Source organism: Solea senegalensis, unplaced genomic scaffold, assembly GCF_019176455.1.
Source record: "Solea senegalensis isolate Sse05_10M unplaced genomic scaffold, IFAPA_SoseM_1 scf7180000013495, whole genome shotgun sequence".
NCBI lineage: Eukaryota > Metazoa > Chordata > Actinopteri > Pleuronectiformes > Soleidae > Solea > Solea senegalensis.
The window spans coordinates 1-51,157 of record NW_025320832.1 but is presented as its reverse complement, the minus strand read 5'-3'; the positions used below and the strand labels follow the sequence as shown (position 1 = coordinate 51,157).

General features: G+C 38.6%; 2 protein-coding genes and 1 long non-coding RNA gene across 5 annotated transcripts; 1 reads left to right on the top strand and 2 right to left on the bottom strand.

Annotated features, from left to right (window-relative positions):
• Positions 1–2,354: 2,354 nt before the first annotated feature.
• On the bottom strand, positions 2,355–15,876 carry LOC122760378 (NAD kinase-like). Of its 2 annotated transcripts, XM_044015503.1 has the most exons (12): positions 15,746–15,876; positions 14,799–14,964; positions 12,956–13,039; positions 8,066–8,195; positions 7,592–7,700; positions 7,334–7,419; positions 7,132–7,234; positions 6,897–7,042; positions 5,968–6,067; positions 3,996–4,153; positions 3,765–3,847; positions 2,355–3,351 (listed from the first exon to the last, which is right to left on the bottom strand). In XM_044015503.1, the coding sequence occupies exons 2-12, from the start codon at positions 14,948–14,950 to the stop codon at positions 3,204–3,206; spliced, it is 1,299 nt and encodes a 432-aa protein (XP_043871438.1). In that variant the 5' UTR covers positions 14,951–14,964; positions 15,746–15,876; the 3' UTR covers positions 2,355–3,203. The 2 variants fall into 2 exon arrangements, with proteins under 2 accessions (XP_043871438.1, XP_043871439.1); XM_044015504.1 differs by lacking the exons at positions 14,799–14,964; positions 15,746–15,876 and adding an exon at positions 10,465–11,996 and having other exon boundaries at positions 12,956–12,993.
• A 3,000-nt stretch (positions 15,877–18,876) lies between these two features.
• LOC122760376 (guanine nucleotide-binding protein G(I)/G(S)/G(T) subunit beta-1) lies at positions 18,877–31,511 on the bottom strand. 2 transcript variants are annotated; one of them, XM_044015500.1, is made up of 11 exons: positions 31,436–31,511; positions 30,078–30,184; positions 29,470–29,508; positions 29,239–29,345; positions 27,583–27,646; positions 26,903–27,065; positions 25,455–25,521; positions 24,998–25,199; positions 24,381–24,597; positions 21,452–21,567; positions 18,877–21,189 (listed from the first exon to the last, which is right to left on the bottom strand). In XM_044015500.1, exons 2-10 carry the CDS (start codon positions 30,132–30,134, stop codon positions 21,461–21,463), a joined length of 1,023 nt encoding a protein of 340 aa, XP_043871435.1. In that variant the 5' UTR covers positions 30,135–30,184; positions 31,436–31,511; the 3' UTR covers positions 18,877–21,189; positions 21,452–21,460. The 2 variants fall into 2 exon arrangements, with proteins under 2 accessions (XP_043871435.1, XP_043871436.1); XM_044015501.1 differs by lacking the exon at positions 31,436–31,511 and adding an exon at positions 30,729–30,833.
• Positions 31,512–37,855: 6,344 nt separating this feature from the next.
• On the top strand, positions 37,856–39,679 carry LOC122760377. The gene is made up of 2 exons (XR_006358367.1): positions 37,856–37,958; positions 39,329–39,679. It is a non-coding gene; the product is annotated as an uncharacterized LOC122760377 (long non-coding RNA).
• Positions 39,680–51,157: the final 11,478 nt, after the last annotated feature.

Below are 51,157 nucleotides of genomic sequence, written 5' to 3'. Positions count from 1 at the left end.
ATAGGTTAGTATGTCATTCAAAATTTGACAAAAAAGTCACAGTATAGTATGTTGTCGAAAATAGGTAAAAAAAAGTCATACTTTAGTATGTTGTCCAAAATGTGACAAAAAAGTCATAGGTTAGTAAGTATGTCGTCTAAAATGTGACTAAAGTCATAGGTTAGTATGTCGTCCAAAATGTGACAAAAAGTCATAGGTTAGCATGTCGTCCAAAATGTGACAAAAAAGTCATAGGTTAGCATGTCGTCCAAAATGTGACAAAAACAGTCATAAGAAGGTATGAAGTATTGGTTTTAGTGGCTCTGTCTGTTTGTTTGTGTTTCCAATGGGGGTGAAACCTGCCATCTTCGATTTCCTTGTTCCTCTTCTGGTCAATGGTAAATTAGCTTTTTGGGCTCCATTGCGTGTGATGAAGGAATAGACAGTGCATGTAGGGGGCGTGGCCTCAACTGTCCTGCAGTAAGTGTGTTCTCTGTTGAGGAATAGCATTAATATTCGACTTTATTTGCATCAAACCTGATTGATTGAGCCTATTCTACAGTATGTTCGTTCCCACCTTCAGTTTTGAAAATTCCCAGAATTTTGTAACATGATGACAAAACAAGTACCACACAGAGTTAAAGATCCACCTTAACTACTTACAGTGACAAGAATATCAGCTGAATATCATTTTTGTTGTAAATGTAACTCTCTTTTTTTTCTCCACAGTGTTTGCACCCAGCAAGTAGTGGTGAACACCCTGGTGGTGAAGAACAACACTGCACACTGAGGGTCTGACATCAAACATCAGCTCACAGTTTTGATGGCTGTTAATCCAGATATTTTTTTAGATCTAGAGTCTTTTTTTGCACTGAATGAGCATTAGATTGAATTTTATTTAACTAACATATCTGTTTTCTTACTGTGCCTGTTGTATGTGAAGTGCCACAAAACACTTTCCTATCAAACTACATGAAATACCTTTTTGTGGTTTGGACTATTTAAATGTGATTGTTGGTCATACTTCTCTATGAGTAGATGCCAAAATTACTTTTTATTTTAAATTGCAAAACCTTAACTTAAACACTGGAAACCATTTAAATTTTTTTTTGCTGTACTAAACGTTCTGCTGCACCTTAATCAACTCTTTTAAATACATGATTTTTTTTTTTTTAAATAAAACATTTAAAACAAGAATGCGCTTTTGATTTGCTGCTCGTGTCAAAAGACACAGCCAACATGAACCCGAGGACCGTTATTCACAAATGAAACACTCGCTCACACAGACAGATACCAATTTTCTCTCAGTTTATTAAAGTGCTCTGGAAAGAAAAATAACAGGATTCATATTAGAAACTTTAACAAACTTAGTGATACAAAAAGTCAAGCGTTAAGAGACTCAGAATTACAAAAGTGAAAAGCACTTTGAGAGAAGAAGGTTCTTCATAAAAAAGAGAAACCAGAACTATCTGTTGGCAGCGTCTTCGTTGAAACATCTGTAAACTAGACCATTTGAATAGCTTTGGCTTGATTTGAATAATCCAGCACTGACCTATCACAAACCAAAAATCGAGTTCTGGGATCAAAACTGGTAAAAAAAAAAAACTGAGGATGTTATTCATGTAAAAAAAAAAAAAGGTCCCAATATTTTCAGCAATGATAGATTGTAAACTGGTAAATAAACATCACTCGTATGTACAAACTCAGAGTTAAAGGAATGAGAGCCTTTCACAGCTCGGTTGGTCCTCGCGTGTTAAAACAGGTTGTTTGTGATTGTCATCCATTCAACACCACATTGTGTTAAACCAATTCACGATACACTCATGTATATGTATGTATTTACACTTCTATGTGGACAGATATGTAAGACAGGCCTTCTCCAGTTCTTCAGCAAAGTCGTCGCAAAGGTCGAAGCGTAGACACGGATCGATTCATCCACGCTCACAGACACAGGTCAATAAAAAGTACACAACATAGACAGCTATGTTTTTTAAAAAATAGTTTTAAAAAAGACGCCGAGGACACTCTTTGCCTGGACGAGACCATGACTGAAGGACAGACGTACAAGAGAAGAGACTACACTTGTCAAACTATCACAGCTGCAGCCGTTTTCAACCAGAAAAAAACCCCCGCAAAAATCTGTGATTTAAAAACTACCACGATGTAAACCTCGAAAAATAACATCTCTATACATTAACGATACCAGTGTTTAAGGCACAGTCTGTACAGTCGGGCAACTTTTGGCAAATGTCATTCACTGACTGCAACAAACTGGATTTTCCTGATTGGATGGACACAATTTGGGAAGGTTTTTATGTTCTATATTTTTCAGAAAGTTCCATAAAAAGTGAAGTCACTTTTGTTGATGATAGTGGTAAATGTGTCCCGCAGACTGAGAAAGTGCGAGAACAGACTGCAGTTTTGCAACTTACTGTCGTCAACAAACGTGTTTTAGTCCAAGATCGTCCCAACTGTTGCATTTACTTTTGAGTCAGACAACTGCATTTTTTTTGAAAAACTGCATTGCAACGTGCAGTTTTTCACAGCATAGACTCAGAAAACAGAGACATCCCCAGAGCAAACTATTACTGCCAAGCTCCACCATTTTTAATTAGTTTATATATTAATGGTTGCTAATGAGGAGGATATTTACAGACTCTGTGTTTATGGAGAATTTTCCATACATACACTTTACTGTATGTTGATACTGAGTATTCAGAATTGTAAACTGTGGAATGTCCAGTAATTTAATTACATAACAATAATGTAAATTAATTATGGTGTATTTTTAAATGATTATTTCTGTGTTCTGTATTATTAGCATTTTCAAGACCGACCTCTCTGCTTTTAACTTCATTTGGCTAAAACGGGCAGTTGAGAGGAATATTTGTGGCAACATTAACTCTTAACAACGAAGTTAGTGAACCGGTTAATATTTGTAAAACTTAATATACCACTATAAACATGAAATTAAACTGTTACAAATTTAATGATTTAAATTTTAGTGATTTCACTAAACGTTTTCATAATTTTTTCAGCTAAAGTACAACATAAAAGGCAGTATTTTACTGTAATATTCGACAGTCTTCTTTCAATACATATGAAGAATAATGTTTGGGGTTTTTTTTGTTACAAAACGGCACAGAGTGTGGTCAAGTTAAAACCAAGACTATGGAGTCACGAAGACGGAGGAAAAGAGCTGCACGGTCATGATGGAACAGGTCTCAGTACTCCTCGTCCTCTGAGCTGAGGTAGTTCTGCTTTTTCCTCACGTTCCAGTGCAAACACTGGGCCAGGCTCTCGAACCAGTCGTTGACCGGGTCCCGGAAACAGATAGAAGGAACAGGGAAGCAGGAAGTGGTGATGGTAATGCTGTGAAAATAAGAGAATAAAAGTCTGAAAGGGTTTCATAAGAGACTTTCATAGACAAAAGCCTGAGTGAGGAAAGAAAAAGTACAGGACTTTGCAATCACAGCGGACAAGAAAGGAGGTGATGACATCAGATGTGGTAACTCGACTTCCCACTGAGACAACACTGGGTGTTTGTTGAAAACAACTTCAATAACTCGACCTGACAGGCCGTCTTATTTCAGGAACGAGGAAGGTGATTATCTTTGGGTGAGTTACATAAAGGAAGAAGCAGAATCTGGCACAAGGGACACTTGGACTCGAGTCATTTAAGCAGGTTAATAAGGTTACATAACAAAGCTGCTGAGCCACCTCAACTTATTGTCCATTATTCACTTTGCTTTCTTGGTTTTACGTGTCGGTGTACGTGGACAAACCTGTCACCGTGGCAGATCTCTTGTCTCTTGCGTCCATCAAACGACACCCAGGCCGTGTTTCTGGCGTCACACGACAGCGTTATCTAACAACAACAACAACAACAAAAAAGACAACTTCACTAACTGTACATTGCGTAGCATCGGAATGAAGGCGGCTCGTAAAAGAAGACAATGTCAAGAGCCGTTGGCGTCCAAACAAACCACGTCCCTGACGCGACAGACTGTAAATACCTTCAGCTCCACACCAGCCGGCACCACGATGGGTCTGAAGGAGAGAGAGTGAGGGCAGATGGGGGTGATCATGATGGCGGGGACGTTGGGATGAATCATGGAAGCTCCAGCTGCGACAGCGTACGCTGTACTTCCTGTAGGTGTTGACACTATCACACCTGAGGACACACACAGACATCACTTTAAACTCAGAAACAACTATAACCACACAAAAGCATCAACTCTACGCTAAAGTCAATACAAATGATTAGGACTTGCTTTTCATAATAAAAGCATTTCATCCACAAGTGTCACTGTATATACAGCAACATAAAAAAAGCATATTATACTTAAAAAAATACAGGACAATAAATAATATATCCATTACTTAGTGATAAGTTCACTGGCTTGTTAGACTTAGTTTGATTCAATGCACTTTTTAATAAAGGTTATCCTTTTTTAAAACACAAATCTAAAATACGAGCGATGATGATTTAAAAACTACCTACGCGTCATTGTGTTTATCATTAGACACAGACAGAAAATGAATAGATAAAGAAACATATTTGACATTGTAAATATAAAGTCTCTCTGACAGACTCATCTCTGCAGTTTAGGGAAATATGAAACAACAGAGCGAAGCCTTAGTTCTTCTTTGCAATGGACAAAAAAACGAAATAAATGTCATAATTTAACGGCAGGAATTTGAGCAAACTAAAAAATAGAATATATTTTGTGTGAAGGTTCTCAGTCCTACATGTCATTATATCTTCAGCTGTAGGTAACTAGACTTGTTTAGTTAAGTTGAAGACGTTTCACCTCTCGTCCAGGAGTAAAGTATTTAGCTTCTGTTGGCCGGACACCTGGTCCAGCCTGGCTCTGACCCAGTTTCAGGTTGTTACTTTCACTGGAGTCAAGGTGTGAATGAGGGCCATTAAAAGTCTCCTGTGAGACGCAGTCCGTTCCGCCCATAACGACTATAGAGGCCACACTGTGTGAGTGTGTGAAGCACGAGAAACCGTGCACAATTAGTATTAGCAGAGAAAAAGGACGGCACTGATGATGTGTATGATGTTCTGAGATAAACGCCCCGACTCCTCCAGATTAGGGCGAGTGTGTGTGTGTGTGTGTGTGTTTGTCATGTGGGTGTGAATCCACCTCCCTGTGCCTCCTGACCACAGTCACTGAACTACAACAAGAAAGCTGAACCTCTGTGGTCGTGGCTGTCAACGAAGGATGATTAAAAGACGGGACATTGATCGGTTCATATATATATGTATGTTTTTCCTTCTATAAAAATCCATTTGCATACTTGTTGTGTTACATCCAAACATATTTACACACAGAAAGAGACAGAGAGAGTGAGAAGGGAAGGACGCGATGCTCACTTCTGATGTTGTTTCTATGCTACTTTGGAAAGTAATTGATTGTATATCTATCTGAAATAGCATTAGCATCAGAGAAACTTAATTGGAGCTGAGTCAATATTGGAGAGTCACGTTCATGAGAAGCCACAAATCATGATGTGATTGAAGTCCGACCTAACATCCAACCTATTTAGCAGTAGAATCCACTTCTGAAACTATGCTGAAAAATGTGCTGCTGTATGAAACGGTCTCACTTCTTTTTCCCTGCTTAATCGCGACGTAAAAAGGCGTGACGGTGTGTGCACTGTGGGAATGATGTCGCCCCAGACACGAAAACAAAACAATAATGCTAATACTGAGAAACACACAGAGAGTTGTGTGGAGCTGATAGGCTTAATCAGCAGTGTGTGAACTATTCTGACAACGGCTCAAATATAACAAACTTTTATTGATATAAAAAGATACGCACTGCAGCTTTAACTCTGTCTAAATACCGATTTACACTTCATATTAAATACCAGTCAAACCTGAAAATCTGCATGTTCTGCATGTTTGACATTTGTAAAAACATACAGCACACTGTCCCCTCATCTCTGAACTGTAAGACATATTTTCTGCACACTCACCATCTCCCTGTACTGTGGTTATGAGGTGTCCATCCAGGAAGAGGTCAACATTGGAGAGATAAGAGGAGGGTCCTCTGTCCACCACCACCTCATTTAGTACCTGAAACACACAGAGAGAAAACATAGGTTTCAATAACAGAAAATGCAGTCTGTCATAAACCATAACAAAAAAAATCATGTTTTCAAGCCATCAACCCGGTTTTGGTACATTTAAACCACTCAGTGGCAACTTTTTTTAGGATCAACCTGTTTAGCATGCTCGCTAAGAACAAGGCTTTTAAGGGACTTAAAGTTGAGTATTTCAGAAACTGTTCACCTTTCCACACACAACCATCTCCACAGTTTATAGAGAACAGTCTGAAAAAGCAAAAACTATCCAGGGCCACCTGTACCTAATAAAGTGACAGTGAGTGTATTTTACAAGACAAACTGTACTTATACACAAAGATGTACATGGACACCTGGTATGTAGGTTAGACTAGTGCAGGTGTGAGCTTTACGAGCTTTACGACACCACTGATGATTTACATTTACATTTGTGTGCGTCTTGAACAAACGCCTGTGGAAAAATCCAAGTCATCATTATTATTATTGTTATAATTATGACCTCTGCCCAGGGGACGGTATGTTTTATGTTGGTTATTATCCAACAAGATGAAAGAAAACACAGCGATCTTTCCGAGGGTGAATGAATAATTTGACTAACCTGAGAATTGTTGGTGTCAAAGAGACATTAAATGTGCTCACATACACAGCAATCAGTCATATCGTTAAAACAGGTTTGTCGTTTTCACATTGTCACTTGACTCTGTCGAAGCCAAGAAGACTCTTGAACACTTAATTGCGCTCTTCTGTCACAACATGAGAAACCTGTTTGCTGTGTTATTGTCATGCTCAATCCATGTCTCAGTATTGGTTTAAGACACTACCTGATACTGCATCGCCTTTTGGTTGCTTTCATTGTCCCCATTGGTCAGGATGATACCCTCTTTGTCCACTAGTCTGTCTTTCTTCTCCTGGTTCTCTTTAAGCACTCGGACTTTCAAGCGACTTCGCAGGACAATGGCAGCATTCCCTAGTGACAACACATGTAAAATAGGTAAATATGTAAACATAAACAGGAGCACAGCAATACAGAGAAACAGGTTAGAGAATGTTCAATACCTTCAATAATTTGGGTAACCTGAGACTGGTAGGTGTCAAATTTAAAAGGAGTCAGGAAGCCTAGGGAGCCCAGGTGGAAGGCCATAACTGGTGGAACACTCTCCTTAAAATAGGAAATGAGAAGATTTGTTAAAGTATACTGTTAAATCTAAAACAACTAATAAAAACATGGGATATTTACAAAGTGACTAGAGCTGAATACCTGAAAGAGCGAAGATGCATACAGCAACGTTCCATCTCCACCAAGACAGATGATGAAGTCGACACGATTTGAGATGTCATCAAGGTCTACAAAAAAAAAGAATTTGCGTTTTTTATTTTTCATATATATATATATATATATATATACACATATATATATATATATACATACATACATATATATATATATATATATACATACATACATACATATGTGTATGTACTACTGAGTCACAATAAAGATAAGTGGCCGATTTACCTTCTCTGAAAGTGCAGAATTTCTTGGTAATGGCTCCAAAGTTTTCATCTGCTGATATGGCTGGGTCTTCCAGAATTTTCTTTTCTACATAAACAATCATGTTTTTCACCTTTCAATACAAAAGGATACAAGGTTAGAAATCGCAGTGAAGCTAAATTAAAAAATATATAAATGCATAAAAAAAGAATCAAGTCTTAGCTACACAAATGGGAAAATTGATTATTGGTTGGCAGTACACTGGTTAAACTGGTTTAAAGGTAAAACAAAAAAAAAGACATTTTAAGGCTGGAGTTGCAGAACCATGCTATTTTTGTACCAGGTTACACTGTCAGAATGTCATATCATCCCATGTACAGATTCAGCAGGAGTTTGTCCTGACTGCAACATGGAGGTCATTAGCTTGATCCCTCATCAGCTTCCCACCCACAACCACAACCACTTAAGTTCACTCTTGAAGGCAACACGTGGTCGTACCTCTGAGAGAAATATGCAGAGCTCTTTGAAAGGCTGAAACAGGCTGGCATCTCGGATCTTCTTGATGACAAGGACACTTTTTGGTGGCTTGTTCCACGTCAGTCTCTGACTAGCGGGGTCCTGAAAGTGCCTGGGCACAAAAGCATAACTTTCATGTTATGGAGGGCAACACAAACTCAACAGTCCCCAGTCAAGGATTCCCAAGGAAAACACAACAAAAATAACAAAAAAAACAGCAAAATTACAGTTAGATCTCACTGCAGCGATGACCTAAGCATGAAGCCTCAGAACTCTGGTGATGTAAGATCTGTAAACTAACTGTTTATCATAACCACAACGGCTAAGTACACATCCAATTAGAGACACCAGCTTAAAGTCCAGCTCTGTTGTCACATAGTGTACTGAACTACTGACCTCCACGAGTCATCTGCAGGGCTTTCAACTTAACTCATGTCAGAGACGAATCAATAACACGAGTAAAAAGACATCCATCGAAAATGTGAGAGAATGCAAAAAGTACTGCAAAAGTCAGCTCTTAAAGCCCACGGGCATTCTGTTCCAGCAAACAAGGAGCCACGAGTTGTGACAGCAAAGGTTCTCAGAGTAAAAATGATCCAACAAAACCACAGTCTCTTGACTTGTGTTAGTTTCAGCTCGGTTCCTAAAGTATTAGGAAATGAATGACTGTACTACAGACGGAGTCTGCTTCTCATACAAGGCTTTATTTGTGTGATATATAAAAAAATGCTTTTTTGCTAAAAGATACTCCTCACTTGTTGATGGAATTAAATAAAACCTACAAATAGACTTACATCTAAATCCTGGTATCTGCCCCAAAAATCCAGTATTGATCAGGATCTAAACATCAGGAAGTATGTCTCAGAGCTGATAGTGAAGGTTCCTATCAGCATTCAGCAATTCTCTGATTTCAAATGTGTCAAAATATGAAGTGAAATTAAAGCTGCAGTGCTGTATACATATTCATATATATATATATGTATATACAGTCAGGGTTATACCAACACACAGGGCCTACACCGCAAAGCCACTTCCACACGATGAGCATAATGACAGTTTCAAGTGTAACAGCAGCAGTGTCAGGTTTTTTTTTTTTTTTAGATTAAAAAGTAATTTGACTCAAATTACTGACATCAGAAAACAAGTGAATGGGTTAACATCTCTTTTCTTATCTTCTCTGTCAAAGATTTGTCCATCTTATCCTCAACATGTTGTTTTGCTTTCTCAACAAATCCTGATAGCCTGAATCTTAAAAAAGAGACTCTAAAGTACATTAGACCTCACAGGTCCTGATACCATCCATTTCTGTGCGCACTGACATACAATATCTTCTCTCTGTGTCATATAGTATATTGCAGTAATGGCAGTCACCATGTATATATGAACTGTTGTTGATAAATATTCAAATAAATATTCAAATGATCTCATGGTAATTACTTGTCAGCACCAGAAAGGAATCCTTCTCTTTCACCCCTGACATGACCTACAGGCATGTAGTATAATAACAAGACTGGGTTTACTCTCCGCCTGAGGACCTGAAACAGGTAAAAAAATAAATAAACAAAACGACGAGTCCTGACCATGACTCAGATAAACATAAACACAAAAGACACAAAACTGTTTTCCAACACATAACACAAGAAAGAAGAACAATCATTACATCTCCTGTTCCTCTTTTTGTTCACTCTCAAAGTATCAAATCACAACACACAATATATATGTATATATACTGTACATGAGAACACATCACCGCCATCACAAAATGAAGTGGGAATATTGCCACAGATGATTCACAATAGCAGTATTGTTTTGGTATTTGGTTGCATTTTATAAAGCGTTTGTTATTTTCATCCCTGTGGCAACTTTTTGATTTACTTTTTTCTTTTGCCACAGGAGACACACACAGTCAAACATACCCTACATTAAGTGAAACATAATGACCCAAAGACGGACAAATACCAGGAGTAAACGAAACTGGGCTTGAGACATAAATAAATGAGACAAAGAAGAATGTCATTAGCATGTGAAACAGCAACGAGCTGTGATCTATTCAGGAACATTTTATCCTCCAACTCAGAGCATCCACACCCTGATCTCCTGCTTTCATTCAACACTCAAACTTTAACATATTTATATAATTTGAAACCATCTCATTCCAACCCTGCAAATTCTGAGACACATACTGTATATTGTACTGTGCAAAAGCCCATCGACTAATATACTGTATAAGATCAACTTTCAGTCACATCATGACTGAAAGTCATGAAAGTTGGCAGTGATCCATGCACCACCTGCAGACGTTAATGCAGTTAATATTTTACACATCAAACACTTTCTCTGCTGGCAACAACTCAAGGAAGACGATAGACAATTTTCCTCACCATTTCCACACTTTGTTGTCGTCCTGCGATTGGAACTGGTTGAACTTCATGACTGTGCACATGTACAAAGAAGGCTGGCTCAGGTCAACTCAGCTGGAGAACGACACTGTTCATTCTACCTCTAAGAAATTTCTCAAACACAGCTCATTGTAGAGCAGCTGCAGCAACAGAGTACGATGGCTTCTTGCATTCAAGAGGAGAGTGAGCAGGCAGCTGTGTGACAGGCAGACGGAGGCAGAGGCAGAGTGTCGTCAGCCTCCAGTGTCAGCTACAGTAACATCTCCTCCAGCTGGAGTCACTGTGGCTGCATCTGTTCCAGTCAAGACTTGACATAAACCTTCCTGGTGAAGACTGCTGCTGAATAAAAGCTCTCACCCAACTTAAGGTGACTTCATCTCAGCCCCCGCCCACTCCACTGAGCTGAACACGCCTACTCCACATAACAACTTTCCTCATTGGACAGGACAAGTGTGACTTCTCTGAACAACAACATTGACAAACCTGTTTCTAAAAACGGGATATCCATTGTAATGACAGGTATTGTAGCTCAGTGAGCTACGTTTTGTTCCAAAATATAGATGAAAAATACCTCTTCTGACTTTGTCACCTCACAGGGAAATGTGATACTAACCACCAACTTTGAATGATTAAAAATATTACTAGGTGTTTAAAAATGAGGTTTCATACGGGGGCGGACAAGACTTGAGCTCTCAAACCCAAGGCACCCAAGTGTTGGAGCAGATGCAGTTACTCATGAGTGAACAGTAAACTGCTGATTGGCGCATTAATGTTATGTTATCATATTTTATCATTTCAACGTTTCAAAAAGAGCCATTTCCAGTTTTTAGTCTTGACTTCATAATTCTTTACTCCACTATTTTCTAGCATATATAATGTGTAAAAAGGAGAAACTCTTCATTTGCTTTAAATGCACTTAAAGTTTGGTATCTCTCCGTTACACTCTAATAAGTGAATAAGCTGAATGTTATGTGAAGCCACAAAAGGGAGTAACCATTCATGTCATTTTATGAACAACATTATCAAGGATGGGAAAATGCAGGAAGGGGAAGTAAAACGATGTCATGAATTACTGGACTACAACAGGATCTATTTGACTTTCTTAATCACAGTCACCATAAGGAAGTAAACCTACCCACTTTTTTTTTTAAATGCAGGCAACTCGTCTCTTCAAAGGATTTTTTCATTAAAAAATGAATATGGTGGACAGCTGTTGTGTGCCAGTATGTCAAGACAGTCGGAGGATCTGATATATTAAATCCGTCAGCTTCTATTTTTTGATCATAGTGTGCAGTGAACTAATAGTTCGGTTTTATGGACCAAACTATTACTCGATTAATCGTGAAAATAATTGACTGACTAATCGATTGTGAAAATAATCGTGGGTTGCAGCTCCACTTCCTCCCATCAAGCTCTTCCTCCTACCCTTTATTTTAGAATGAAGACAGTCTGACCTTACTACTTTAAAACCTGTTTAGCAGCTTTGAGAAAGATAATCCTTGAATCACCATCACCTAAAGACAAACAGGAGTAAAAAGGTCAGTGACCCGAAAATGCTTTGACAAGAAAAAAAAGTCTTTCATATTTCTCCTCAGTGATTCATCATGTAGACGTGTTTGAGCAGGTGGAGACATGCAGTAACATGAACTGCACCTGTTTATGACATCCAATCCAGCATATTTATAACTGTTTATCAATTTATCAATTATTAACCAAATGAATCAACAACTATTTTCATAATCAGTCAATTAATCAATCAATCTGTTTGAGTGTTGTTATTTTGTTTATTATTTGTATTATTTATTTTGCATTTCATGGACAAAACAAACAATAGATCAGGGGGTGGAGTGGCTCAGTGGTTAAGACCGGTACCCTGTGTGCGAAAGACATCATGGCTGCAATGGTCGGTTATGGGCATAGCTGCAACAATTTAATCCCCATGTACCTAAGAAAAGTGTTTTGTCTGTATTAAAAAATATGGGATGATTATGTTGTTAGGTAAACAATTACATATTTTTAGTAATTAAATGTATTAATCAAACAAAATAGTTAAGGAAATAGTCATCATTAAATTTATTGTGTGGAAATCATAGTATGATCTACATATGTACTTTTTTGCAGTATGAGTCAATTGTGTGTGGTGGTTTATTAAAAAATAGCTTAAAAATGTAAATATACATGCTGTTTGTTAGGGTTAAGAGACATACCACACGAGCATCAGATAACAGCAGACTAAATGAAGCGCACAAGTCACATGCGTGACAATGTTTTTACTTCAGACAGTAATACTGGTTTTGGTTTGCTTTCATATCTGCAAGTTCAATAATGCATTCAGCTTTAATTTAAAGTGTCAATAAAAAATCAGATTTTAGAAGACCAATCTCTTACATCACTGTCTATTATCACCCCACAAAAAACCCATTGGTACAAATTCTTCTTGTGATAAAGAAACTCTTGACTTTGTCCAACTTACATTACAGTGTTTGGATTCTGGAGCATGCATGCCTTTGGGCCAAATGTGGTCACAGGGGTTGGTCCATGAAGTGACTGAGTCCTCCTGAAACAAAATGACACATATTCAGGTTTACATACACAAAATTCTTTAAGTATTCAATTTGTTTTATTAAAAAAACAACAAAAAAACACAAACAGCTGTTTCCTACATTAAAAACATATTTGATTCAAGTTTCCAGTCAAATTGAAAACATAAGAATTCATTTTCAACAATGTCATAACTGTTACATGATTGGGTTTATATTTTAGGAGTTTCCACCACCGGTTTGAGTTTCCACCACTCAAGTCAGTCTGGGGCCACATTCTGGAGGAGAATGCATTTCAATATCGTTGGCAAGTATTACCAATGCGTTGTGAAACATGACAAACAAACACACTGATCCTTCCTTCCTGCAGGACAAACCAAGTGAAACCCAGTGTCAGTAAAGGATAAAACATTCACTGTTTTAATAACCATTAACATGAACATGTCAGGTGTCTAGAGTTGATGTCAGTGGACAGGCTGCTCTCTGCTCAGTGACACTGAGCTGTGGCAGAAAACAAAATGGTTGCCTCTTACTACAGAGGCTTCTGCGCTGCATCACATCACAAGGCCGACAAATCCTCTTACCAGACTTATTCTGTGAATTCACCATCTGCTGTTAGCTGGTCCTTAAAGCTGCATTAGGCAACATTTTCATATCAATGTGACAGGTGTTGCTCATTGTAACAACAGAAAATTATCACAAACACTGACGATTGGTGCTCAGCCTTTTTAAGCTCATTATCTCAGTATTAGTCACAAAACCAGAGACACAAATCCAAACTTCTCACAATGGCTGGAGGCAAATGTTGGCTAACACTTCAGTTATAACACAAATATAGTTGCATGTTGTGTGACAGTGTCATCAGTAATTTTACTATTATCATTACTTTAAACATAACATTATTGGTTACTGTAATCATGGATTGCGCATTTGTATTCAAATACTAGAACAGACCCAGAGTAAATGTGACCTGGAAATGTTCATGACTGAATGATTTGCTTTATCCAAGTTCAATTTTAATTTTAAATATTGACAATCAGCTTTTTCTTAATCTCTGATTTCACTAAGCAAATATACATTCATGTACACTTTTTAAGCAGCTTTTTGGTGAAAAGAACCAACTTCCCTGTACGAAAATGTCTGGTTTTTACAACATTTTTATGGCCCCACGAAAGACAGGACCTCATCAAAGTTGCTAAAACATACAAACTCAGTCTTTGCGACACAAAAAGTGAACAAACACTTCAGGCCATTTCAGCTTCTATTTCCTTGAAGTAACTGCTGTGGGTATTGTGTGACATTGTTGACACATTTTTAGAAACGACTGGAGTGGTGCAATGCTTATGTAACAAGGCTGATTCGAGCATTTCTCAAGCAGCAGGTGTTCTCAAAAAACAAAGAGCAGGTTATTATGCTGTGGCCATTAACACAGTTACCCTTTGATACCAGGCCGATGTTCTGAATTCCACATCCATCTCAGATTTTGTCAAGCGAGTGGTGGTGAAGTGTTACTTTAATTATTCAGTTACCAATAATGTGACACTGGACTGGACCCTAAATAGTAACTCCAGATGTGCCAGTGAGACCACAATCATCTACAATAACTGAATTTCTAACTATTTTAGCCAGTGATTCTGGATTGAAAGTGATTCAAACAGCATTTCATAAAGGAGTGACATACTAACATGAAGTTGTCTGGTTAATATTGTCTTTTGACTCCAAACATAGGAAGTGAACAGGTCACCAGGTGCAAGCCTGTCTGTTGTGCACACCCACCTGTTCTCAAAGGAGCTGCCGACAGAAGAGGTACTCAGGCTGCGGGTCTTCCTGATGCGTCGAGCCAGGCTGCGGCGGGCGACCTCTCCTCTGTCACAGGTGGAGCAGCAATATGGGGTCTTTTCCACTCGCACCTCCTCTCCACCCTCCATCTCAGACAGCCAGGCTACCCATAGAAAGATAGTGCACATCAATTATTCATGAAGCTGAAATTAAATAATAGGAGCACAGTAATCGTCAGCAGTCATTTTACATAAATTACATCGTTTATTAAAAAGAGTTACACAAAGCAACACATTGACAGCTCTGAAACAATCACTTCTACATGGAGGAAATTAACTGTGTTTTAACAGATGCCTGATGAAACACACATGTGAGATAGTATATCTTAATATGTCAGTCTATAATTCGGCACTTGTTCGATCAACTAGGTCATACATATTGTGTTAATTTATAACTGAAATACCCGTGTAATGACTATGCCATGCCACAGAAACGCAACACTGTGTGGGTGTAAATATTCAACAAGTATCAGTAATTCTGCAAAGTTATGACAAAAATCTGAAAAGTTGTTATGTGTGAAACAATAAATATGTGGAGCTTGTTTTTTTTTTAGCTTCAAGTAAAGTGTAATAAGTCTCACATATCACGTGAGGTTAATAAAGGTAACTAGCAGAATTAATTATCACTATATGCTAGGTACGTGTACAACTAACGTCACGACAGAGTGGGGCTAAAAGTCGTAAATCAAGAAGCTTTGTTTTTTTTAAAGAAAAAGTAGCGTCAAAAGTCAAATGAGTAATAAACGGTAGTTACAACTAGCTCGTCTGCGGCGCCGGAATCCACAACATTAACTGTGAGCTAAGAGTTAGCAAGCTAAACCATTAGTTTGCGGTCATGACAAAGCGTTAATCTCTTTCACTTGAAACAAAGTGTGAGTTACCCACAGTTGTACACGAGATGACACGAATGTGCTGCAGTCAGACCGCCGCGGCCGTCCGTGGGTCAGTGTGACGCCGTCCATTCACCGCACAACAACAGCTACAGTTTCTACTTTAGCACCGAAATCTGTCAACACTTCCTGACTGACACTCAGCGACCAATCAGCGGCTCGCTCCTCTCTGACGTCATGTTGGACGACCTCACCAGACTGATCAGAACAAAGAAAAACAAATGCGGTATTTATTACCACTTTTAAAGCTCAATATCAGACACTGCTCTCAAAGATAAAGTGACATACTTAGTAATGAAGACTAGGTCATGAAAACCTTTCACCAATTATAGAAAAAGAATACATACCTATATACTACACACACACACACACATATATACTGTATATACATATATATATATATACATACATATAACCCTAACCCTATACATATATATACATAAATACATACTTATATACAACAGAGACATAGTGTACAAAAACAAATACATATTCTTCAAAGAATGGTTTAATATGAATAATTAATAATTAACAATAATAATAATAATTGTTTGGGTGAGTCAACTATTCAACAACAATGGTTTGTAACTTGATATGATATGATATGATATGATATGATATGATAAGTTAAACAATTTCCTTTGAGATAATCAAAGTATTCTGATTCTGATTTTATATTGTATTATATTATATTATATTATATACTCTTTGTGAAATTCAAATTTGATTTAAGATGCAAGTGAACACACACCTGAAAACTGTGGCAAGACATTTGTAGATTTATTCTGGATTATAATCATCTGTGATTGACTGAAGACAGTTGTACATATTTACAAGAGACAAACTGATTTTGTCAGTCAGTCATCATCTACCACTTTATCCTCCACCAGAGGGTCGCGGGGGGTGCTGTGCCAATCTCAGCTACATCGGGCGATAGGCGGGGTACACCCTGGACAGTTCGCCAGTCCATCGCAGGGCCACACACAGCTAGAGACAAACAACCATTCACTCTCACACTCACTCCTATGGTCAATTTAGAGTGTCCAATTCACCTAATCCCCACATTGCATGTTTTTGGACTGTGGGAGGAAGCCGGAGAACCTGGAGAGAACCCACGCACACACGGGGAGAAAATGCAAACTCCATGCAGAAAGGCCCTTGTTCCAACCGGGGCTCAAACCGGGGTCTTCTCGCTGCAAGGCAAGAGTGCTAACCACTACACTACCATGTGGCCCAACTGATTTTGTAAGAATAAAAATATATAAATATAAAAACAGATATGAGAATGTAAGACAATGTATTAAATTAAATTACTTTATTTATATCCACAGGGAAAACAAGGTTTTCAGTGAGTAAAACATCATATTCACAGCTGTTTCATATCAGATATTAAGCAGCGTAATAAACTGTGTGTGGATCTGCAGATGAATCCACATGTGCAATGTTTATTTCTATTGTCCATATTTATTTATTGGGTGGAATAATTCAAGTGTTTTGATTAGTTGGAATGATTAGTCAGCATTAATTGTTCCTGTCCTCATTCTTTAGTAACATTATTTACTTAGTGATATAAAATATTATAATTATGACAGGCCAACAAAGCTGTTTATGTTTATCATTTCAGGAAAATCTGCACCTGTTGTATATTTTCTTGCATGATCTTGGAAAAGATCATTTTCCATTTCGTCTCAATGACAGAGACGTTAGTGTTGTCATAAACTGTTGTTTGAGGCTTTAGGGCTGATTCACTGCAGTGGAACTGGTTTTGCTCAAAGTTCTCTCATTAAGTTGCTGTGGTGCATAATTATGTGTCACTGGAGGCAGAAGTCAATCATAATCTCAGGTCTCACACTCAGCTTCAGATTCAAGTGACCTCTGTTAGTACAGAGTGGCAAATCCCACCTTTCTTGCTGTGACCCTTAGACCAGGAACGACCTTAGGTCCAAATTCAAACTCAAACTTCACTCCTCCCCATTTTGCATGATCGTAAATGGAGAATAAAGGACATTGTGAGTGGGACAGTGAATGGTAGTTTGTCTCTTTGTGTCCCTCTGATGGACTGGTGACCTGTCCAGGGTGTGACCTTCACATGGAGGATAAAGTGGTAGAAGATGAATACATTTCATTACATTACATTAAATTACATGTCATTTAGCAGACGCTTTTATCCAAAGCGACTTACAAAAGTGCATTTAAACATTTGGGTACAAATAAGAGCTAGAAGTAAGTAAGAGCTTTAAGTAGATCAAACAAATAAAAGAAGTATCTGAAGGAGGAAGGGAATTGGGTTGCTAGTTTGAATCCCGGGACAGGTCAAGTGCTAAGACAAGGTAACTCACCCCGGATGTGTCCTGCTCCTCCTCCTGGTTTGTGTATTCTCTTCTGGTGTGTAACGAAGATGGGTTAAATGCAAAAGTGGGATCACTGTCAATTTAGAGTGTCCAATTTACCTAATTCTTATATTGCATATTTTTTGGCTGTGGGAGGAAACCTGAGAACTTGGAGAAACCCACACACACACGGGGAGAACATGCAAACTCCATGCAGAAAGACCCTTGTTCAGACTGGGTTGCTAACCCAGGCCTTCTTGCTGCAAAGAGTGCTAACCACTACATACACCAAATATAAGAAATACCCAATTCTATATATATCTATAGTTAATGTGAGCTGCTTTAGTTAATTTATAAAATAATGTCCCATTATCGAAGCCATGTTCTTCTTCTGCTGTTATTTGTTGGTGTTAACATGGTTCTTTGATGCCATTCACTCACACTCTCTTGACTAGTTTTCAATTGTAAAGAACATTTTAACCCCACTGTGACTTCCTGGGAAAATGAAGGTTAAAAAAAATATGTCCACTAGGGGGCAATAAAGACAGTGAAACGTGAGCAAACAAATGCATTGACCTGATATACAGTGACACCACTAGTGCTTCAGATCTGCTGTAAAAGCAGCGATACAGTTTAAGTTAAATCCTCACATATCTGCTCTTAAAAAAAAAAAAATCTACTCACATTACTGTTTCTTTACACCCAGTGTAAACATGAATGGATATTCAACATGGCTGCCTGCCTACACACACACACACACACACACACAGTAAATGAGTGCACAGAGGAGACGGGCTGATTCACCAGTGGATAAGAAATTGTTTATTTGACTTGAACATAATTACAAGGAAACCAAAAACAGTCTGCAACATTCTAGCTTCAGTGGGAACCGCTCTAAGTGAATCACACTCAACACAGTAGGTCATCTCAAACTGCTTTTTATTACATCTTAAATAACAGTACATTTTAATATAGTTTCTATCTTGCATCCAGCTTTCGGTTGTACACTGACTGACATTAAAATTAAATACAAAAGGTGAAAAGGGAACAGTGGGGGTGCAGAGCTCTACAGTTATTTGATGGAGAAAGAGAAAAGGAAAGGGAATTTAATAAATTTTTAATATTTTTTATTTCATTTTATTTTTTGCCAACTCCAGGCCTAACGCACAATTACAGCACATTTTTTGTACAGAATGTCGCAGAGAAAAAAACAGAATGGAAAAAATGTCACTACTGCTAAAGAAAGAGCGTCTCTGTTTACAAGAAGGGAACAACAGAAAATTCTGCCATTCAGATGCTGCATTTTTTTTGTATTTTTTAATAAAGGACAGAAAAAAACCTGTTATAAAATGTTTTTCTTGTAAGTGGAATTTTTGTTTGCTACAGTAGGAATGACAATTTATTTGTTCCATTTGAGATCGTGTATGTTTAGGTGAATGAATGTATGTATGCATGTGTGTACAATTTAAACATTTACGTTACTTCTTAATTAGTGGAATCCCTCCCAAGTATGGACCAAGTAACCATTAATGTTGCAGGGTTTGCTTCTCAAGTGCATAGCTTTGACATTGTAGTTGAATCATGTATGCACAGAGTAGCCAAAAACAAAAAGAAAAAAGAAAAAGAAAGACAAAGAAAAATATAAATACCATTGTATTGATATATTCAACAGGTTATTTTCTTAAAGAAAAACATCAAAGGACTTAATTCCATATGCACCTTTTTAAGCAATTCTACAGCATGCGATTCTAAGAGATAACCCACCCATGGCAGACAACCAAAATCTTTTTTTTCGTTTTTAACTTAAAAAGTTTCAATATCATTATTTTCAAACATTGATTTATACAACATGTCATTCACAGAGTAGTAACTGCATTTCCAAGCACGGAATGGGCACCTCTGTTATAAGAGAAACGTCCGGATTGCAAACCGGGCGAAAGTGGAGGTAACTCCCTACCCGACCAAAATCACATCACCGGTCCCAACCACGGGCAACAGAAACCAGGGAAAAGAAAAAGTAAATTAAAAGGAGAAACAAAAAACGAGTAAAAAGAGGGCAGGGTGGATTATGATCCGCTGGGTTAATCTTCATTTAATTATTCTACACTGTCGCCAGACAAAAAGGTGTAAGAATGGTTAAAATGGTTTGGTTTTTTTTTGTTTTGTTTGTTTTTTCGTTTTAAAAACGAGCATTCATTATCATAAACAGCATGTGCTTGGTTAGTTAACTTTTTTTTTCTTTAGACATTATTCTATATATGCAAAGTTTAATTTTTGTGCAAACAAAGATTTGTGGACTACACTGGAAAAAAAAAGAAGAAGAAAAACAGTAAAAGTATCATGGGACTAAATATACAGCAGGGCCAGAAGTGGCTTGAGGACTCCCTGTTGAAGCTCAACTCTCTCACTTTGTTCTCCAGTGGGATAAAGCTGGATTTAAAATGACATGATCTGGAGGTTCTTTTAGTTTTCCACTTAAAAACATTCTCTAAAATGTGTAAAGACTAGGAAATAAAACAAAGCTTTGATCCTCATTTTTAAACATTAACTGACAAGTTTGCTGATCTAATTCTCTTTCACTAGAAAAAAAAATAAAAAAAATGAAAACAGAAACAAAAAATAGACATGGCCAAAAAAAGCTATTGAGAGTTAGATCACTGTCGTGTAATAACCTTCACTCACACCTGAACTGTGTCTCATGAGGATGTTTGCTTGGTGGCGGTGGTGTTTTTTTTTTTTTTTTTTTTTACTTACTACAATACCAGACCATGGTCATGGGAGGAATGCACAATTTTCCCCTCTGCTCTGTTTGGAAACCATTAATTCTTCCAAGCTTTTTTTTCCCCTCTCAAATGTTTTTGTAGCTGAATGAGTGACAGACAATTGTGCTCTTTTAAATGAGAAGGAGAGAGAGAGAGAGAGAGAAAGAGAAAGAGAGAGAGAAAGAAAGAATTTTTTTGCCCTTGATATTTCTTTAAGGGGAGGGTGGGGGTGGGGGGGTGTTTGGAGTCAGTATCATGGTGTTTTTTGAAAAGATTGGATATGCAATAAAATTTAACAATGTGATGTTGGAATGGTCTTCCACTCAATTTTGGAGTCCAGATGCCATCTGGAGAAAATAAAGAACAAATATACATTTTGTTACTGGTACTAATATTCACAAATGTTACAATTATACTTTCATTGTTAAGATAAAAAAAAAACATCACTTAAGTTTCGGATCAGACAAGAAGTTCATGTGTTACATGTCATGTGTATGTTCATTATCAACCCCCAGGTGGCAGTAAATGCAAACTCTAGCTGGGATGAAACTGGTGATGAGGTGGTCACTGTGGTGCTCTGCACAAAAACGCTCCTCTCTGCTCATTTACCTTCAGACTCTAGTTCCAGATCTTGAGGAAGCTGTCCCAGGACCCTGTTGCCACTGCCATGCCATCATCGGTCACACCCAAGCAGCTCACTCGGTTATCATGACCAGCCAGGACACCTGCACACAGACAGCAGAGGCTCAGACACAGCAACAAGCTGCATGACCCATATCACACACCAGCTTGTGTAATTATCAATAGCAACTCATGTTTTTGGCAATATCACCCAGCTCTAACTGGACATTAGCAACAAAATATTGAATTCCAAACGACTACACATTAGGGACATCTCCATGGAAACCTGTGCTCATTCCTATCACGTGAAACATGTGGGAAAGGTTTCAGGACATTTGGAGTCCTAACAACGACCTGGCAGACATGTTATAGTTGTTCATTTAAAACCACACAGATTAAAAACACCTGAGCAGAGCAGGTGTTGTTTGGAATTATTGGAGACTTGTATCGATGCTATGTGCTCATAATTATTATTACATGAAGCATTTGTGCTTAAGTGTGTGTGTGTGTTGTATTAGAAATGGCCTGCCTCAATTGTGGGCCTCCTCTGATCCCTATCCCACTATGTCAATATCTGTAAAGTATTCATGCCCCCATAGGGGCTCGTCACTGCAGGAGCAGTTGACGCTTGCTGCTCTCCCAGATGTACATTCATGCCTTTTATATCTTCTTTTCTAGGGTCAAAGAGGACTACTAACAATACCCAGACAACCCCCACCCAAAAAAAATTTTGCAATATCAAATCACTTGTGTTATAATAGAGACGCTGTTTCCTGATCAGGTGTTAATGATTTGGCAGTTTATTCGCAGGCAAACAACACGCCATCTATCAAACTGTTCAAATCATGTGTATATTCCACTGTTGGCCTTCAGTAAAGAGCAAGTGTGTGGCACAATAAGACGCCTAATTATGCTGTAAACTCAACTAAAGCTACAACATGAAAACATTGCTGGACAAGCAACTGCGACAGGAATTGAAAGGAAGATTATCGTCTTAATTTTGCTCATTTATGAACCAACAGTGATCAACAGGGGAAAAGGACATTTTTAATCCTACTCTACTTTGAAAAACTGCTTTAACTCTCCAATTGTTTTCCGTGGGGAGTAGTTTGATAATGACCACCAGGTGACGCTGCTGCCACCAGGACACAGGGTCAGCTGTGTACCTCACAGGGTGTTTCATTGGGACTGTGAGTAAACAGGACATTTCAATCCTAACCACATTTTCTAGATTGAACTGGACTCTCAACTCTGACATGTTTCTCTTTTACATTACATTCCTTACAGGTACATTTTTAGCTCCAAAACTCTGCATAGTATGATTAACGTTTGTAAAGCAACACTTTCTTTCCTAGTAACAAGTGGCATGTGAGGTTTTTATTTTAATGAAGCGCTGAGCTGCGACATGTGAAGCTTCCACACAGAGTTGTTGTCATAATCATGTCTACATCACATTCATGGAGCTTTGCAGAGTGTTCTGTATTCTGTAGTGTATTCAGAGTCTTGACTGTTTGCCCGATTCGTAATAATCTATTCACTTTTCACAACTTTGGAAATGTCCAGTTGCCTTAATATAGTCTCTGACGGGAAACTGATGAACCAAGCATTGAACCATCCAAATACAGATGTATGTAACAAAAATCTGTGGTTACATCACTGTAAAGTCCAGGCACTGCTAAGGCACATCTCTACTAACACACAACGTAAAACAATTTCACATTTACTCTCACAATTTGGAGTTTTAAATATCAAGTTGACAGTTTTGTGCAGGCAGCAAGTAATCATTTCAATTACACCTAATACACATGCACTGTATGAGCCTATGTTGCTAATATGCTGAGTCTCACACAACTGCTATAGATTGAGGTAGAAATATCTTTGTTGACGTAAAGCTTCACTATAATATTCATTGTATTACTGTTTTAAAACAAGATGGGGAATTACAAAACAAACCCACCAAGATGTTAACTACTAAACTATAATGCAAGGATAAGAACTTAAAGATAAGATTTCTTTCCAACATATGTTTATGGCAATTTTCCATCTGGCGTAAAGCAATTAAATTGCAACCTTTGCGATTAGTTAACTGCGTTGTTTTGAATTGTGATTTCAAATCATTAACTGTCCAGCTCTACAGCATTACAAATGCTTGAATATGCTTAAAGGTTTTCCCTTTGAACTCATCTAAACACCAAAACTCTTCAATGTGAAGCTGTGCATCTACTAGTCCTGCAACTATTTCACAATAAAAGCCTTGTTGGTAGAAATTGGATTCAGAGAACCAACATTTTAGTGATTATTTAAGTGCTATTATTTTTAAAGGTGTTGCAGACACAAACATGTGTTTGGGACATATTGAACAGGTACAGACATTGAAACTAGGCATGGGCTGACAACCCGTTTAAAAAGGTACACCAAAGTATTAAAAGCGTCAATCAGGTTGTTTGCAGCATTGAATAACATAATCCCTCCCCTACCAGTTAATCAGCTGTGTTTTAAGTGATATGACGGCTGAAGGGAAGTGACGGGGCTTTTGGACTTTTTCATCATAAGATCATGATATATTTACTTAAAGATATTATACTGTTAGAATCTTAGACAGTACCATGTCTTGTTGAAACTCGGATGAAGGATCACTTTTATTGGCCAAGCAAATAGGATGTTTACATATGGGTCTTTAAAGACTTTAAAGTACTACGACTGTCATTTTGCTCAAAAGAAAAACCCCACAACGTTTTTAATTGCACGCAGTCTCCATCACATGTTTCTGATGTGGTGATATGTCTAGTGTGCATTAGGCGCAATTACGCCCTGAAAAAAAAAAGGAATCTTGAAATTGCCTGTATGAAGCAGCATGGAGACGTCTGCCCTAGTAAGTTTCTTTAGCTCGGCTCTTCCCACCTGCATGGTGCCTTACCTGCACGGTCGGCCTTCAAAGTGTCCCACACGTTGCAGTTGAAGTCGTCATAGCCGGCCAGCAGTAGGCGGCCACTCTTGGAGAATGCCACAGAGGTGATACCGCAGATGATGTTGTCATGTGAGTAAACCATGAGCTCTTGGTCAGCACGCAGGTCAAACAGCCGGCAGGTAGCATCGTCTGAGCCCGTGGCAAAGGCATTGCCATTGGGGAAGAACTAAAACGAAGGTCAAAAGAGTTTTTCAGTTGCCAATAATGCCTTTATCTAGCAATTGTGATCAAAACTGTTTAGTTTCCAGTATGAACATCTATTTATACATTAGCAGAAATGATTTGTGTTTTAAATGCTCTGAACTGGCTCAGCTATGCAGAAGACAGCTTTAACAGACAAACATTTTAATATATGTAACAATCATCAACACCAGACTTGAAGAAGCTGCCTCTTTATTTGCACAGCTTAGAAACTTGTGACTGCACTTGAACTTGCCCTTAAGGACGCAGCTGCTCTGACACACTTAACTTAGATTAGTTTAATGTCTAGAAACATGATACTAGGTATACAACATAAAAAGGGATTGTGTGTGTGTGTGTGTGTGTGTGTGAGAGAGACGCCTTACGCAGATGGCATTGATGTCTGACTCATGGCCAGTGAAGGTCTGTCGGCACATTCCTTCTCTGATGTCCCAGAGCTTGGCTGAGGCATCGCAAGCTCCAGACACAAACAGCTTGGTGTCAGGTGCCAGAGAGAGACTCATGACATCACCGGTGTGACCAGCAAATGTAGTTGTCTGCTGACCAGTCTCAATGTCCCACAGAGCACTGCAAGAAAACAGAAGCACCATCATCCAGTTACAGATGTTACAAAACAAAAACCTACAGTCATTGAGGCATGACATGATACAGTGATGCTGGTGACTGAATGAAGTGCACATAATCCAAAAGGTTGTTTCCACGTGCTTGATATAAGCTAGTCATATTGTTATACCAGTATTAACCTTCTGGTAAAATACTATTTAAGGAAAAAAAAAAAGTAGGTGTGAGGCCAACTGAGATAGGTGCAGTTTAATAACTCACCAGGTGGTGTCTCCAGAGCTGGTGACAATCTGGTTGTCATCCAGGAAGCGACAGCAAGACAGGTAACCTGTGAGGAATCAAACATATTGACTTAATAACTCATTTATTACCTATTTCACACTCAGGGGTACCAGTTCCATTTCCTTACTGTCTGCATAGAGAAAAAAATGCAGCACCTCTGAGAAGGCTGTTTGTCTAAATGTGTGATGAACAGATCAACTTACTGTTGGTAACAGGAAAAGAAATGTGTCTAATGGGTCATGACTTGTTTCCATGGCTCATCCTTTACTAGCTGGCAGAGTGCATGTACCCCTCCCTATAGTGAGGGAACTAGAACGAAAACGCTGACACACTTCCTGCATCATGTGACACTGATCAGATGAATGCTCCTCGTCTACACTTTCATTACTTTGAGCTGGGATATGGCACGACCATCTCCAGTTTTTGGTTTTTCCTTCATTACAGACAGACAACATGTGACGGGATGTGAAAATAATTAAGGTTATACGAGTACATGTGGACAACAAAAACATCACACATCGCACTTTTGTCTGGTTATAAGTTGGGGTTAATAATTACATAAATGCAAAATACTCTACAGTCCAGGTTAAGTGTCCCATCCTTAGTCTGTGACAAAAGTGAAATTATCTCAGTGAACAAATTCATATACACTCCTCTTATCTTTAAAGCATCTTTTTGTGTAAAGCGGCAAACACAACGGCACCTTATGTTTGCATTTTCCCATAAATTCTCTCATTTAACCAAGGTGACGTGCAGATCTTAAGAGATTTTAAGTACATTTACTTTGAACAGCCTTAAGTCTAATGTAGACTGGTCAGTGACTGGTGGATGCTTTTCAGTGGCCATTATAGAGAACTCCATATTCCTAAATAGAGGATTTTTTTTGTTGCTGCTGATTAAGAGCACTCCTCAACCTTTTTTTGTTACTGTAGCTACACTTACACCACACCTGCCACCCAGACTACTCTGGAGTTTCAGAGCCCCTGCATTGGAAAACCTCAACTAGAAGTTCAGATGCCGACCTTCTCTTAGTTTGCACACTGAGGAGTGGCATTTTGGTTTGGACTGGCTCAAACAGACACCTTCAGGACCTATGATGCAGTGTTTCACAGTCACTTCCTGAGTGGTATGGGATAACTCCACACAATCCACTTCCTGTTTACACGAGAATACACATACCGAGCGTATGTGATCAGTAATATGATGTGCATTTTAAGGTGTGTTGTTGTAGGCAGAGATTTCTTCTGATAATAAGCTAAAGCTTATCTGATAATAAGCTGTGTAAAGTAATATACGAGTACAAATAAATCTAACAGCCTACAGAATCTTGAGTATTTTTAGAACAAATGTTAACTGACAGATCGTTCTGTCAAAATCCTGGGACTGACGGGTAAAGGGGCACATGCTAAGTGATATGTCCAGCTTACCTGTGTGCCCAGCCAGCTCACGGCTGACACGCACATTGCCCTCACGGGTCTTCAGGTTGTAGATGGAGCAGATGTTGTCCAGGCCTCCACAGGCCACGTAGTTCCCAGAGGGGGCATAGGCGCACGTCATCACCCAGGAGGAGCGCAACGGGATGGCGTGGACCTGGAAGAGAGGAGGAAGATTTAATATTAGATAGTATGCAGTGACAGATGGAAGAGAGAGAGAGAGGGGAGGGGGGTGACAAAGTCTGTCGACAATATTAACTTAACCTTTCAAGGGCACAATGCTAACTATAAATAGCATTACTTGGCGCCTTCTAACACTTGCAAATTGTTTTATAGTGAACGCAGCATTTTGTCAATAGAAATGAACCCAGCTGCCAGAGTTGAGGGTGTAAGATTTAATTTCAACTCTGTTAAATCAATTTAGATGCTAATATTAGCATTAAATAATTCCATTGCTTTATTAATTATAACTTGGGATTATTATTGTTCAAAGTGTCACCCAAAAGTGGCGCGTTAGGTGGCTGATTACATCACCTGCCATAAGTTTCCGCACTCAATTCACACACTGAAAATGTAACGGCTAAATAAAGTGCAGGTACAATTTTCCTTACAGAAATATAGGACAAGACCACACAAATGACAGGACATTGAGATATGTTTGTTATTTTTCTTACCTTGTTTGTGGTGTAGCTGTCCCAAATAATGAGTTTGCCATCCTGGGAGGCACTGACCAAAAGCCTAACAAAAAAAACAAAAGACAAGATTCAAACCAAAGAATACTTGTAAATGACCAGTCCCTCAACTTTCATTTCAGCTTGACCAGCAGACAAATAAGTAAAGTGGAATGAAATGTGCAAGTCATGACTGGTTAATACCCACATAAACAATAGATTGTGTTTTTAATGATTATATGTTTCTGTATATAGATCTATTTTCAGGCTGTCGACATCTCAGCATAACACAGGATAGACTGCACTAATCCTAAAAACAAATGATTCAGAGAGACGAGACAGTGATTCATGTATCTGTAATTATAATAAACTATAAATGTTTTCCAAGATAATTTATTCACTTTCAATATTTTATGTACTCGAAAGCAGCCAGCAAATGCAGCATGTAAGAGAGGACTCTCAGGTACCTCTGTGGCGACGCTATCTAGGTGACTCCAATAAGAGTAACCACAGTGACAATCCCAATGCACACAGGAAAAAGAGTGAACACACCAAGGCCTGGTGGGACTAAGTAAATCTTAACTACCAGACTGACAGGAACGCACTTACATGTGCACACTCTCTCCACCAGATATCAGGCCAGTGACAGAAAGATTTGTTTTCTTTCAAAACCAGAAAGCTGTACTAACTTCAGGAACAACACAGGTGCACATGTGTGCATCAGCTACAAGGCCATGATGCAACACTCTGAGCTGCTTACTTTCTTTAATAATAGAGTCATACATTGATTGAGGTAATTTAGTTCCATGTTCACACTCTCAGACAGACAAGATGATCAACACTGACAATACACTGTAAAGGTTTTTGTTTCTTTTCCATTTGACATTATAACCTTGAAAAGGCAAATTTAGCCTAAAAAAACTTTCATTATCACACAAACACTAATGTTCTTTCTTCAACAAATGGCAAACGATTACATTCAAGTAGTTTTTCAATCATGGCCATCACCATCAAACTTAGATGACATGATAGATCAAAATGTCATTTTGTAGGTAGTTAATAGGTTAATAAATAGCCTAACTTCTGACAAAAAGAAAGAGCTGACAGTGGATAACAACAGAGGTATATACAACTGAGAGGAGGGGGAGGAGGTGACAAAGCAGTTTGCACTAGCCTCTCTGTGGACTGACATTCACCAGCACCTGAGTGATTAAGTTGCTGGTTGCTGAGGAGAGGGGTGTGTACAACTCCAGGGAAAACGGACGTTAAGGTGAAGCGAGGAGTGTTACTTCATCTGCTTCATCAGCACAGCACTGACAAAGGCTGACTCCATTTTGAGTATTTTCCCTACCCACATACCCCACCCCCAATGCACACAAACACCGGCAGACATAGACACACAACACAATAGACACACTACAAGAAGAGTCGATGATAAAGGGCCAATGTGCTTTAAACAACCCATTGCCTTTTGCGCATGAGCACAAATATACCACTGTGGAATAGTTGGAACACTGAGCATATGTATATCTGACAGATCAATATGAACATATCAAAAGAGTATTATGAAAAAAGACTGTGCTATTGTGGAAGGTCGTGATTTGACAAGGACCCTCAGGGAAAATAAACACAAAATAGGGCAAAGATGAATGAAATTACCTCGAGTCAGTGCCCCAGTGCATGGCATAGATTTTAGCCAGATGCCCCCTCAGTGTCCGTCTAGTGCGCATCTGAATTCGGCCAACAGGGTCAATGTTAGCTGTGATCTAAACAAGGTTAAGACGGGGGAAACAGAGGCCATCAAAAATGAGTTAGCACTTAGATTTGTGTATGGTCAAGTTGCTTTTTGTTATTTTGAGATCAAAATCATGGCGTGAACATATTTCTTACCTGAGACAGGGTAGCATCCGCACACGCTTTCCTGGCATCCTGTAACAAAACAACCCAGTTAAATCTGATAATATCTGTGATTTAATTACTCTTCTGGAAAGCTGAAAACTGCTAGTGCAACAAAGAAACTGAATAATCTGAAACTAACCGTGAAAAATGCCCCCATCAAAAACCTGATCATTAGTGTTATTCAACGGTCAGTGGGGTTCATTTTATAAAGACTACATTATCATTTACACCTCAATATCACTGTACAGTGGCACAACATCCCCAATCAAGTATGGAGGATTCTTATATTAATATTATATTAATTTTGCACAGACATTCTCATATTGTGATTTGCAGCAGTGGTTTGTTGTGGAATACGATTGGTTGTTCTAAAATGTATTAAGCAGTGGATTTGGTGATTATTAGCATTGTGTTACTGGACATAGAATTTGGAAACAATTTTCAATCTCTGAAATGTGCTGCATCTTTATAATGTCAGAACGAAGACTTTCAACACTGATGTGAAAGCACATAAAAGCTAATTCACAAAATATTTATTTGTTAATTAGTGGGAAAACAGAATAGTTAACAGGCAGGCCTGAGGTCAGTGAAGGACTTACTCTGATCTGGTTCTTGAGCTGCTCAGCCTCCTGGCGTAGCTGATCCAGTTCACTCATTTTCCTCTGCTATTGGTGTGCTTCGCGCCGCCGCCTTGTCTCTTGCTGATCTGAAGACAAGAAATGGAATGCTCAACTTTAACACGACGTGTAGCCGTTTGTTGAAATGCACAAAATGTATAAACAAATAGCTCATATTGACACATTTGTACAATGAATTATGGAGCACTAATTACATGTAAGTCACTGGGCCAATTGTAAAGATACCATACCCTCCAGTTTTCATGATAATTTGACAACAATGGTTAATTCAACAAAATGCAGCTGTGGATCACATACTGTCACCTTAATCTAAGGTTCACAATAAGTCATAGAGAATCATAGTCCGACACTTCCTTGACAGCTCTGGACTTGTCCTTGCCAGCTCGAAACTGTTACCTAGCAACAAGCACTAGGACAGCTACTTTAAGCTTAAGATATCAATTTTGAGGAAGATGTTGAATTAGTTTTCACACTGGAACAGAAGCAAACCCTTGCTTAAATATCTTGCCAGACTAAGCAGCTGATAACCATTCCTCAACAGCCTAGGGAAAAATGAAAGATAAAACATTTAAGAAAAATACACTCCACTAACAACAGACCAAAATAAACCACCTATTGATCGTCAAATTCAGGCAAGGATTAAGATTCCAGATATGAGGAAAGCCGAGAAGCAGAGCAAGAGGCCAACTTTGGTTTCCTTGTACAACTGGAACCCCAAGGAGCTCAGCTGGGCAGTGTCTGCTGAAACTATCAATGCCCTGGCCTCTGGACTCTAAACTCTCCTCCAATGTCATTCTGTAATCCTGGGACACAGTTGATTCAGCTCCTCCAGCAAAATCCGGTTAAGACAAAACCTGCTGATGATCCTAAAAGCAGTGGCTTTCCCGCTGACCCCAATCCTCTGGTTGACGCTCTTAGTCCAGACACTTTCACTCTCCCAGAGAAGGCAAATTATACTTCAAAATTCTACTGTAACAATTACGAAGTTTGGGTTTTGGGGCCCCTGAAGCATCCTCGACACTGGATGAATGTGCAGTTTGAAACGTCACCACTGCTTTAAGTGTCAAAAATAAATTGCATACAAGAAGTCGGCAGGTAAAACTTTCTGCTGCAACACTTAAAACCAGGATAATGATAATAATAATTTCAGAGCCATCATTTTGTTTAGTAAATTGAGGAATTGTCTTCTGTTGAGGATTTCTCTTTTCAAATAGACAAATGGACAATTTGACATTACAAATGTTTACAGCTACATGGAAAAAACTGAAAAACACTGCTTTTATGTCAAATCCTGTATTAATACTGCAAACAGACCTTACCTCCCTGTTTCTCTAGATTTCGGTATAGGTCCTCTGTCCTGAGGAGTGTCGAGACCTTCTGAATGAATACCTTATCCTTCAAGCGCCTGACATCCCTGTAGCTACCTGTCACCTGATTGGCCAGTACTGATAAATGGGTCTGCATCTCAGCAAGGAGCCTTAACCCCATAATCTTGGTGATAAAAACATCTCCCGGTAATATCACAGGCTAATTCTTGTCTTCTCTGTAATAGCCCTCTGTGTAAAAGACAATTAAACCCACACAGACGGCCAGCTGATTTTTCCAAACATACCATAAATATACATTGGAACATTTGCAAATATTAGGGGATTTTTAGGGGAAATCCATTTCCTGGAAATGGATTATCCTGGCTCAATCTAGATAAAAAAATAGACATTTAACAATTCAGAAAGATAGATGGGTATAATTTTTGGATCACAAAAGTTGATATCCAGTTTCTTCCTCAGTTTGTGTTTTGAAAATGTTACTGAAAGACAACTGCATTGTGCCAACACTATTACGCTCACCATAGGGATTGTGGCGCATGGGCATAAAAATAGAATGCATTTGTCAGATATAGTTCTTGACATTTAGGCATTGTTGGCAAATTAATATTGAATAACTAGAACATTGTTGTAATCAGTTCTCGATTGAGCTTTGCATTCTGTTGGACAAAGGTTGAGAGAGCCTCCAATCCTGCTTCTCCAACATACTTGCACCTTGTGCAGAGTTTTACGGTGTCTGGGGAACAATGGGGCGGTGTCTGCAGTGCATTACGGCTGCTGACTGGCTACCCAAGCCTTGTGGCTCCCACAACATGTGAGCAGTCTGCAACAAACACTGCTGCTACTGGCTTTTGGTATATCCTTTGTGGGGGGTGAACGATTTTCTTTATGTTACTTATGTCTAGTTATTCAACAATTTGGGCTCCCTCAGTGTTTCAGTCACTTGACCCTCTGTCTTGAGTTGTCTGAGTGCATTTTCTGTAAGACATTAAAATAAAAATAGTGCAACACATAATTTGAGTTGTGTGATAGAAGGCCATCAACATCAGGACTGCAAATAAAGATTACTTTTAATAATCAATCTGTCAATTATTGTCTTGATTAAGTTGTTTGGACCATTAACTGTCAAAAACATTGATCAGTGTTCCCAAACCTCAAAATGATGTTCTCAAATGCCTTTTCCAAACACCAAAATTATTGTTTTATTGCTTGCTTTGTTACGTGAAAAGAGAAACCAGCAAATAAATATAAATATATATATGTATATATATATATATATATATATATATATATATGTAAGAAGCTGAAACATTAAGAGCTTGCTTTAATAATAAAAAACACATACACATATGCATATATAGACATATCTATATGTATGTATATGTGTATGTATATATACATATATATACACACATACATATATACATACATATAGATATGTCTATATATATACATATATATACACACACACATACATACACATATACATACATAAATATAGATATGTCTATTATCTATATATTAATCGCAAATCCTTTAATCCTTTGTAGATTAAATATTTACATAATCATGTGTTTAATAATCCACTCAGTTTGACTAGACAATTTCCAGTTTATTTGGTACTTGGTTTGGGTGGACATTGCTATTAAATGGATCAAATAACTTAAACAACAACAGAACGGAATGCAGGATTAATGAAATCAGGGATGCCAGGCAAACACCATAAAAACCGTAAAATGAGATTGAATCATCTATAGAACTCCACGGCATCCAGTTCCACTTTCACAGGTTTTGACAAAGTGATCACCACATTATATTGATAAATTCAGTCCCATTACACCAACTGTGCATGATGTATACATTGCCGGACGAAAAAAACCTCAAAACATACTTCATTACATATTTCTGTAATGAAGCTGGGCAGGGTTATGATCTGAGGTTGTTTTACTTGGTCAGCTCCATGTTCAGCTGACTACCATTAATATACTGAATGGTCAAGCTTTTCGGGCCATATTCCAAGATAATAATGCCAGGATGAGTGAGTCCAGAGAATCTTAACCCATTGACAGTCTTTGGGATTTACTGCAGTAGATCTAACATCCAGCTCCATTATACACTCAAGATCTCTGTGAAAAAACATGCAACAATGATTGAAAGATATATATCGTAACATTGCCTAAGCTTGTTGAAGCTAAAGGCAGTCCAAAAATGTGTTTGATTCTATTCTGAATCTACATCTTAAAACAGTAATTTTTTAAAAGATTTTTAAAGCAAAACCATAGTACCGTCAATGGTTAGTAAGCTGGCTAAACTATCATTTGAAGATCTATAAATCAATAATGGGTCAGTATAAAAACACTAATATATTAAGAAAAATCAAGTCACATTTAGTTAATATATTGGCATCTTTCCACGGCCCTGTTGCAGCTACAGCAATGTTCACTTCCCTTGTTTTAGTGATGTTTGTCGTCACTGTGGTTCAAACAAATGAAACAAGCCCAAATGGAATGAGGTCAGGAGATCAATGCAGCCCCATCAGGAACATTCCAGTGTTACATATTTAAAATATTCCTTAAACCGTCTTTTCCAACCGCTTTGTGTCAGTTCATTACAAAATCTTTTGTCTTTTACTAAATGACTCAAGAAATACTTGGCCTCTAACATGCAAAATGCAAATATTTTGACCAATTCAAAATGGATGACGTATGAATTAATAACTGACAAACATAAACTAATGCAACCCACTTTACTGGCGATTAGTAATAGAGGTGCGATTCAGAGGACTATTTTTCTCTTGGGCTGGTAGTGTGGGTGTTGAAACCACTGGCAGCCCAACAGATAGAGCCTCGACTTCACTGCCTTCTCTTTCTGCCAGCTATTTTTAGAGAGGAGGTGGGGGAGGAGGAGGAGGAGAAAGAGGAGGGGGAAGCAGACTTCACATTTTCCAGCCACTCCTATCAGCGCCGACATCTCAAGCACAACACAGTCAGGAGAGAGGAAGTGTAATTCGACTCACAAATGCACTTCATTGGTATTTCTACTTTCTATATGATCGTGTAGCCACCATTCATTGTCACACCATCTAGACTTGTAAATGTGTCAGCCTTAATCAGAAAATCTGTCATTTTCATTTTTAGATGTCAGAAAGCAAGCATATATAACCTTAGTAGCACAAAAAAATGTTAGTAGACAAAACTGGAACTGAAATGAACTTAAATGCCATTTTAATAACTGTATTAAATATTACAAACTAAATGAATGAAAGGTGAAACAAGAAGCTATTGGACAGCAGGTGTAAAAGCATATAGCATATAAATTGACACAATGGTCTGGTGGCAGCAGATTTATGGGAGAAAATGAGACTCCACCCATATGACATAAGGAGTCAAGGTAGGTATTGAGATGTTCTGTGAACAAGAGGATAGAGACTAGGGCGGCAGGCTGGAGGACAGAGCCAGATTAAACTAATGAGAGTGAACAAGCAGAGGACAATTGGGAGAGGAGCTAATTAACCCCTTGGTGAAAGGGAGACAGGTTCTATAAGCTTCCCAGCATGAATTATGGCACAGGAGGACTACTTGTTTCATGCTGGGTTTATTGAAAATAAATTTAAAAGGGTTATTTTCTTTAACACCAGCGTAAAGGGGAACAAGTGTTTTACTATGAACAGCCTACAATAAATCACCACCTTAGTGAAATGCGGTTAAGTTACACTTTTTTGATAAAATATAATGTTGACTATCTCTGAGGTCGAGGGTTTGTTGCAGTTGCACTAGTATGCTGGGTTAGTTTGTCATTTTTATACCTACGCATGGGGCACAACCTAATAAATACTTTACTACTGTAGCGACACTATTATTAGAGTAATGTAAAGGTTTTTGCCTTACTATACAGTGCCTTGAGATAATGTATATCGTGATTTGTCACGATACAAATAAATTTAATTGAATTTAACATTAACAGGAATTTATACTGTAAGTTTCCACTGCAAATCTTCTATGTGGAATTCCTATGTTGTATTCTTTGGTTAATCTGACACTTTGCTTGCCACTCCATATACTACAATACACAACTCTTGTCTATCTGTAGGGCATGTGCAGTTGAATAGGATAAACATTAAAAAAAAGAAAGTCTTTTCTCTGCATTGACCTATTAGAAAGAAATACTAGAAAGAAATAAAAAATATCCAGAAGTTCTGTTGTCAGTGTAGGATTTCAGGGGCACCATTGGAAATTGTTCTTCAAAGCTTTGGTATAATTACCTGCAGTTAGTCAAAGCAACACACTGAAGTGGACTGCCAAAGTCTTAATAATGAATAAGAAACATGTGAATACCAATCCATTAAAAACACCTGCATCTACTTGCCATACAATCCCTGAACAATTTCTACTCTGTCCGTTCGATATCAGCTGATGAGAATGCTCATGTTTGTGTCCAAGAGAATTACTAACACATAACAGATTAGAAACAAATTGCTACAGAGACTTCCGTTTGCGTCAATCAACGTTTTAAGGCAACTAGAGATGGTCAAGATAACCCATTGAAATTCAAACTGAACATCAGTGTGGGGAGGATTTAAGTGACTTTGAAAGTCACATGGCTGTTGCTGCCAATTTTCATCCAAGACCATCTCTGGGGTTTCCAGAGAATGGTCCATAAAATAGACAATATCCAGTGAGCAGCACTTCTTAGAGCAAAAGCATTGTTGATGCCAGAGGTCAAGCAAGATAAGGAGAGATTCAAGACAATAGAAACTCAATAATTACTCACTACAACCAAGAACATTTCTGAATGCACAACAAATCAAACCTTAAAGCAGATGGGCTACAGTGGCAGAAGACCTTACAGGGTACCACTCCTATCATCTGAGAAATGGAAACTAAGGCTAAAATGTGCAGGCACTCACTATAATTGGAAAGTAAAAGAGTGAATAAACATTTCAATTCCTGCTGCAACATTACGATGACACAATCAAAATTTGCGTGAATGACAAGACAGCACGTGTCCAATCCTGCCATGTATCAAAAGATCAGGTTGTTCAGTTGTGGTGATCAAATGGTGTGGGGGATATTTTATGGCACACATTGAACTCCGATGTACTTAATGCATTATCATTTAAATGCCATAGCCTACCTGAGTATAGTTGCTAATCATGTTTATCCCTTGTGAGCAGAACCTCCTGATTTATACTTCCGACAGGAAAATGTGTCATGTCATAATGCTCAAATATCCCTAACTGGTTTCCTGAACATGACAATGAGTTCACTGTATTCAAATGGCCTCCAGTCACCAGATCTCACTCTAGTAGAGCAACTTTGGGATGTGGTAGAATGAGAGGTGGGCATCATAGAGTTGTGCATCTTCACGGGCTTAACAATTCGCTTTGATTACAATTATCTGGTCAACGATTCAATATCAAGGAGCATCATAATGTAATGCACAGAACTATGTTTACAGCTTGTAGCTCACCGCGATGGTCCACTCATCCGTTTACTTAAACATAATCACACAAAAAGACGGGTAGAGAGCAAGTGAGGGCGACTGTGAGGACTTCTATTTTAACTTGAGACACACAGTGCACCTTTGTAAAGTTTAAAAGTAGCTGTTGTTAGCTCGTTAAAAGGCCATGCTAACTGCATTGGCAACAAAATACTGACTTTATTTCACTACTGCTAAACATGCTAGCTCTCGCAGGTGGTTGGAATTTGTATGTGCAGAATCGTCCTGGTCTGCATCTTTAAAATTATGTGATGTGAATGATGTGCAGGCAACACATCTGAAGCAATTGTGTGATGCTGACATTACAAACCAAAATGTCTGAGGACTTAAGTTACTTAATTTATGCCACAAATAATTCAAGCAGTTCCAAAGACAAAAGGGGGTCCAACTCGGCTTAAGCAGTGTACTCAAAGTGGTCGATGAGTGTACACACACAGTCATGTATTAAGTTAGTATTTGAAAGGCGGGGAAGAGATGGTCGGGTTAATAATTTACGCCCTCCTGCTTGGACACCAGCTGCCACACCCCTTGCCTTCTTGAGGTTTGCATCCTTCTAACTCACTTCACTATCAAGCCTTGTATTTTCGTGCTTCTGAGTGCCTTTTAGCTTGTGGCTGACTTCCCGCTCATGGAAAAGTACAGTATGAGTGGTACAGCAGGATATGGAGGGGACTGGTCTTTATTGCTAGTCTACCAGTGGCTGGCTGTGGTAGTGACTTGACTATTGATCATCTGTGTTAGCATGCTGTCTCCACTTTAATACAAGCACAACGTGTCTCTAGGCAGGCGTTTCCTTTTTAAGGGTGTTTCCCTAGCTGTGCTTGTCTTCTCTCTTCCCGTTGTCAAAACATTCAGCGGATGTGGCGACAGTACACACACTTTACAAATACACTTGCTCTGTGGTTTCTGCTACAACCATTGCACTTACCAGAGTCCATCCAGGCTATGTGCAATCAGCTGCATTACAATGAGTTATACAGGAGCTCCTGACAGGGAGGATCGTGTCAGAAGACAAAATGTGAGGATAAATACAAACAAAGACACAGAGAAGGGGCTGGCACATCACACAAAACTAGGTCAATCAAATTTACATTAGACCACACTAACACAGGTAAACAAGTCTGACTGAGTGCATCTTGCTATGTTTAGCTACTGTTGTGCACTACTGAGCGAAACAGGGAACCAATGGGTAAGAAACAGACCTGACACTTTAAGTGTTTATGCATATTTGATGGTAGAGAAGTATTTTAGGGGTGGTCATACAAGTATATTAACACTGTATAGTGTGTAAAGTATGTTCAAAATGTGTTAATGGTCTCAAGGGGCCATTATAAGATGTATGTATTTTTATAGCACAACAGACTGATTCACTTACAATAGATCAAAATTAAGGAATTAATAAAGAAATAATAGCATGAGCATTGGCTGATATCCAGAGATGACCTGATTCAAAGATATCTTGATGCTGTGCATTACTGTTTTTGTGCCTGGTTTCATTTAGAAATGAAGCAAACAACCATTGCAACTAAACTAAAAATGTTGCTGTAGTCACAAAACAAAATGTATAAAACTAATAAATAATCTGTGAGAAAAAGGTGAAGAACAAAATGTATCCCCTAGCTAAGAACGGAAGGAGAAACTTCACTAGCTGGATCAAATTCTGTCAAGCTCCAAAAGCTTGGCATAAGAAAGTCTTGTGCATGTTGTTTTGAATGTCATTTATTTACATGATCACACATGTTGCACCTTGGTCAATATCAGGTATATTTGCAGGTAGGAGTAAAATCCCTCTTCCTGGCTTACATTTACATACACTATACTTACACATCTCAATACATATGGGATGGCTTTTAGCATTAGGCACTATGCCTTGAGAAAAGCAACCTCATTTCTTCCTCTTCTCTCCATCCATCTTTCCAGGAGAAGAGCACTCTTTGCAATATTTACAAGAGTTCTTCCACAAGTGCGCTCTCTCCATCTCACTAAGTGAGGCAAATCTCTTGTTGCCTCAGCATCTCCAGTCCAGTTAGACCACTAGTGACAATGTAACCACAGACTTCATTCATATGCCAAACTGGTGGTCAATCAAAGAAATTACAACTTCACAGCTAATAGTAAGCTGCCCTGATCCAAATCTCTAGACTCTAAGGGAGAATTCTCCTGGCTTAATGGTGTGCTTTGAAAAAAAATAAACATGACTGTCTGAATCCTGCAAAAAAAAAAAAAGGCAGTAATGACAGTGATTCAATATAAACAACAAGACATTCTAATACAATTCCTGTTAAAATTATTAAATTATTTGCACAGCTTTAAAATATATTTTGATATTTCTTTGCCAAATGATACTGTGAGAGAAAATAGTGCAAGTGTTTTTCTCTTTTGGTCTAGTTGATCGGTGGAGGTCCATCTAAGTGCTGTGGGGAAGTGGTGCATGTTAAATGAAGCTGAAACACAACCAGGTCACAAGGACGGCAAGAACAAGGGGGCTGATGATGCGGCAAGAGAGGACAGAAGGGTATTGCTCCTGGACATTTCTTAAAAGCCTCATTCCAGTCTCACTCAGTTTGTCATTCTCTTCAACAAATGCATCCTCTATACGGCCTTACTCTCCCTGTCTGTCTAGCACCAATATGAAAGAATATATTGTGACATGTTTTGCTGCTAGTGTTACTGTATCATCAATGTCAAAACCAAACACAGTCAGTGTAACTGACCTAATAAAAATGCTTTTTGACTATTTTTCTCTGTTTAATTCTATGGCCTCAATTGGAAACAAAATTTAATTTAGTTAAGTTCAGCCAATACAGCAAATCACCAGCATGTCATGGGCAAAAGTGAGAACCTACACGCTTTTAGGCCACATGATATTAGAAAATCATGTGATTGCATTGCTGAATATTGTGGCACGACATCACTCGCAATAGATTAAGAGATACATGTATTGATATACAGTAAAAGATAAGATTAATTTTATTTTAAGCTATTTTTATTGCCATGTGCAAATGGTTTATTATTATGTATATGTATAATGGTAAATTATTCAGGAAGTTGTACCCGAAGCCAGTGGCTCTTATTTTGAAGGCCAGGGTGAAAGGAAGTGATGATGGGTAAGAGGTGTGAGTTGACAGTGTATGTGTGTGGAGAATAACGAAATCCGGTTGGCCGATGTTTCTGCATGGAGTCCCGTGTCTCTTTTTATTTTCTGTTAACTGCACAGTAGAGACGCTTATAACCACTCGGTTACATGATTAGAACTTTAATGTCATGTATAATAAAGGATGTCCCTGCAGCCATGGTGTGTTTCTCACAGACGCGGCACAGCTGTGATCGCTGGTTCATCGAGGGCGAGCGACAGGGTGTTCACATGCGCTGATATTTCAGCCTGGTTTAAACTTATCATTTCCCTGAGTTAACTTTCACTCAGCGCTCAGCGCTCACACACGAGATACAGAAATGGGTAGGGAGAAAGGGGAGGAGAAAATGATAGAGAAACATGCTTAAAACACACACTGTGCTGAAATACAAAAAAACGTCAGTCTAAATGACTGGTGGGGGAAACACTTGATGTTACTGTTCACGTGAAAGTGTAGGAGTGACACACTGAACATGGCTTGCGGTGGAGGCGCCTGGCACTCACAGCGGGAGCATGCAACTGTTGACTGAATGTGGGGGAAATATTTAAATATTTATATTCGCCATTAATTAGGGTCAGGGGAAATATTCATCGACCCCATAATGCCAACCATTGCACTGAGTTTCTGACTACTGAATCAGGTTCTGGAAATGTGAACAATCTATAGACCTACACTAATGTTGGGCACACGTCACCTGTCCGTGAACTATGATGTTGCGAAATTGTGAATGTTTGGGAGAAAAAAACATTGGGAGGAAAGACCTCAGTGGCAATGTTATGGTGGTCACTAGAATGCATCTTCTACATCAGCCCATTTTTCAATTGATCTGAATGATGTAATAAAACAAATTGAACAATGTCGTGCCCAAAAAAGTAAGGGTTTCTACAAATCTACTGAATCTGATCTATGGAACTGCAGAGGGAATGAATGTCGATTAAACATATTCATACTAGTCAAAAACCCTTAATGAAGTATTACAAACACCTAAATCAATACAGACAGTTATGGGTTGCAAATAATCTTTTTTTAAATTGACCAATAATGCTCATTATTTAGTGCTACGACCATTTAGTTAAATAAAATTCAGTGTTTCCAAGTATGTAGACTGGTGGCACATTCTGGTGGCAATTCTAATCTCAACACATTCTAATTTGTTGCGCCAGTTTCAGTGATCCAAAAATATTTAACATACAGGATCTCCAACTGTGTTTAGCTTGCATGTAAAGCTGTGTGCAGCACTATTTGCAGCTCTATTTGTAGCTTTATTTTTCTCTTGCTTGCTTGCTCTCTCCTGCTCTAAGGTTTTTACCATCCAAGCAGTTAGACCTCATACTTTCAGCTGCAGCTGCATTCCTACCACAATGAACATGCAATGCAGTTCAAGAACTTGTACTTCTACTAGTTGGTGTACTTGTCAATCGGGCTCTGTTGAACATGGGAGCGGACTGTGTGTGTGTGCACGCATACCCTTGCTACTTCCACAGATAGAATCTATTCTGTGCGCAACACTGAATCATTGTTTTTTAAGATATGTTGTTCTGTCCAACAATCTTGTCAGTCTGGTTTCACAACAAAAGTCACAAGGGCTTGGTTAGTTCAGGAGAAAAAAAAAAGAAGTATTACCTTCAAAATTATCTTCATATGTGTCTTTGATGGTCAATGCCTTTCCCATGTCTGTGAAAATACATTAAAGTTGTTCCACCGAAGGCACCACAAAGCAGACAGACATGTCTGTTTACATTTTGGATTTGCACATTTGATCTCTTCTCTAACATACTGTCAAATCAATGCAGATGACTGCAAAAGAGCTTTGTAAACCAATCACAACAAAGCATGTTTTCCTGAGGTATTAGTGATATTTACATTAGGTATGTTCACAGTCTGACAAGTGACCTGATTAGAATCCAGAATTCTTTAAAATACACTGAAGATACAGTGCATACACCACACCCACTGAACTCATTGGCACCTGTTCATAAAACATAAGCAATACAGATTATCACTGCTTGGTAGTCCATTCTCAATATACACATCAATATTCTTTATGCACCAGGTTAGCGGATCTAATGTTCACTTGGCAAACAAATGGCATTTGGACAATCGTTACACCTCTGGAAACAAACAGAGAAAGTATAGTCATGTGATGAGACGGCCAAGATGAAATAAGTGGAACTCGTGACAAAAGAAACAAAGCTTCGGTTTCCGCTCAACCACCAGTACTACATGTTCACACATCCATGTGCCATGACTCTTTAAACATAATTGAAACCTAAATTAGCTCTTCTTAACTTTATAATGTCCGCTATTCATCAACTACTATATTACTAGAGCTGAAACAATTAATCGATGAATCGATTATTAATCTATTTTGATCATCGATTAATTAATTAAACTACTAAATAACTTGGCCAGTCAACTAAGGGTGTAAGTTGATTACAAAATCACTTACACATGGATGTTCAGAGATGTGGCACTGAACTGTGGCGGCTCCAGCCAAAAATATGGTTCTTTGGCACAAATATTCCAGTGGCTACACTCACGATCACATTTGCCTCAAGATGCGAAGAGTGGTGGTAGTTCCTCATGTCTGAGGCTACCCACTACTATATAATAAGAAACTATTGTCAAAGTGTGGATTGTTTTTCACCATGAGCAGTTGGTATATTTCAAACCCTTACATGGATCTCAGGAAGAGTGGCTGAACTGAAAACAAGCAGCCTCAGGCTGCATAACCTATTTTTCTCGAACCAAAGTAGAGCAAAATCCTGGGGCTACAAATGAGTATACATAAGCAGACACCATTCTGGACATGATGCTCTGCTCTATTTTTCTGCACGAGTACCGAGACAAATGAAACTGTGAAGTACAGCACTTTCTCAATCTAGAAGGGACAACCTTCACCCTTTCCCTGAACTGTTTGGCGATACCTTCCCTTCTGGAGTAAAGTGTGAATGCACCACAAAGGCCACCACAAAGATAGTTTCATTAGTCTTGTCAAGTTAATATTTGGCCACTGAACTGTCGGCCAGACAAACGTGCTCAAAATAACGACATGCATCAACAAAACACACACACATTTGCTTCATATGCTTTCACTTTGTGTGATATCATATCCACCTCATAGATGAGGAGGGATGAAGGGCTGTCTTTCGAGAGAAAGAGAGGGGGGAGCATTTACGGGACACATTGTAGCTGTGTGCGTGACACAAAAACCTTTCCACATCAGTGGACTAAGAGCCAGTGTGTTTTGAAACCCAAGCATTTCCTGCACAACAGTCACACTATCAAACTCTAACAATAACATAATACAGTTACCTTCCCTGTTACTTATAGTTAGGCTACCTTGTTCATATGCATATGTAGCTCGGAATAGGCATCGGTTGGGGAAAAATATAGATTACTATACAGGTGTTAGCAATGATATACTACAAACAGCATTCATTTTGTGGGTCCCACATACTGCCCCACGTAAGAAGCCGGGTCCGGATCCTGCACGATTTAAGCACCTACTGCTGAAATGTATGAATGTTGTTTTGGTCAGAATAGAATCCGAGCTAGATATTTACTACAAATGTCCCTCATTCAATAGTAGTCAACCGTCTAATATAATTAACAATTTTGTACGTTTTTAGTGTTTAAGTCTACATATTAGGAAAAGCGGCTGCTTTAAATAGCTGCAACTCTATGGCTTGAAATCTACTTGGGCTGACCTATAAACATTACTAAAGCTAAATGTGAAACTTAGCATACCTGTGCATTTAACTTGGGGGAGATGTGTTCTGTCTCACTGTCCTGTCAATGTTTGATGATAGAGGACATAACATCACTGGGGTTGACAGTCGAGTTTAATTGATTGCTCAGTAAAACATTCCATGATGTGGTGCTCTTCCTAGTTGGTGGGACATAGCAGACACTGGATACTGTATGCGATACGATTACATGATCATCTAATCTCACAGTGGCACGTAGCTTTTACCTGCAGCGGTTATGTGTTTCTACCATGTGGTAAATGCATTCTTAAATTCCACAATATTCACATAACTATTTGACTTTCTTTTATTAAGTATTTGAGAAACATGGCCCATGTCAACTAGAAATTGGCAACAAAAAACAGCTAAATTATAACAAACATGATAGTTTTATTCATTATAACCTGGTCTGTTATAAGACAATACTAAAGCCAAACTGATTCTACAGGTAAGCAATAATGTTGTCTGTTAGAGTAAAGTAAGTTATACACATAACAATGGAACACTCTGTGCTTTGGACAACTGCACAACCAGCTTTTCATACAGGGAAATTAATTTATTTGGTTAAAAGTGAGAGCAAAAAAGGAAAGGAAGATCAGGCTAGCCCAAAGCCAAAAGCATGATTTTTCATGATCATGAAATACACTCTTTTGATTGCATTAATAATCATACCCATCCCCCATGCTTCCCCTCCGAGCATCCAAGAGAAGAATAAGTGTGTGTGTTAAGAGTCACATGACAACTAGCCCACTCTTTTGCCCAAATGACTATGGCCCATTTGCTTACAAGAGAAATTTAAAGAGAACTCTATTTCTGGTCGTCTATCCAACGATCCCCGGAGTAACGTCTGTTTACACTTTGTGGCAGTCAAATCTAAGGGCTAGAATGTAAATGATATGCACATGTTAGGTACTGCTAGGAATTGTGACTGGCTTTCAATAGCGTTACACAGCCTGAGTAGTGACAGACTTGCGTGTGGGTCATTATGCTGCCCTGGAACCACTTACTTTGACTATTCAAAACAGTGGCCAAGACGTTTTGGTGAGTGGTGACATGCTATGGATACAAAACAGAACCTACAGTCAAACCACACACAAATCATATAGATAAATAAATAGAAATAAAATAGTTATCTGAAATAGACAAGCACACTTGGCAAACCAAGATGAAGAAACAAATTAGTAAACGCCTTGTATGAAACAAGGCCAAGAAGGACAAATATTTTCGAACCCTAACCCTTGATTTCCTCTGAGGAAACAAATAACCTGTCATATTAAGGTGTTAAAGGTTTATTGGCTCAGACAACAGTCTTTCACGTAGTTCCGTGGACTTACAGAATTACCAAAATAAAAGTACATTTTCAGTTTCACTTGTCCTGTTGTCCAGATGTGGATATATTTTCCCCTCACATGCTCCCTCACTCTCATTTTAGGTTTCTCTCATTGAGGGAGTGTTATTTATTGGATAAAATCAATATGATCAAATTAAGTGGAGAAAGCACTCAGACAACTACAAACCTCTGCCAATGCCACCCAGTTCCCTAGTGTTTATACACACCCCTGATTTGCAAGGTTACGATGGTTTAAAATCCTGTATGTGGATCTGTATCACCGCAAAATCTGCTTCTTTTTTTTCTTTGGGCTACAACCAACAGCACGGAAAAAATTCATGAAAACCATCTTTTACTTTTTCAGCTGCTGCTCAGGCAGACAATGCAGCCAAAACCATGACCTCCTTAGTGGAGGTAATAACTATTTGTGCGAGTTACCTAGCAAGTGGTGCTCTAAAAGATGTTTTCATTGACTCATTCAGATACAGAAACAGATGTTTGACCCAAACCTGAATGAGGCAGAATATCTGATCAATTACTTCAACTTTGTAGTTCTAAAGGAAATTTGAGCTTGTTTACGAGGTCCACTCCACTTTTAAGAATCTTATATTCTTTATATTGTTAAATAAACATGTCAAGAGTTGAGCACTACTCAGCTCAACTTGATTCGGTTCTTTTGCTTTTCCATCAGTGATAGTACCTGGTGTTCATTTTAGTACCTGCTATGACAAAGTTCCAAACAAGCTGAGCTGATAATAAAACGTCAACAGACTGCCAGCCACTGATTGGCAGAGAATGACGTCACTGGAAGAGTCATGAGTGTGATGCCCGACACAAGAATCAAACCAAACAATGCCGAGCTGGAGATCGGTTAAAGAAAATTCCAAAACATGTGTTAATCTTTCGACATTTAACAAGGAAGTTTCTAAAATCTCTATAGAGTCCAGTGCATTTCGCAACAGCACTGCCAAAAGCCGGTGATCATGAGCTGAATCACAACCTGCTCAGCTGTATGTCAGTTTCAGTGACTGTGTCAGACGAAGTCTGCGTTCTGGTCATGCAACGATTCTGTGAAAAACCTTTTTAATTAACTTATTCTAATGACTCGCATATAAATCAACATCATGGCAGTTATGCTATGACGACCCCGCCCACATTGAGGAATTAATTTAATATTATAAAGTAATGAAAACGAGGTGCATGATATCAAAACAAGTAGAGCAGAGTAGTGCAAGAACTGTATAATGGAAAATCTCCACTGGATACTAAATTTAGAACTAGGCTCCTACAGATGTTCCTAAAGCCATTTCATGGTTCAGGAAATGTTCCTGTAATTGGAAGAAGCTATACTAATCTTTTTTTAGATACAACAAAACCATCAAAACTGGTCTTGTCTTAACCTGAAGTACAGAACATGTACAGTGACTGTGCACATTCCATTTCCAACAGCTGGAAATACCACAGAATGTGTGTTATATTCAACCTTTAGTCTTTTAGTCTCACATATACATTTTTTTCCAGAGGGGTATAATGTGTAATTTTCTTTTCAGTGTATACATAACTAATGCAACTAGCTGGTTTTCAGTACCATAGTATACAGGTCAAATTCTTTTTACAAAGACCTTACACATCATGTGACCAAAGTATTTTTTAAAAAACCCAACTGTAGAAACAGAAAGCAACAATTACGCAATCTTTAACCCCACGTATGCCTATGGATGTGCAACACACCCTGATGAAACCATTTCAGTTGTTTTCTGTAGGAAGCTTAGTGAGTGGAAAGGAAAAGGGGTTTGGGTTGCTTCACCACAACACACTAGTCTTAAGAGTAAAGTAATGGAAGACATAATGCAGAGGCCACCACTAATGGGCCATTAAAATTAAGATACAACAATGAGATAAATGATGAAAACCATTGAGGATGAGGAGAGCAGTTCAGCCCAGGCATAAGCAAATGCTATTCTATTGTGTTTTTTCTAGCATTTAAACAAGAAAATGTAAGTTCAACAGAAATCAGAATGAGGAGAAACATATGGATTGTTTCCATCATGGTACATTTCCATTTGGTACAGCTCGGTGCGGTTTGGAATGGTAAAGCCTACATCCAACAGTTTATTTTGAATGGAACAATTGGGGCAAGGTATTTTGGTACTATCCCGAAAGAATATGTACCATACACCAAACTGTTTTATTAGGTGGAAAAGCGGCTGGGTGATATGCCACCATTTCTTCCTTAATGCCACAAAAGTGTTGTTAATAGGTTGTACAAACAGTCAATCCACAGAACAGTGAAGGGATTTCCTTATTAATAAGAATATATACTATGAAAAATTAACACTAACTGACAACATAGTAACATCCAGTCATGTAAAACAAAGGTAGTAACAGTATTTTTAAAAATCATACGGCAGTCTCTTGGAAAATCGAATGCTTACTTCCTTAAATTGCCACAGTAAGGTTGGTTGAATTTGATAAAAATTCACATATTTGGAGTTGGACAGAAAGACAGAAAGAGTGCTGCCTCAGATGAAAAACCAAATGAAGCCTGAAATGACAACCTTAAAACAGAAAAGGCCACATGTGCATACACATGTGAACGAGTCAGGAGTTGTCTTCAAGTGCATTGGCAACATCCTACATGGGACAATGGCACTAAGAAAATAAAAAAGACCCTGGTTTGTTCCGTTTAATTGTTAAATTCTACACTTTTATTATCATTCTTGTGACGTGTTAAAGACACACCATTCAACAAGAGCGAAAACACAAAAGTCTTCAACTCCTGCAATAGTACCAATCAACAAACAGCACAGTGTTGCATATCACAGCCGGTGTTAACAGAAACATCCAGAATTTTCACCAGGAAAATGCATGGTGATGGTTTGTGATAGTTAAAATGGGCGACTTTAATTAAGGGTTGGACACACATGAGACATGAACTCTCAGTTTGTCAATATTTCAGACTGTGGTTGTTCTTAATATTATAAATTTCTGCTAAGGTTTAGGATTAATATTCATTTCAGTCTCAGAATGCTTTTCTTTTGCTATTGTTACACAAATACAAATATACTAAGATAGCTGTTGCTACACTTACCTTACCATTTTAAATGTGTATCACTATCACTAACCAAAGCCATATAATCCCAAAGATTAAAATCCAAAGACTAAGATTATAATCCTATTCATATCCTGTGCTTGCAGATTAAAAAAAAATACATAACTGAGATGAAAATCCTGAATTAAAAACAAGAGCACATGGAAAACACAATAGACTTATGATTCAATAATAAACACATGGTCATTACAGCGGTGACACATACTACTGACAAGTTCTACCCGAGCACAAATCCAGGGATAAATGTTCTTCAGATACAGTCTCATCATCAATCAATTGTATCACTGCAAAGGTGTCAAAAATATTTTTCATAAATACCCACACATGACATCACTGTCCACCAGGGCCACTGGACTGTATCATATACTGTTATACTGTAGGTGCCGGTATACAGTGGATCACATGATATAAAACAAGGTCTTGCTATATATTTATTGCTATTACAGGTTTTTCTCAAACCGAAACTGATAAATATTAATTAAGTGTTTTGTTTTCCTTCAAATTTTATTTGGAATGGATTACAGGATTGAGAGCAGAAAGGCTGAAGTCGTATTCAGCCACATAGAAATAATGTGATTATCTGCCAACAAAGTATTAAATTACAAAGATGCTGAGAAGATGCCAAGAAATATGAGGGGAAATGCAATAGACCTAAATCTGTGAAAACTATTATTGAGATTTTATAGTTTTAATTCAAACAATTTAAAAATCGATTTAGAGAAATTATTAACTTGCAACTGGCATCATTCAAAATGAGGAAAAGTATGCCTAATTTCTCTGAGGTGTGGTTACAGATCCTCCAAATTGGACATTAATTGTAATAGTAAATAGTTAGGCTTTTTTTTGTGGTAAAGGGTACAAATACTGATCTGTATTGCCATGTTCCCTGGTATTCAGTCAAGATGCACAACACCCGTTCCCCCACCATGTTGTCCTGCATCTATGAAACACAGATTCATCCGAGGAGAAACGCCATCGGCTTTAAAACCGTTTTTAAAACACAAATGCATTCCTTGCTCTTTAAACGACAAGTGAAATCAAAGAAATCTTTCCTGCCAAGCCTGAACCCATCCGATGCTCGGCAGCTGTCTCTCGCATTCTGAGAGAAAGCGCTGATGAAAAAGGCTTTGAACGCCATCTTGTTCATTGCAGCTGCTTGGGCCCTGAATACAGGAACCCATTCATTCGAGGAGGCGGAGGGAGGGGGCACACTGGCAAAATGAATTCATCTTTGTGAACCAGTAAATACAAACAGCTCTTTTAAGACACAGCAAAATACATCCCGGAAGCGACTAGCGATCGGCTATTTTCGGAGAATTATTTTATTTTAGATGCAATTGCTAGTTATTAAGTTGGGGCTGAGCGGTATGGCTGCTTATATCCTGCCTCAGCGCTCAGCTCGGCTTCCTGCGACAACACGTCTGGCTCGTTGCTAAACCACCTCCCGCAATGTCTGCCACCGAATAAAAATACAGAAACCACCTCTTCTACTTTAATGCCTCGTTGCTTGTGCGCTTGTCTACATTTGACGATTCGTCGGAAATTAAGCGTTCACAGAATTGTACGAGCAGCGCGGCCCGGTGGGGCACACTTTCTGTGGCTGCCTGCTAACAACTTGTCCTCCAATAGACCCGTGATCGAGATAAACAGATTGTTAAAATCCAATTAGACGATCTCGTTTTCACATCATTAAAACGATAAGTTTAAATGAAGGCCGAACTGTGTGTGCACACAACCTGACGCACGTTTAACACTCGCAAAACTAAAATGGCTATTATCACTATCATGTCCAAAGCGGCTCTTATTGTCATTTTCCCATGTGATGTCACAGCTGTTACCAATTGAAATTAAAAGGGTCATTTTTGTATTACTTATTAATGCTTTATGTATTCCAGGGAATCACTGCGCTAAAGTGTTAGCCATTCCCCTTTCGGCACAATCCAGACTAAACATGGGAGTGTTAAGGCATAGCTACAGCTGTGACATTCTGTGAGGGTTTGCTTTCAGTTTTCTGAATTAAAGACCGATTGATCGACTAACCCGTTTAAATGGGGTCTGTCAAACGAGTGCCCGCCGCTGGGACATTCGGCATTACGTAAATAACTTTAAGCAGGCAAATAATAGCGCTCCAGTGCACAAATTTTACATAGAAGCGACAACAACACTACCGTTTGCAGGCACTGAGGATATAAGCAAATTGCTCTGGCTGCCATGTTCGGGATATACACACCCAGAGCAGCCATACCAGGCTGAGGCCACTGCTGGCTAACTCGCATGGACTGGCTACAGAATAGTGGGGGTGGTGGTGATTCTGCTGGGGAAGTGGCCATTTTTAGATTCCCCTTTCCTTGACAATTTCATGATGCCACAGATTTAAACGAGTGGAAGTAAATCCAAGCTCCGTTCACGTGTATTTGAGTTATGCAAACGCAAGAAGTTTGTGACTGTGTATTTATGATAATCAGCTCGCCTGGGGTTAGTCATCAACAAACACTAGCAAATCCACCACCACTTAGCTTAACCAGGCATCGTTTTCTCCAACGTATAAAATAAAGATGCGGGCCGACAATCGGATCCAAAATGTTGCCAATAAGTGTGATACATGTGATGTGGGGCGTGTGACTGCACATTTGCACAGGACTCTGGAAAATTAGCTCCTAAATCAACGCTGACACAGTTTAACCTCGGCAGCATATTTAGTGAGAAAGGGAGAGATAACCGGACGCAGGAGAGGGTGCTGGCTAACCGACCGAGCTGTCACCAACTAAAACGCTAATTAACATTAGCACTGGTTGTTAACTACACGGGTGCCGTGTCATACATTCGGCAATAAAATCATTTCAGAGATGCCCAGTTTGATTGAAATCTTGGTTGATGCAGTGCGTTGAGTTT

What these genes read in the sequence shown, in the direction of transcription:
- LOC122760378 (XM_044015503.1), bottom strand. Translation starts at nt 14,950, where the DNA reads ATGGAGGGTGGAGAGGAGGTGCGAGTGGAAAAGACCCCATATTGCTGC. An exon ending in CAGAATCCAAACACTGTAAT is followed by an intron (nt 8,196 to 12,955) that starts GTAAGTTGGACA and finishes TTTTGTGCCCAG; the next exon opens with GCACTTTCAGGACCCCGCTA. An exon ending in CGGCTGGTGTGGAGCTGAAG is followed by an intron (nt 3,848 to 3,995) that starts GTATTTACAGTC and finishes TGTTGTTGTTAG; the next exon opens with ATAACGCTGTCGTGTGACGC.
- LOC122760376 (XM_044015500.1), bottom strand. Translation starts at nt 30,134, where the DNA reads ATGAGTGAACTGGATCAGCTACGCCAGGAGGCTGAGCAGCTCAAGAAC. An exon ending in TGAGCTGGCTGGGCACACAG is followed by an intron (nt 25,522 to 26,902) that starts GTAAGCTGGACA and finishes GATTCCTCACAG; the next exon opens with GTTACCTGTCTTGCTGTCGC. An exon ending in AGCTCTGGAGACACCACCTG is followed by an intron (nt 25,200 to 25,454) that starts GTGAGTTATTAA and finishes GTTTTCTTGCAG; the next exon opens with TGCTCTGTGGGACATTGAGA.